The sequence below is a fragment of the Dermacentor andersoni genome, chromosome 2 (assembly GCF_023375885.2).
Source record: "Dermacentor andersoni chromosome 2, qqDerAnde1_hic_scaffold, whole genome shotgun sequence".
Taxonomy (NCBI): Eukaryota; Metazoa; Arthropoda; class Arachnida; order Ixodida; family Ixodidae; genus Dermacentor; species Dermacentor andersoni.
In genome coordinates this window covers 52,752,887-52,824,975 of record NC_092815.1, presented here as the reverse complement: position 1 = coordinate 52,824,975, position 72,089 = coordinate 52,752,887, and the positions used below count along the sequence as shown (strand labels likewise).

Below are 72,089 nucleotides of genomic sequence, written 5' to 3'. Positions count from 1 at the left end.
AATCAATTGTTGTCGTTGCAAGCCGTCGTAAGACATCTTGGTCATATCATAGTCATTAGTAGTCATTACAAGTTATTTCAATCATTATTAGTAAGTTCTAATCAATTGTAGTCGTTACAATTGGTCGTTAGACATATTGGCCACTTTATAGTCATTACAAGTCATTTACGCCATTATTAGTCATTACTGTTCACTAGCAAGCATTTTCTACATTTGTAATCAATTGTGGTCATCACAAGCTGTCCTTAGACATATCGGTCATTTCGTAGTCATTAGTAGTCAGTAGAAGTCATTACTAGTCATTTCGGTCGTTAGTACTCATTACTGTACATTTCTAGCCATTTCTAATCAATTGTGGTCATGACAAGCCGTCGTTAGACATATTGGTCTTTTCGGAGTCATTAGTAGCCATTAGTAGTCACTATAAGTCATTAATGGTGATTCTTACGCATTACTAGTCGTTATTAACCTCTACCAATCTCTAATATAACGTTATCATTGATTAATTGTCCCTATCATTCCTTTTTCATTCTTCAATCCGTCTTTAATCTGTCTTCATGTGGCGTGATGACGCTTCGGCTGACACTCCGGCGGTTAGGTCTGCTGACAGACTTCACCATCAGCCTAGAGAGGCTTTCGCCTTAAATATTTATCTATAGCGGTGGGATAATGGTGAAAAAGGCGTAGAATCGGAAATATTTTTTTTCTTTCGTTCGGTCTAATCATATGTGATCACAGTGTACACGTCATATCAGACATGGAGCTGTCGCTGTTTTCGTTATGTCGTTTGACGAAGAGGCGAAGCTGGTGGCCCGAAAAACATCTCATAATTCTTGGATGGCTTATTGCAGAAATGGAATAGAAAAGTTTGGAATAGCGATACGTTATAGCGCCTGAGGGCCTATACACAATATTTGAGCTTAAATTAGCCATTTGGGCTTGATTTGTTCATTTGAACTTTGTTATGCGTAATGAAAATATCAATCGCCATGCTGATGATCGAGCTTCATCACTGAGGATGGGTCATTCGCCTAAATGATTGAGGGATAGGGGTTTGCGAAGTGAAGAAGCGCGCCAGCCGTTGAGAGGTGCTCCGCCCTGCATCACGCGGAGGATGCCCGACTAGACAGTGAAAGCGTAGAGCGTTCGCAAAAGGCTACCGGCCTCCGCCGACGGACGGATTCACTCTTCGTAGCTGGCCACTTAGCCCCGGTGCTTCCGCCAGAGGGCCTCGAACTTCGTATAGTCGTACAACGGCTATTGGTGAAGCCGTGATGTTGTACGCAAGGCTATACCCGTCTATATAAGAGGCAACTCTGCCACAACGTTTGCTGACAGATTTTTTTTTATGCGCTCGTCAGCGGTGGCAGGAAACCTGTACGTTAATGTCGCCTCATGGGCATCCCCAAGGCATACAGACCTCCTAATAGAATAGTACATGATATCCAACTCGTCCTTTGATTTATGACATATGTTCTACACCGTTAGGGTACGTACCACCGGATGCATTGGCTTATTATGCCACGTAACTTTGACCGAAGAAGTAGTGCCAGTGAGTGCCTCTCTGTTCTGTGTAATGAAGCATTAACCCACGACATAAAACCTGCGTATGTAATGCCAGCTTGTATCTCTAAAGTGCACATATTACTTGATAGGGTGACGCATTATATTCAATGGCTTTATTTATTTTCTGAAATGTCTTATACTTGCTCTACATCATTCTTGGGCTACTGAGTATGTGCCCATTTTTGGTCAGTCGTAGAGCATGGCTAGGTGCCATTATGGCACGAAGTGAGTATAGAACTAGTAGAGCGGAAAGTTGGATAAGTTGGCACGTATTGATCTTTTTCTAGATTTCCGGCCGGACAATGAATACGGCCACAAAACAAAGAAATAAGTCGACACAAGCGCTGACTAGGTCAGCTCACTCTTTATTTCCAAGAAATCAAAAATAAATAAGGAGTAATGAACAAAAAAAACGCAAAATGTTTACAATAAGCAACAATTGCATTACAGCATGCACGGAACGTAGAATGTAAGCATAAGGTAGTAAAGGAAAATTAAGCATTCAACAATTCAAATTCTTTGTCAAGGAATACCAGTGATGAGTGGCTAACACAGCTCTCAGCGCGGTTCTTGATATGCGACGTTTCTGCTATTTTACGTTTTTGGTGATCTCTGCTAGTAAACAAAATTGTTTTTGTCATGTGAGATAGTATGACATTCACAATGATTACAAGGCTTAGCCAATGTGAGTGCTCATTTTCGTCGAAAGAATATACGTGCTCTTTCAAACGGGTGTCCATAAATCTTCCCGTCTGCCTAATGTAAACGTGATTACACGTAAGCGGTATCGAGTACACTAGATTAGTTCTGGATCTCAAAAATCTGTAGTCTTGGGGCCGTATAACGTACAACTATTCCAATATGTTTTTATTCCAATCTCCTGACGTCAAATTTGCGTAACCGCCGACGCAAGCATCGGGCGGTCACTCGCAGGGTTGTCTCAACGAACCAATCAAATGCTCCCCCCTTCAATTCCCTCTCCCTCTTGTGCAGCGCGGTTGAGGTGTCCTCATCTGAGAGACAGTTACTGCGCTGCACTTTACCCCATGTTTTTCCTTCCCAAACCAAGAATCTCTATCTCTCATAGGAGGCCACTTTTGTTAGCTTGAAAAACGAATAACATTGCCTGCGCTGAGCGGCTTGTCTTATCTAATTGGTTCACAAGAGGCGAGGACCATGCTCAAGTGGAGAGGGGTTCGATGGGGCCGAGCCACTGCAGTGAATATCGATAACCGGATCAAGAGGGTGGTGCCGGCGTCTGCGATTGGTCCGCTTTCTCTTACTTAGCTTGCGGTGGCTCGTTGACAATCGCGGCGGCATGCAACGGAAGCTTAAGAATGACGCTAAAACTGATCCTCAGCAAAGAAGTTGGCAGAACGAGGTCGCAAAGGTGCCGAAAATTCTCGAAAACGTTACACGGCCACGCAAAAAGTTTTATTACACGCAAATAAACCCATGCTCTCCGGCAGGGGCGAGTAGACAGTGCCGAAGTGATCGGTGGCAGCCATCTTTTATTCCTTTCGGAATGGGGCAGCCTGCGGCTATTCAGAAGAAAATTCAGTTTTGTTCGGCATATTATTGCATCTTTAACGCGTACACATCACTTTGACGCGGTGAGTTTTCGCGGTATTGTGACGTCGCGTGAGAGGCAGGTGAAGTGGGTGCAGCCCAAAAACTTTTGAACAATAGCCGAGGGCTAATGGCAAAACGACGTCGAATCAGAAATAACTATTTTTCTTTTGTTCGGTCCAATCATGCATAATCAGTGTGTAACATCATATCAGGTTGGGAGCTATCGCGGTTTTCGTACGTGGCGTGACAGACAGGTGAAGTGGGGGTGGTCCAAAAAAGTTTCTGACCAATCGCGGTGGGCTGATAGCAGAATTGGAATAGAAAATGTTGGAATAGTTTTACGTTATAGCGCCCTTGTTCCGTTCCACGGCGATATTTCTGTCTTTTCTGGACAAATTATCTATGGTTGCTTTGAAATGAAGAATAATTTTTGAATTACATTGCCAATTGTGTGCTCAGAAATCTACAAGGAGTATAGAATGCTAAAACAGATTTAGATATATGTGTTATACCAGTGTCATCGCCATTCTACCTTCTACAAACATTAAATATCACCTTAATACTTGTGACATATCGCTGCACCGGCTCACACTGTGCGCGCGTCTGATTTGATGCTTGCGTTTCCGCCTAGCTACTACTACTGCCGTCACCAGCGCCATCCACTGGCTGCTGTCGCCACACACATGCTCACGTCACACAGATCCATTTGCTAGTCTTGTGCAAACATGTTCGTCGGTCTGGTAAGGCTTTTGAGGAGCCCAAACGGTGTTTCATAACTAGTTAGATGCAAAACGCTTCGCATAACATTGATTATCACAGTGCTTACCGTCTAAAAATAAATCTCTTTTATTTAAAGCACGCAATTTTAATATGTGATGTCAAACAGGTTTGAACCATGCTTTTGCATAGCCTCGCTGTTCTTGCCTCTTTTAACCTAAGCTGATACATCTCTATACGGCAGGGGCCAAATTCAAATATATTTTTGTTAGTAAGAGCTGTTTACCATTTGTGTGGGCCACGTTCGCTAACTATGAGGCTCATCAAGCCGCTTTCATGCAGCTTTTTTTCCCGTTGTTGTCGTCGTCATTATATCATCATCAGCAGCAGCAGACTATTCTTGTGCCTACTGCAGGACGAAGGCCTCTCCGTGCAATCTCCAATTGCCCCTGTCTTGCGCTAGCTGATTCCGACTTGCGCCTGCAAATATCCTAATTTCATCCCCACACCTAATTTTTTACCGCCCTCGACTGCACTTCCCTTCCCTTGGCACCCATTCTATAACTCTAATGGTACTCCGGTTATGCACACTACGTATTATATAGCCTTCCCAGTTTGTTATGCAAGCTCAGCAGGAGCAGTAGTTGTTCCCACGAAGCCCATCTCCATAAAATTCAAGACATCGCATTTTTCAAAGATCGACGGCTGCAGAACTGGCCACCCTCCGTGCAGCTAAGCCGTAATTGAAGAACCGTCACAGACATGGTCAATCTTCTCCGACTCCAAGGCCGCTCTCCAGTGCATTATGTCCCCATTTCGTCATGAAACAAATGAACAATTAGTTGCTTGAGTAAGACTTCTTCACCACCACGCAATGGAGAAAAAAAAAAACACAACATAGTTTATCAAAGATACCGGGCCATTGAGGAATGTGTGTAGCTATACCATTATCGAGAACAGACGCGACTACAGGGCTTCGTTCGCTCGCACGTGAACTTACACTTGCACTGTGGAACTCGACGGAATTCACCAACGCTCGTCTCCACAACTTGGATCTGAATTTATGGTTACGCCTTCCGTCAGGACTATCTAGAGCTGAGGAGACGCTTCTGTGCCGCTTGTGGCTTGACGTGGTCTTCTCGAATGCTTACCCAGTTCGGATCGGAATGGGCAACAGCCCAACGTGCGGTTAACTGCAGCTGCGAGGAAACAATCGCTCACCTTCTCTGTGAGTTTACCCGCTTCAGTGCGCCCAGGAAAGAACTTTCGAAAGTGTTAGATAGTCTTGACAAACACCCTTTGTTGGAGGAAAGGATCCTGGGACACTGGCCTAGACCGTCCTCAGCACAGAAGGCGTTGAAAGCGTTGTTGCACTTCTTGCGGAGAACTGGTCTTAGAGACAAAATTTAAGCAGTGCCGTAGTCTCCTTTCCCTTTTCTCTATTTTTTTCTCTTCTTTCCTTTTTTTTTGCAACATTTGTTTTCTATTATCTGTGTTCACCTTACGCCCTTTCCCCAGCACAGGCTAGCCAGACAGTCTGAGAACTGGCTAGCCTCCCTGTCATTCCATCTAATCCTCTTTCCTTCCTTCCTTCCTTCCTTCCTTCCTTCCTTCCTCTCTCCCAGCTCCTTATTTTTCTCTTGATGCCAACTCGAATGTTGGTTATCCCCAGATCCACACCGCTCTCTTCCAGTCTCTTAACGTTATGCCCAACATTTTTCGTTCCATCGCTCTTTGCGTCGTCCTTACCTTGTTCTCGGACTTCTCTGTTAACCTACAAGTTGCTTCTCCCTATGTTAGCACCGGTTGAATAAAATAATTGCACGCTTTTCTTTTTAACAACAATGGCAAGCTCTCAGTCAGGTTTTGGTAATGGCTGCCCTATGCTCTCAAACCCATTCATATTCTTCTGTAAATTTCCTTCACATGATCAGGGCCCCCTATGAGTAACTTACCTAGATGTTCCAAAAGGACTTCTTCTTGGGCAAGTTGGTGCTTAGATTTCCTAGGTATACTTTGTGGCGCAAAATACATTTCTGGAAAAGGGACAGAAGAAAGGGAGACAGTGAAGCGCCAAACTACCAACTGTTTAATGACAGCCTGAACAAACGTATAGAAGAAAATACAACTTCCGCTCATGCGCAGATAGCCAAGGTGGGACAGAACAACGTGGTCATGATAACATACTTTGTATGAAGCACATTTCTGCGGAATATAATACGATAGATGTATCGCTGACACAATCAGACCCTTTCTTTTTAATATAAAACGCTTCCAACAACTCCCTTGCAGTTTGGTCCCTACTTCTGCCAAGAATCAATACTCGTTCAAAGCATGGTCTACAACCACAGGCTTTACAGTGCGCAGGAAGATGCGCGTTCTCATGCGCGTTCTCACTCAGCATCGGCAAGAGTGAGAACGCGCATCTTCCTGCGCACTGTAAAGCCTGTGGTTGTAGACCATGCTTTGAACGAGTATTGATTCTTGGCAGAAGTAGGGACCAAACTGCAAGGGAGTTGTTGGAAGCGTTTTATATTAAAAAGAAAGGGTCTGATTGTGTCAGCGATACATCTATCGTATTATATTCCGCAGAAATGTGCTTCATACAAAGTATGTTATCATGACCACGTTGTTCTGTCCCACCTTGGCTATCTGCGCATGAGCGGAAGTTGTATTTTCTTCTATACGTTTGTTCAGGCTGTCATTAAACAGTTGGTAGTTTGGCGCTTCACTGTCTCCCTTTCTTCTGTCCCTTTTCCAGAAATGTATTTTGCGCCACAAAGTATACCTAGGAAATAACTTACCTAGGTAAACGTACCCTTGTACCGACACGAGAGGTTTACTACTGATCCTGATTTCTTTTTCCCTTGCCAAGCTATTGAACATTATCTTTGTCTTCCGCACGTTATTCTCCAACATCACTATTATACTTTCTCTGTTAAGGTCCTCAATCATTTGTTTTACTTCGTCCCCAGGGTTGCTGAATAGGGCAATGTTATCTTCAAACCGAAGGTTGCTGAGATATTCGCCCCAAATGCGCATTCCTCATGTACTGTGGCGTTAAATAATTTCAAACTCAAACACATACATGCATCATTACCATTGGGTGGCACTTGTCTAACAAACATTATACATATATTTTTAAATGCGAAGTATTTCTTTGCCTAGTCAGAGCCAAGGTCACACGCGTGGCGTCCGAGGTCACATAGTTTGCTGATGCACATGCACCCCCACGCGCTTGCTTGCTGGCCGCTGTTGGCTCCTCTGCCACTAATAGATCCACGCGCATGCGCGCACTCTGCCACGCGCTCATTCGCACGACGCTGCTCGCTTGGCGCCTCCTCCAAGGTCGATTGAAATGGACGACCGCACGCCAAGTTTCATCCTAGTGTTCCTGTATATGCTCCCGCAGGGAGCAGAGTTGCGCATACCTTTTCCGGCGCCGCTCGCACCGCTATTGGCCGAGCGCGAAAAATGACGTCAAATGATCCGCGCCGCTGCGAAGCCAACTTTACGGGCGCATCGCCGACTCATGCGAACTCGTCGTTTCCGTCAGTACCATCGCCATTGCAATCAGTGGACCGTCGATCGTGCGTTCAGAGGGGCAGCTAGAAGCTCTTGCATCTTGAATCTTTTTCTATTTGCAGATTTGCTGCTACTAAATAGTAAGCACTACTAAATAGTAAGTACTACTAAATAGTAATAGTAAATAAAAGTAAGCTTTGCTTAAAATGTGCACATGTCAACATTTGAAATGCGCTTAAATCTGTGTCTGCACCGCATGTATCGAAAACGTGCAGCTGTTGTGAACGATGGTTAGTGATAAATGGCGCTCTGTTAACGGTCACTGACATAACTGCAGGCACGATAGCTCTCTTGGCGACGGTCATTAATCGGCTGGTTTCGGCAGCCAAAATGCGCTAAGTGTCCACCTTACGTGTGTGAAGTTTTAAACACTCTTTAAAACATTTCTTGCTTTCTGGCCATGATAAGACAACTTCATATGCATGCTGAAAATCATTGCACCGCTGTTTGTGGCAACGTACTGCGCGTTTGCGAGCGAACTTTGGAGCTGTTCGAGCCACGGGAGTATATTATTTTGGGGAATCGAAGGCGGTCCCACCCCATATTTGTACGTTCGTGTGTGTGTGTTTGTATATGCGTGTTTACATAGGTACATACAAAGTTTCGGTTGGTTGGAAGCCCACCCCCTCCGGCTGCACGAATGACTCGTTCGAGCGTAGCCTGTATTAACAAGTGCCCTTTGCTAAGCGCCTGCGAACAATTGGCGCTTGTAGCTCGCGACCACCAGAGAAAAAGGCGGAACACCGCGCGGCATTTGGCTCCTGCGCGCGCGAGGAGTGGATTCGCTGCAGAGCTGGATCACGGCGGCGGAACTATGCGCAACTCTGCTCCCTGCGGGAGCATATACAGGAACACTATTTCATCCTAGACGCCAGCGCTCGTTTCTCCCCTGGCGGAACGATTTCATCTCCAACGGGTGTAGGTTTCCGCCGCCGCGGTCGCGCCCGCGTTCAGTTCGCGCTGCGCGCGAAACGTCTCTTGTTTGCGACGGCGCCTCTTCGGATGACCGGAAATTATTATTGTGTTGTTAACTGTCACGACAGCAATGTAAACACGAAATGGTTGATGCCACCAGTGAAATACTGCCGATTCACAAGAAAATGGTACGAAAAAAGCAGACGACACGCATGGATTACTGCGGTGCGCCGAGCGAAGTAAACAACTGGCAAACGAAGCGAGCTCGTTCATTGATCACTCCTGAGTGTATGACGGTTTTTATATGTAACCCACATGAATTTAATAATTACTCGGTACATAATCCTTTTATTCATATAAAAACTTTTGTTCGACGAGCGCTTGTCCCGTCTTCTTTCTCGTGTTTCGTTTATGTGTGCGCTGCCCAAGAATGGAAACCACTTCTGTTGTATGCGCTAGCAGTGGCCGAAGTTCACGCGTGCCGAGAAATCGAATATGTGCACGATGCATTGAACATGACCGGAGTTCATTCCCGCTTCACCACTGCACCGATCGATCGAGTTACTGGACGATACGCGGCCCGCGTCTTGGTCGCGCCGGCATTGCTGAAGCAGGAATGATTACTAATACTTTCAACTTCCGTCTCTTGAGCACTGTTAAAAAATGGCCAAGCTGTCTACACTGCTGCTTCTATTCCATATTGTAGGGGACGCACTAGTTAAAGTTGTGTGCGCATGTCGTACTTGTGCTATGCAGCGATATATTTTGTTTATTTCCGCACAGTGTCGATGGAAGACCGTTGTCGCCATCAGAGACAACACGGATTTGTAGCAAACATATTGTGAGAAACTGCAAAAATGACTTTAGCTCGTATGTGCCGTATGTATGTGCCACATCGTATGTGCTGACGATATTTCCGGCGGTACATACGATGTCGTTTCCAATCACCTGCTCAGCGTCACTTACATGGTTAAGCAGACGCTGCCCTTTCGCCGCATTGCAGGCATAGAAATAATCAAGCCTACCGATCTTCTTAAAGGCAAATAGAAGCGTGTACAGTCTGTTTCACACTTAGGGGAAAACTGGGAACGTATTGCATCTCGATGCGGCAAGCAATGCAGTCGTGCGGTGGCAGCAGCTCGAGCAGGCGCAGACGCTCGAGGGGCGGAGTCGTGATCTGCGTCGTCTGCTACGGCGGCGCGCGCTGGCCGCATTGTCGGGAAGCGTGCTACTGTCAGGGGCAGTGTGCGTATATTTCTTCACTGTGTGTGCTACCGTAATAAGCAGCGACAAGACGCACCAAGATGTGCGCGCAACGTGTTCAGTCTTTGTTTGACTCGAAAGGAAAACAAAGCACTCAACAATGATAACTATGGGAGTCGAACACGATGAAACAAACGGATACGATTAAATGAATGTTTTAGGTTCAGACAATGAGCTGGAAATGGTTTTTCTCGACAATCATTCGCTACACCAGACAGACTCTGCCCGCCGGCGGGGAATTGGACACGTCACGCTCGGAACTTCAGTTAGTATCTCGTCATGTCCCCAGCGGCAGCGATGACAGCGCTCATCCTGGAAGGCAGTGAAGTGCAGAATGACTTGATCAGGGATGTGTTCATTCGCAGCACGTCTCAGTCACTGACGATGGTGGATAGAAGCCTATCCTCGGGCGACTGATAGAGTGGACGCTGCGCCAGCGATACTTTCAACGAGCCCCAGACATTTTAAATGGCGTTGGCGCCCGGGGATTGAGGCGGCCACTCCAAGAGATTGACTGCGCGCTCTTCTAGCAGTTGTTGCACCACACGAGCAGTGTGGATCGGCGACTTATCGCGTTAGAATATATAGTCGCCTTCCAGAAACGGGCCATGAATGTATGGAATCAGTACGTCGTCTATGACTGCCCTGCAGCGATGAACTTACCTTCGAGGCGTATCAGTTGGCGTCGCATAACGCATAGTAAAGAATACCGGCTCATTTCACGCCGTAGCGATGAGATCGGCGCCCTGCAACTGATAGTAGAACGTTTCCCGACAATGCGGCCAGCGCGCGCCGCCGTAGCAGACGACGCCGTTCAAGATCCCGCCCCTCGAGCACCTGCGCGAGCTGCTGCCGCCGCCTGACTCAAGCGCTCGCCGCATCGCGATGCAATGCGCTGCGAGTTTTCCCCTAAATGTGAAACAGACTGTACACCGCCCTTCGAACGAAATCTCCACGCGCACACACGTAGGCACACACCGCGCGCGGCGCGAAACGTGCCAAAACACGCGCAGTGCAGGAGGCAATCAAGGCGGCACGAACGAGAGATGAGAGAGGGGTACCACCCGCTAATAGAATTTCGCTTCGCATGCGGCGCTCTCAACGCCGGCGCAGCAGCGCCGCTCTCGGTGCCGTTCTTGTCTATAGGTCGCGAAGCTTCGGGCGAAAGGTGGTTCAGTACAGATTGTCACCGACATCAGCATGGGGGGTTATGGGAGCCGCGATTGAAGCGCGACTATGTTTGGAAGGAACAAACATTGGGAAAGAAAAACGCGTTTTTTAATTCAAGCAAGACACAGTTAGATTCATTCAATGAAAATAAAATTCCTACTCAATTTTATATATTCGTGAAGAGTTAAGAAAATACAAGTTTATTTAATTTTATTATTAATAATAAATGCATTTCTTTTCAGCGCCCATCGCTACATGGGGCGTTGACGCCACTATCACTCGCAATGCATTGCACGTCTTGAAATGGGCAGAAAGGCGCACTCGTAAAGTTCACCTGTTGAAATACGCCCCCCTTACAGTTTCTGCTTTCTTGCTAGTCGAAGTTTGTCTGAATTTGGTGACGCGGGTAGCTTCATCGCTTCTTAATCTGTTCAGTCAAAAGTAGTGAGTTACGACCGCCAGATAATTGTGTAGTTGTTCTCGCGCGACTGCGCTGGCCGACGGGCTTGGCATCCTACAATAGGATGAGCACTCTACACCTAAAGCTTTCGTCGGCCTCCAAAGAAAGTATGTTCTGGGCAGGGATGCGATTTCGACAACCGTACGGCTGGCCTTTTCCTGCATCGCTTTCCACGCTGAAAGCTCGAAACGCCCATCAAGTAGAATGGCGGGACATTTGAATATATAGCTCCAAAGGCAGGACAACAAAACAAATTTCGCGCCTTTGAAAAGAACATGACGTCACTTCTGCTTTCAACGGATATGACGTTACATTATTTTTTTTTCGCCGGAAGTGTTCCCACCACATACAGATGGCGCTAAGCCCCATGAACCGCCGATGGACCGCCATGTTTTGAACGTATGGGCTCCTATTGAAGCTTCGCTACCAGGTATATTTACCTTGCCTCCTCTGCCTTGCTCAAGTCGCGGGTACGAATGTGCGCTCCACAAGCTGGCGTGATTCGGCGGCGCTAGCTGTGCTGTGTTGAGGCCTCTACTTTTCAGGTACAACAATAGTCCCTCGAAAGTATCAAGCAGAAGAGTGCATAAGTGCCGCAGAGACTACAGACGCATGCGATATGTACTGAAGCGGCGAGGCAGGAGGCGACGCGATGGGCCGACGAGAGACGAGCGGCTGTTAAGCGCGAGCAAGAAGTGGCGCGCGAGGGAAAAACTGCGGCGCGCCAAGCGAATGGCTGCTCGCTCAACAGGCTGCCGAAACCAGGTAGCACCGATTGGAGGACCACCACTTGCGGGACGCAGACGCGCACTTACCGAAGCATTTTGTCGGAGACAAATCTGGTGCGGCGTGTGACGTCTGCGATCGCCTCTGGTTCCAATCGTACGTCGTCAGGGTGTGGCGGTCCGCGCATGTGGTGGTCCTCGAGTTAACGCTCCCCCGAGAGGACCCGAGTTCAGTCGGGCTTTGCGCCACGTCCAAGCGAGAAATACTTTGCATTGACTTAGATAATCGTCCAGAGGGGTTTCTGCCGTAATTTCTGTGAATGCGGACTCTGGACAGGCATCTACAATAAATCCTAGGCCCGTAGTCGGAAACATATTTCACAAGAATTGTTCGTAAGGACAGGCCCTCGAGGCCGGGCGGGTCGATAGCAAACAGCTCCAACGAACAATTTTTTTTTTTTTTTGTGAATTTAACCCCACTTTTATAAGTGCGGTCTGCGACTGGTCATAATCACCACCACGATCACCTCGTTATCACACCAATCAGTGCCGTGAATGGCGGGATCCCACATGTCGGCCCATGAGGAAACGGTTTCACGGAAGGTAACATTTGCAAATGCACGCCTATGGGACGACTCAAGGTGGGCCACCGATCGATCGGGCTGTCAAGCTGTCGGTCTCACTATTGCACGGCATGTACTTAAAGTGTTAATCTATGAGCTCATTAGTGCCAGCGTGCGCAACTTCCTGATGCTATGGACAGGTAAGTGAGTGCAACCTGTAGCGGTCTTCTCTGGGTCCGTAATGTGGCGCTGAACTCGATGATAAAAGGTGCCTTACTCGAAGTATCCTGTAAATTGCCGTTTAGAAGTAGCGACCATCGCCAGCATTGTATGCTACTGGATGCACCATAATAAGTATATTTGTTTGTGGGTACTACCTTGTGCGCAATTTGCACTTCTCGCATAATAATTTGTTAGATACATATTAACAGCACATGCTAGATATATAATAATAGAACTTCCCTAAACTTCGCTGAATTTTTCTTCAACTGCGAGGGTTTTTCTTTCGGGGAACCCATATGGGTTTCCTTTGTAGCAGTTTGCTTCGTTTGGGTGGATGTCTCATTTTCCCTTTAGTAACAACGCATAATGTAGATAATCGACATAAGAGTAACATAATACGCGGTGCAGTTTGCAAATATCGCACCACGTAGCCCAGACACTGTGCAAAGAAGATCCGCTTTGCCAGAATTCTTTCATAATGATAATATACTCAAGCTATATTTAATAGAATCATTTCGCATAGCCTTTCGCAATTACGATCATCTCATGGCGCTGGCCTAATTGGTCCACTCCCAGCACATTGCAAACTCAGCAGCTGCAGTGCAGGCTGTTAAGGGTCACATAATTCATCTCTTTCCCTTTGATCGTAACTTCCACAGCTCTCTATTTTCGACTTATTCCCCTTTCTTTTCCGACACAAACGTGTCTAGCACGCCAAGGCAAAGCGTAGGGGAAAAAAAGAGCATTCAAGTATTTGGCTTTGTGAATGCACTGAACTTCCCATATAGGGTTTGTTTTCTGGGCGCGCAAGCTCGCGCAGGTTCCATCGCTACCAATGGTAGATTCTTCTGCGCTCGTCTGACAGCACGACAGCGACGTTGGATGGCCTCGAGCAATAGAAGACTGAGACGCTTATGAAGATAAAGACCGATCGAGGGCCGTATTCACGAACATTTTCGTTCACTAAGTGCTTTATGAGATTGGTCTGCTGTCTTCGCTAATAGGGAGTTATAGAAATAGCGCACCCAAGCGTCTTTGCGTACCCAAAGTCCCACCGTCCCACGCCCTGCTTGCGTTCTTGTGCGTACACTTCCACGTTCTTTTGTACGCCTGCAGTTCGCGTCCCCTGAATTTTTGTGTACGAGACCTAAAACTTCATAATATGAAAGAACCTAAGTTTCGGCATGCTGGTATTACATTTTGGCCAAAATGATGTCTCCATCATGATCACGAACATCATGACCACCTTTTTCATTCTATTATTATTATTATTATTATTATTATTATTATTATTATTATTATTATTATTATTATTATTATTGTTGTTGTTGTTGTTGTTGTTGTTGTTATTGTAAATACGGGCCAGGTTTCAAGCTCAACCCCGCGAACCCGTTTACGCCCTATTAAGGCACGGCGGGGATCGTTTCCCTATTGATGCTGAGAGTGGCATTGCAATCCATTGTAATTTATTTTTTTTATTATTATTATTTGTGTTCAAAAATGTTCGAGTTGAGGCGGCGCGGGGAGGGAACTAAAAAGAAGGTGCAACCATACTTCATACAATATACAACATTGCTGATTTCATACAACATACAGAGTTGATTACTTAGTTTAGCCGGTTGGTTTCGTGCCGACCTGAGTCTGAATTTCCAAAAATAAAGAAAACAATTCAGAGCTCTTCCACCTTGTGAAGAGTGAAGTCCAACAAAGCTGGTGCTATGGTTCGTTTTTTGGTGTGGAGGTTTTCCTATGTTGGGGATTTGCTATGTTCCATTTGACTATTATGAGTTTAGTATTGGGCTAATAAAGAGACATTTACTCTAAGATCTCGGTTTTCATGATTTATTTCGTGACCATTGTAATCATTGCCTTGCGATCACTGTGGTACACGGCAAGTTGTTGCACCTTCATCGTGTTAATGTTCTTCCCGGAGGTCGATGGTGGGTGTATGGCTTGTGGTGGGTGTATGGTGGCATCGGTGAAACACTTGAGGCCAAAGTACTTCAGAATGAAGGTAAGTATCCAGGCCCCATCGGGTCTCCTCACATCGACATCGAAACCTCCCACGATTAGGATGGATGTATTGTCGGTGGGCTTAATCTTCCAGAAGACATGAGCCAAAAATGTTTCGATCTCTTTCTTGGACGCAGCAAGGAGGACGTATACAGTCGCGATCCCAGTGCCGTTGGGGAACCTCACGGCACAGGCGTCGGCACACACGGACACGACTGCTTCATCAACGACAAGTAACGGGTAAGCTTCGACGCCAGCTATGAACTCATTCTTTCTGTAGGCGATGACTTCTGCTGCCTTGCTGAGTATACAACTTGAGCCAACGGGTATGTGCAACTTGGCATGTGACACTGGGTGGGCGAACATTCTTGGCCGATTCCACGAATTAATTACGTACTACTTTGTAAGAGCCCAAATAGACAAACAAAACAAGAGGCAAGAAGTGAAGAAGCAGGAAAAAGATATGTAAAAATGGCAAAAAAGCAGCCTGGTATTACTAGTGTTATTTGTTTTGAACACATATATACAATTAACAAGAAAGAGAAAGCGAGGAGCATGCAGGCTCGCAACTGCCACCGGAAGGGGCACAACGCCTGCCTACTCTTCAGAAGGGAGGTGACAGCAACACAGAAATGGAAGATAGGAAGGAGGGGAGGAACGAGGAAAGGATGAGCAACAGGACAAATCTAAAGAATAAAGTAGAACATAGTACAGATCGTAGACAGTAGGGCCGGTCACTGAAGGTCACGCTACCGCAGAATGTTGAATAGAATAGTTTCGACGCTACAGAGTAAGTAGAGTGTGGTGAGCGCAATCACGTTTAGACGCGCAACCATCATCATCATCATCATCATCAGCCTAGTTACGCCCACTGCAGGGCAAAGGCCTCTCCCATACTTCTCCAACTACCCCGGTCATGTACTAATTGTGGCCATGTTGTCCCTGCAAACGTCTTAATGTCATCCGCCCACCTAACTTTCTGCCGCCCCCTATACTACGCTTCCCTTCCCTTGGAATCCAGTCCGTAACCCTTAATGACCATCGGTTATCTTCCCTCCTCATTACATGTCCGGCCCATGCCCATTTCTTTTCCTTGATTTCAACTAAGATGTCATTTACCCGCGTTTGTTCCCTCACCCAATCTGCTCTTTTCTTATCCCTTAACGTTACACCTATCATTCTTCTTTCCATAGCTCGTTGCGTCGTCCTCAATTTCAGCAGAACCCTTTTCGTAAGCCTCCAGGTTTCTGCCCCGTAGGTGAGTACTGGTAAGACACAGCTGTTATACACTTTCCTCTTGAGGGATAGTGGCAACCTGCTCTTCATGATTTGAGAATGCCTGCCAAACGCACCCCAGCCCATACTTATTCTTCTGGTTATTTCCGTCTCATGATCCGGGTCCGTGGTCCCTACCTGCCCTAAGTAGATGTATTCCCTTTCCACTTCCAGTGCCTCGTTACCTATCGTAAACTGCTGTTCTCTTCCGAGACTGTTAAACATTACTTTAGTTTTCTGTAGATTAATTTTCAGACCCACCCTTCTGCTTTGCCTCTCCAGGTCAGTGAGCATGCATTGCAATTGGTCTCCTGAGTTACTAAGCAAGGCAATATCATCAGCGAATCGCAAGTTGCTAAGGTATTCTCCATCAACTTTTATCCCCAATTCTTCCCACTCCAGGTCTCTGAATACCTCCTGTAAACATGCTGTGAATAGCATTGGAGATATCGTATCTCCCTGTCTGACGCCTTTCTTTATTGGGATTTTGTTGCTTTCTTTGTGGAGGATTACGGTGGCTGTGGAACCGCAATAGATATCTTCCAGTATCCTTACATATGGCTCATCTACACCCTGATTCCGTAGTGCCTTCATGACTGCTGAGGTTTCGACTGAATCAAATGCTTTTTCGTAATCAATGAAGGCTATATATAAGGGTTGGTTATATTCCGCACATTTCTCTATCACCTGATTGATAGTGTGAATATGGTCTATTGTTGAGTAGCCTTTACGGAATCCTGCCTGGTCCTTTGGTTGACTGAAGTCTAAGGTATTCCTGATTCTATTTGCGATTACCTTAGTAAATACTTTGTAGGCAACGGACAGTAAGCTGATCGGTCTATAATTTTTCAAGTCTTTGGCGTCCCCTTTCTTATGGATTAGGATTATGTTAGCGTTCTTCCAAGATTCCGGTACGTTTGAGGTCAATAGGCATCGTGTATATAGGGCGGCCAATCTTTCTAGGACAGTGTTCCCACCATCCTTCAACAAATCTGCTGTTACCTGATCCTCCCCAGCTGCCTTCCCCCTTTGCATAGCTCCCAAGGCGTTCTTTACCTCTTCCGGTGTTACTTGTGGGACTTAAAGTTCCTCTAGCCTATTCTCTCTCACCTTATCGTCGTGGGCTAGAGGAACTTGGAATCCCACGAGTAACACCGGAAGAGGTAAAGAGCGCCTTGGGAGCTATGCAAAGGGGGAAGGCAGCTGGGGAGGATCAGGTAACAGCAGATTTGTTGAAGGATGGTGGGAACACTGTCCTAGAAAGATTGGCCGCCCTATATACACGATGCCTCATGACCTCAAACGTACCGGAATCTTGGCAACCACTGGGGTGCAAACATTCGTCGAGTGTCCTACACCGCAGGCCAAGGAAATGATAGTCTCTATAGCAACATGGGCTGCGCACTGAAAGCGGGAACATGGAACCAGAGCATGCATTAAGCGAGGAGTGTTGAGCTATGTGGAAGTGAAAGGGGAGAAGTGAAAACATTGCAGTAAATACTAAAGCAACACGGCGTATTCTCAAATACGCATTTTTCCTTCGTCAGTCTTCCTTTTTTTCTTCGATCTACAATTTTAAATTTCCAGCCAACACTCTCTACACTCTACTAAATTAAACCGAGAATGGTCTGTATTGGCTTCTAACTTGGTCGCAAGTGACCGGCTAGCATTGCCTCGAGCTAGCTGGCAGGCCTGATATACACGCTACTGCGCATTAATTCATCCCAGCGTTCTCACTGAGTCTCACGGCATCAGCAAAATTTGGCAAGCTAACTATTTTCCTGAATAACAAAAAAGAAGAAAGAAAAAAATACTTCAAATACGTGACTGATCCAGATCAACCAGAAAACGTATTTTCTTTCTCCATGCTTTACCTTATCCGCCCGTATCCTTTCGGCACGCCAGCGGCACAGCCCGGTTCGACTAAGCTTGCCTCTCGAAACGTGCTCGAGCAGTAAATTCTACGGCGAACGTGCCTTCGAGACGACGCTACAGAGTATCGCCGCCAAAATGCGCTCAGCGACGGAATCTCCCTATTCGGGAAGCCCCCGCTTCCTCGGCGTCTGAATGAGCCGCGTTTCCCTTTCTCTCTTTCCTCCAGCGATACTCCTCTTCACTTTTTCCCAAAACAGGGCAAGAAGAGAAGACGAGCCAGCAAGGCGCGCCAATCGCGGCGTACACCGCGCAAGAGGTAACTGAGAAAGAAAGGAGAGCGACAACTGAAAAGGGAGAGCCGCAGGGAAAGGGGGAGCCGTAGAGAATGAGGAGCCGCGTACTCCTCCTTGCCGGTGGCGGCCCCTGTCGCCTCGGTTCCGCCGGGGCCTCGTCGGTGTCGCGCGCGCCCGTAGGGTCCACACATGCCACCTCGGCCGCCCGCTTCGACACGTCCGGACCCTCTCTCGCTCTGGATTATATGCGCGCGCCGTCGGTGAGTAGCACACTTACAACTCGGTTGCGCCGCGCATTTTGTACGCAATTGGCGGAAAAGATACAAAGCGGCCACTTCGCAACTTCATAGAAGTAGCTTATTCTTTTCTACATTTTTTTTTTTGTGGAAGAGGCATCTTAGACCACAAAAATAAGAATAGGAACGAAAGAAAATTATTGTGCTCAGCATGAGTCCCCGTTTGTTTGTACTTCGTTCACTCATAGCTGTTACGTGATTGGAGTGGACTTGGACTTGAAAGGTTGTGAAGTACTTTTTTTTTCGCAGGGAGCCTAACATTTAGCGAATAAGCTTTTTCTTTGCTTTTTGTACAAAGTGTTCTCCTTTAGTTGGTGACGCAGTAATCAGCGCCGATAGAAACAGCCCATATGGTTTTCACGTCTATTCGCGCATTGTCTCTTCAGTTTGCTCAACTTTTCCATATGTGATGGCACATTGAAACGTAGTGCTCAGCGTTGCCTTTCACTCGAAAGCGTGTGTCGAAGGTTTTCTCATATAAGTACCACTTACAAGGAAAGCAAATTTTCGGAAAAGTTACGGTACCTCGTACTCAATTAATGAGCAGCTGTCTTCTATCACGCTCCCCCTCATTCCTGCAGCAATAAGCCCCCTGCATGATGCATAAATCATACCATCTTCGGCATGCTGCTTTGCTTAAATGGATGTCACGAGAGCATTAACCAAATCAACAAACAAGAAAATAATTAATAATGAGGGCGCGCAAGAGACCGTGGTGTTCGAACTTCAGGGCAGCCATTTATTATTTTTCAGAAACATCTCCGAAACATCTAAATGTTTGATCTTTAATGGTGTTGGCGTTTTTAAGCGGTGCTGGCTACTATTCTCACATTTAATTAACACATACTACAAACGCAACAACTTGCCGGTTCTATATAAAATCCTTTCCACAGTAATAGAAAAAATTCAGATGAACACATGCAAGCTAAAAGTCATTTACGCTTAAGACAGGTCATAAGGAGAGGCACATGAAGCGAGTTACATAAATAAACACGTAATGCCAGGTCACACAAGGGAGCATTAGGTCAGGCTAATGTGAAATTTACAAACTGTGATCGATATTTGCCAGAGCTGTTGCTTGTTCTCAGAAACATTTGAAGAAGGCATTAGCGCTCGCCTACACGCCATATGCCTGTTCGTCATAAACATAATATCTTTTCGACGCTTGTGAAGCGCGTGCTTTAATGCCGTTAGGTCAAATACCGCCTCTCAGTATCGCGTCACGGACGTTCTAGTGGAACGTATTCAACATCGTCATGCTTGTGGCCACTATCAGAGTGCGATATTGTATGTAAAAGGCGTTTTCTGAACGCGCCACCGAGCCGTATATGGTGGACTTGTGCTTCAAAAGACATGTTACGGTCGGAATGTGCACGGGGTCTTGAAAACTCTGGTTTGATCTTGCAAATTGTCTCCATCGGTTAATATTCTGGGTCAAACGTTCAGTAATATTCTCATAAAAACCCAATAAATGCTGGAAAAGCGAAAAGTATTCAAGAACGTCAAGTCCAGAATGTCTTTGTGGAACTGCGCTTTGTGCGGATTAGGTTTCCGCCTGAATGAAGTGGACGCCTGTAGTGAACGAATTCCGACCTTTTGGGGATCCACTGGAGGGATTTGGGACAAAGACTTTCCATTTGCACATGAACCTCGAACTGAATGCGCTATGCGTCTGTACCTGATACGTACGTTCGTGTTCATTTCCTTCTAATCATTCTAATGCACATCCATAACTAACCGCAGTGAATTAGCTGTCATTGCCACTACTACGTATTTGTATTAGCATCGCCCCCCCCCCCCCCCCCCCCACCTCTCTTCGGCCTATTTTAGATTAGACTAGGAAAGAAAGGCATGGGGTAAACAAGACGCGCGTCTGATTTGCTGCCCTGCGCGATGGGAAGAAAGTTAAGGGATGAAAAGAAATCAAGCAGAGGGTGGGAGGAAGGCATTATCAATGCGGACACGTACAGCTGTTCATCACATCACGCCTACAATCGGTCAATGAGGCCAGTCGATTTCATGAACCGTAGCAATGCCGCGTCGCCTTGTGAGCCTGCGCGCGTGGGGCCGTGCTTCAAGAATCTTTGATTCTGAAAATGGTCTATTATCTAACCGGTTTAGCACACTGTAAAAAACGTCACGTTCGGCGTCACAACGATCACAAAAATTGAACGCGCTTCACGTTGCTCTTAGACGTAATATGGGCGCGAGCTAAAATAACAGAAAAGAACCAAGAAAAATATAGGTGAGTATTATAAGGTTTCGTGTTAAATAGAGGGATTCATGTTGAAACACCGAGAAATCTCATAAAACTCAACCTGCAGACGGTAAAATTGTGAAGGGGGCGCAAAGCTTTTCTCTTAACGAAATGCTGCCCACTACGTTGTTAAAGGGCGTGACAAAGGTCAGCCTAAAATGCGGAGATTACTCGAAACGTAAAAACATCTTCTCCAAACGATAAATGCTCGCATTCATTATAATCGGCAGCTATATGCGGGCGTTTCAGAGGTCTTTTATGAATAGAATCATCTCCGTAGACACATAACGAAATAACCGACCATGATAAATTCACAGACACACGACATGCAATGTTTAAACGTTGAACTTCTGTAAACTGAACGCATTGGTATTCATATAATTGCATGTTTTATTGTATAGACAAAAGCCAATTGTAAATTTTAGGGAATTTACAATTAGGGAACATTAGCATACTCACTATTTTTCACCCCTGTAACTACTTATGAAGTTGAAAAACTAATTCGTAAGATCCGTGATGATGTATCTGCTAGCGTTGATGAAATAAAATCCAGCCCTCTAAAATGTGTGGCGCCACTAATCTCCATACAGGGTGCTTCGGCGAACACTTCAAATTTTTTTTTAAAGGTTACGTGTGGCAGATAGCTCAATGCTAGTTCATGAGGTGAGCTACTCGAAGCAGCGGGCACTATTTGGTAAAACATGGTAAAACATGACATTTAAGTTTCAAAGTTGCAGGATTACGGTATAAGAGGAGTGGCATCATAACTAATAAAAGGTTACCTCACCAATAGAAAACAATATGTTAAGGTGGGCAATCAGATCTTCTCCTATGACAGTTGTAAAAAAATTGTGTACCTCAGAGCTCAATCCTAGGGCCACTACTCTTTGCCATTTATATGAGGAATCTTTGTAACATTCCGAACTCCCCTAAGCTAATCATTTACTCAGATGATACCAACATATTTTTCACAGGTAGGAAACTCATGTACCTCGAGGTTGAGGTGAATGACAACCTACAAAAATTGGAGAAATGGCTGCATGAAAATAAGCTCACGCTTAATGTAGCTACGAGTAAGTCCCTAGCATTTAAGCCTGTCAACAAGCAGTACAGAGATTACATTAACATAATGTTTAAGAGCCAATAGATTCAGTGGATTGAAGCAAAGAAATTTATTGGAGAACGGTTCCAAGCAAATGTGTCCTGAAACACTCATGTCGACAGACTAGCATCAGAACTCAGCAAGGCTGTTCGGTGCTTATTTAAATTAAATCTATTCGTACCCCTTTGAGAAAGCAAACATATCACGCTCTTTTTTACTCGCGTATGTCCTATTACGTGCTTGTATGAGGTACAACAAGTGAAAAGAACCTAAACAAATTAGAAGTTCTACAAAAAAAAGTGATCCGCCTATTTGAAAACGTTTACGAGGACCCGAGTGAAATGTCTAGCAATCCGCTGTTTAAAGAACACTGTTCACTCAAAGCGAGACAAGCCTAATGATATAAACTGCTACTTTAAGTTCACAAAAGTAAGCTTCACTTTTCTCCAACACATGAAACTAGGACCAAGTATTCACTGCGTAAACAATGAATTCAGGTATCTGCCACAAAGACAGGGTATGGCAGAGCCTTATAACTAAATATCCCGTGCCTCTGCTTCTAAATCAAATCGATGAAAAAATAAGTTTTTACCTCTCACTAACAAAATTCAAGCACCACATCAAGAACCTCCTTGTGAATGGGCTAACGTAGGCAGTCGGTATTACCTTGTATGTGCCACTATTGAGGTGTATTAGTTTATATGTTTACTCATGCAAATCATGTATACGTATAATGCTTCCAAATGCTCAAATATTTTGGTTTACAACCCTCGTTCTTCCATTCATTTTTCCTTTCCTTTCTTTTGCTACTTCTTCTTTTCTTTTTGTATGTATTTGTCGCACACAGATATTTTTGCCAATATACTTTCCTAATGTGTATGTTTCTATGTGTAAATATTTTCGCTGCTGCTTATATTTGTATCATGGTGCAATGAGTAGCACTGTTTGCTAAATTTCTTTGTTGTGTGTTCTAGTGCTACTTATGTCACCTTGTGGCGAAGCCCCGGCAGGCCGAATGGCCTTTAGCTTCGCTTCGTTTTTCTGTATGTATCTTCAAAAACAAAGCGTTCATATCACAAATTACAAAATGCGCTTTTCCACGATTAGATGATTGTTTGCTTTTGTATGTGCAAAACTCACTGTGTATGCGAAACACACTCACTTGGGGAAGAACTTGCAAAGCTTCCGCTCGTAAGTGTTCCTTGCATTGATCGACCCCCTTCGCTCACATAGTACTGACGGTGAAGAAAGCAGCAAAGCTGGGAATGACGAAACTAGCATTTTATTGGGCGAACTCGTGCCCTCAAAAACAGGCTACACTGAAGGAAAGGCGATAGCGGCAAACACAGTCGGCGGTCGTCGAAAGTCTGATCTGCCGGTCAAGCGCGTCGGCTTTTATACACGACGCATCGAAGGTTCCGCAATAGTCGGTGGTGCCCGCGTGTCTTCCTGAAAGTTCTACACAATTCGCGCGGCACATGCAATGAGATTACACAAGCTTCGGTGACAACAGAACCATCGATAACATTCGGGAAACGTCCGACACATGCGGACGCATCCCGCACTGAGCGATAACATTCGTTAGACCGTGAAAAGCGCGCACCCCTAGTAAAAGATAAACAAGTCCACGTGTCAATATGTCCAGCACTAGGTTTAGCTCACATTCTTTTTCTTACGAAGAGCTCTAGAGTGACAGCTTTTGAATGCGGGCCATGGTTCCCAACGTCCTTAACGCACGGTTGAACGGACCGCAATTGTCAGCCATTCATCCACGTCTTGTAAGCTCTTCAACACTTATCAGGTCTCCATTTATTCGCCATTACTTCCGGTCGGAGGCCGGGAAGTGGATGTTTCCTGCTTTACGATCAAATGAGGCTCCTGCTACAGCTAAAAAAAATATAGTTGCCACTTGCAGTCCTTCAGGTTGTTTATAGTTCACCCGCATTTATGCAATGCGGGCGTCGTGGAAGACTGCTTGTGATGTTAGCGTGTTAAGAAACCTGGAGAAGGTCCGTTCAGCATACCATAAACAGGAACTTTGCGTCCTCTTTTATTAATGCGGAAAACAATGGGTTATTCATCTTTATATTCCGCTAGCGTTATATAATTCGTTTTCGTCGTGAGATGGCCTCTGCATTTCCTTTCTTTCTTTCTTTCTTTCTTTTTACCGTTCTTCCTTTCGTTTTCGTTTTTACAGCGAAGCTGCTTATGGCTAGGATCCAGGATTTCATGGCGTCCCCGCGGAAGAACTTTCCCGTAAAATGTGACAGTGAAAGAACCAACAGCAAAAGCAAACGCATATCGCCACTCGAGTTGGAGCTCAGTTCAACGGCCACCTATCTCTAAAACGGCGCTTCATCTAAGCTGTCACTCTGTGAATGTGTGACGTAGTGCGTGACGTAGTGTGCGTCTCATAAGGCGACCAAGGGGAATTTTTGGTACCATTTCGCTCCACCGCGGCTATGACCGTTGACGTCGTCCCAACCCGGCGGCCCGAGAAGAGCGTGCCCACGACGTGGTACGTAAGCGACGAGCAAGAACCGACGACGCATATCGCGGCTCCTAGAATGCCTAAAAGAGACGTCGACGCCACAAGACCACGGTGCCGGCATTCGACTGCGCCTGCGAGCCGGCGGCACGTTGAGCCATTCATTGTCTTACGTGACGGAGATACTTAAGGAGAGAGGTGACACGTGAATGTGTTTGCGACATATGGTCACGACGACCACCGATCAGGATAATAAATATGTTCGTACCTTTGTTCAAAATTCTGTAACCTCTGTGTCATGCGCTAAATAGCTTCGCTGGCCATCCACCCTCACGGAGGGCAATAGCTCATGAATGTTTGTGTGTGTATGGGTGTTTGAGTGTGAATATGATGTCAGTACTTTATACAGTGAAAGAGTTACGAAAACGCTTTAGAAAAAAAGAAAACCACAGGTGTCCAGGCTCCTTCCAGTAAATTTACAAGAGTGCAAGAAAGAGAGAGTGGTTTCACAGTAATAATATTTCTTTTTTTTTAACATAAGTGGCAGGTACATCTTGAGCCTTGCAACCTGCGTGTCTACATACCTCTTAGAGTTTCTTAGAGATTCTGTTTATCTCTGCCTGATTTTATTACTAGCCTTTAGAAGCTTATGGCACATTGTTACAGACCGTGTTCCGCTATTATTAGGCCCTGTTTTATTTTCACACTTTCTTAATTTTGAGTCATAGTTTCGATATTTTCCTTTTTCTTATCTGAATTCCTATTTCAGTGTTTTATTTCTGCCAGATAGGATTTTTGCATAGCTGCCTGCCCCTTCAGCAACCAAATGTTCCTTACTTTCGTATCTCAGGTGCAAACCCCACCAAGCTTTTCTTGTTTTTCTGTTTGTTTGCGCTCCCAACATCTTAGATAATATAAAGATTGATTTAATTTGATTTGATTTCACTTCACTTGCACAAAGAATAAATTTCATGCTCCAGTGCTAGTTCATGTCCTCGCTGGGGATAGGAAATTGAGACGAGTATACACCCGCTGAAACACCCGCCGAAACACCCGTCGCGACAACGTAACTACGTTCGCAAAACTGGGATATCTGCGGTCAAATTCGGGGCGTATGGCTGCAGCAACATTAATCATAAAATTTGATTACAGTCACTGTATGGTTATAATGCTATCTCGAAACGCTACTTCAAAATACATACAATTCATTTTCTTCTTGGTGAAGGAGGAGGAGAAGGTGATAGGGGATTCAGTCGAAATCCACAAGAAAATATAACCACTAAGCTGGTGCCTCGAATATTCTCCAGAAAGTAGATGCACCAAATATTGCAAGCTCTTTAGCGTTTCAACACGTAGAAGGCACTGAAGACTAGCTGCCAATTACAGCCACGTTTGTACACGTGCTGATGTCACCAAAAGTGCATGAGCACAAACTGAACTATTAAATAAGTGAGCTTGCAACGTGTCTTTAAATTTATGCGTTTGCCAGCGATTGTGGTAGAGGCGCCCCATCTTTTATTGAGGTTTCAACACACAGCTCTGAGACACCAGCGTGTTTAGAAACTGGCCGCCTATCGACTGCACATTGTATTCGGAAGTAAGTACGTTGGGATGGCTCTTACTTGATCTGCGTTCCAAACAAACTGATTGAAAATATGTTGCACTCCATTATACTGCTATCCTCGTACTAGTTATGCGACAGAGCCACAGCAGGCTAAGACGCACCGCAACGTAGAACCATCAAACATTACACTGTAGGGACATGGCGTTAATATTACTTTTTTCTTACGAGTGCCAAACCTCTTGCGCACTCTTTTGTATTATCCCACGATCGCCTGTATCTGGAATTAAGATTGAGAGATCAAGTGCGCGCGTATGTTGGTTTCTACAGAGAAAAATTAGTATAAAGATGAAGGGATAAGCACCGCGGCGTTTACCAGCTTCTGCATCAGGGCATGCACGCTCCACAAATTTTGTCTAACTGCGCACCGCCACGCTTCCTCGAGGAACGTTGAGTACGTTGTACACCAAAGACGGCCATTCTATTAGTGAATGCATTTTTACTTTACGAATGCATGCGACGATGTTATCTAAAGCGAGGACGGAAGAACGTTGAGTAAGATTCAGACGCAAAATAAAATTTGCTGTGGGCAGCGTCTCCGTTCGCGCTTCTCGGTGCATTGAAAGCAGCAGCTAATAATGGCAGATGTGACGCAATAAGCGATGCGTCGGTGGGCATTCCCGAGCAAAGAGATCAGGGAGGCAGCAGCGATATTGCCCATGAGGAATTCCTGGCACAGCTCGGTGGTAATTCCTCCAGGGCGTCCCGAAAAGAGACGAGCGAGATATATGAGGACGAAAAAAAAAAGCTGTTGTTGAGGTATAGTTGGCTCATAATGCTTATAGAAGCTACTGCACAAACAGACGAAGACGAGAAGGAAAAATAAGCGACTAGCGCAAACTTTGGTTTAATCTTATTTCGAGTGAGAAACCGTCAATTTAGGTAGGTTACCACACATGCGCAATGAAGCATCACACATATATTATAAGAACAAAAAAAGCACGGGGAAATTTGAACAAAATTATTACATCACTGCCACATGGCCCGCAAGAACGTTTCCTCTCTACGAAACAATTTCTTTGCTTGGTAGCGAGAAGGGTTTGTGAGTGGTTATCAGTACGAAAACTTGCAGGTAAAGTATTTGCGCAAGTTTATGCGTGATGCAGACACATTGAAACTCTTTCCACCAAAAGCGCCTATTAGCGCGCGCGCGCGCGCGCGTGTGTGTGTGTGTGTGTGTGTGTGTGTGTGTGTGTGTGTGTGTTTGTGTGTGTGTGTGTGTGTGTGTGTGTGTGTTGTGTGTGTGTGCGTGCGTGCGTGCGTGTGTGTGTGTGAGAGAGAGAGAGAGAGAGAGAGCGAGGGGGATGGGGGTGGAAGGGAAGTGTGGTTTAAAAAATACGGGAGCATGTGGGTCGACACATTTGCGCCACCACAACGCACTAACGCATTATGCATACTGAAATACTTTCCTCTCGTTATACATGCTCACTTTCAAATACTTTTTGCCAAAGAGTAGGTCAATTATTGTCCTGCTCATCGTGGTAGTGCCCCTCTCAGCATTGTTTTATTGGCGGTGAATTCTCGTCCTGTTGCGGCATCTGCATCGCGATGCTGCAGATACTCTTGTCACCGAAGCGTGTTTGGCACCGGGTATTCGCTTCGTGTATACTAGTATTGTGCAGGACTACTTTTACAGTTCGCGCTACCGCCGCCGAAGACCTCCCACAAATACGGGATGAATGAAAACTTAGGGCAGCATTGACGACGAGAGACAGTCGTGACCCTGCTCGCTCCAGCGCATTTGTTACCGCCCTTCACCCACATCATGATCATCATCATGACAATAAGAATGATAATAATAATAATAATACGCCTACTACTATATCCACTGCAGGAAGAAGGCCTCTTCAGTAAACGGATAACACTGGAGCGTTATCCAATTACCCCTGTCTTGCTATAGCTGATTCCAACTTGCGCCTGCAAATATCAACCACATACAGCGCGGCAAGTCCAAGCCGCGTACTACGGCTACGAGCACGTTCACACCGGCACTTTTCGCTCCGTTCCTTCACTACCACGGCACCGGTTTCCATCAAAGGAGAGAGCTCATGGGACGGTACCTCACTGAAAACGCAAACGGGCTCCGACAAGGTTGACCGCTGTTCTACACCTGTACTTTGCCGTCTATAGGCCTTTTAAAGCGAGACGGCTGCGCACCGCGCACCAAGGGCCACCACAGGTCCGCCGTCGTTATTGAACGCCTCGTGCATCGAGAGGAAGCAGGCATTAGCCGCCGCCCACCGCCCCAGAAAACTTCCGTCGAGAGGTCGGGAATCGCTTTATAGTGTTTACTTAAAATGTGGAATGGCAGAGGGAAGACGTGCTTAGTCGTGAACGGCAAGAACGGCAATAGATACTTGAATTTGTGGAATGAGACTGCGTGCCAGCTCCCCTCGCCTCAGCTGCACAAGGAGTGACCGTATTTGCGACCGTTCGTCATGCACACTTTTTCGCAAGGCTACCAAAATCACTACTGCCAGCGCTGGATAACGAATTGCCGGCTAAGACCGGCAACCAGCTGCTGGCAGTAACTGCCAGGCTTACACCTTCTGAAGCAATAACGCGTTACCACCACCGCTGGCTCAAGATATCACGGAATATTCACAGAGAGAAAAAGAGGGAGAGAGAGAACATTATTGTCTCCTTGATGGGGTCCGGGGGTTGGGAGACTAACACCCACATACCCCCTTTTCCTCGGACGGCGGCCAGTCCTTGCTTTCTGGCGGCGTCTTCGGCCATCCGGACGGCCCAGAGCTGCTCTTCTGAGCCCAAGCTGAGCAACGAATTCTCCCACTGTTCCGCCGTAGTTGATGCGTGCAGTGCTATTGCGGTGGGCGTTTGTGGGTGAGGCTTTGGGACATTGTCAGATAATGTGATCGAGGTCAGCGCGGGCCTCGCACGTTTTGCAGAGTGGGGAGTATGCATCGGGGTAAATGCAGTTGGATAGCACGGGGTTTGGGAGTATTCGCGTCTGAAGTAGTCGCCAAGTGGTGGATTGATACTTATTCAGTGTTTTGTGTGTTGGGGGGTAGCGTAAACCTGCGTTAGTGGAGAAGAACGTGACCATTCGGTCCTACGCGTGACCACAATGCAGAAAGGAGGGCTCGTCAGGATCGGGAGACGCAGAAGGATGATGCGCCCGGTGCGTGAGAGCTCGGGTGGCATCGTGGGTGGCTTCGTTCTCATCCAGACCCGAGCGGATGGATGATAGGAGCGCAGATGATCTGGGAGCGGCGTTGTCTTGATGAGGGACTGCTGGAGTGTATCTTCTGCGCTTGGGGTGCAATCAGCCCTCTTGTGTAGTTGCGAATGGCCGTTTTGGAAACGGTGATGACGCAGTGTGCTTTAATTGGTAGAGGCGTAGGCCAAAGCGGTGGCCGTTACTTCTCCCCTTTTTCGGGTTGAGTGGGGAGTATTGACGTGGCCACGGCGAGGCGGTACTGCGAGCACACGACTACGGCCACCGCCATGGCACTCTTTCCTTTCCTTTCCTTTCCTTTCCGACACATAAAGTAAGGGAGATGGGGGAGAGGTTTTCCCGTAGGAGGCGCTTCCCGAATTTGGGAATCATAATGATTTTGGGCAATGTGAGGGGACGTGTGCATATTCCGAGTACGCGTTAAAATAAGCTGTGAGGGCTAGTATACAGTCCTGGTCTAGATTGCTGAGCATTTTGTTAGTGACGCCGTGAGGTACTGGGGCCGAGTTAGGGCGGAGGGCCAGAATGACTGCACGTACTTCTGATGTTTTTATGGGAGCGTCCAGATGGTCGTTAGCGGTGACAGTGTATGCTGAAGCACATGTAATAGGCTGAGGTCCTACATAGCGGTCTATCAGCTCTATCACACCCATTCGTGCCCGGATGGGTGTGAATAATCTTTTGCAAGTTTTGCTGTTGTGTGTTCTTGCTGCTGGCCGGATCGCGGAGGCAACGGAGGGTATTCCACGTTTTGGGCTGGTTCGGCTGCCGCTCTATGCTGTTGCATGGGCTGTGCCAATTTAGACAAGTAGGTTGTGCATCGTCTTCGATGACGGGTGAGCGCGGTAATACGTTTTCTGAGCGTGCGATTAAGCTTGTTGTGTTTGTATCTGCGTTGCAGAGTGGCGAGGCATTCTCACATATGCAGTAAATTGCTATCTGCCTCCTGCAGATTAAATTCCTCTGGCGCCAGTTTAGTGGCTTCGCTTGCGTCTTGCAGCAAGGACGCGACCCAACCTTCCGAAGGGTGTTAGGTACCGGAGAGAGAGGTGAGGGCTCTGGTTCGCGGGAAAGAGTCCCAATTCGTGATGCGTAGTTGGCAGCCCTGGGGCTTTCGCGGGACTGTTCGAACTTAGGTTTGGGTTAAATAGTGGTCCCACCCCAGTTGTCTTGTGTGTTTATCCAGTATGCCTGTGGGATTTGTTTTACGAATGTCAGGTCTGGAGTAGTGTCTTTCCTGACGCTATTTCCTATGCGAGCGGGACAAGTTGGATCCATGACAAAAGTAAGATCTAGGTTCTGTCCATCAAGTCATAGTTGTCTTCCCTTTCAACGGTCCACCGGGTATCCCCAGGCCATCGCAGGGGCGTTCAGGTCCCCTACGATGAGCACGGGGGCTCCTCTGGCTGCTTGATCTGCTTTGGTGAAAGTCGTAGAAACCTATGTTGTTCTTTGGGGCTGCTGCATACATTGAGAATGAACAAGCTCTGTTAAATATTGATCTTCCATAAGCATGCAAGACTGCGCTATGTCCTCCCCACGCAAGTGCGAAGGAGATACTCGAGAAACTTCGCTTTCCATAGCGGCGAAGTCAAACGTGCAATAATATGCGGGCACTGCGAGTTTTCTGCTTCGGAAATCAAACAGCAGGGCAGCCTGGTCTGGACAAAGCGAACACCCGCACGTGGCAGAGAGCAAGGTCATATTGCTGCCCGAGTTGTTTGCGTGTTCTCGCATGGCGATTATTGATACATCGGCCCTTTTGACCAGTGTAAACACGTCCTCAAGAAAGTGGCACTTTGTGGATGACGCCGTATTCGCAGGACACGAAATGCTTGGCGTGTCTCTTGCTGCAGGCATTAGCCCGTTCGCCTCTAGTATTTACCCGCTTACACAGCACCGAGCTTCTTGGGAGCCGAAACACAACCTAAACACCGGCGCGTCCTCCAGCCTTCGTGATAGTGTGTGACACTTCGTTCTCCCATGTGATTACGGCGGTCTTTCTCCGGCTGGTTTTCTTCAGTGACCTAGCACTGTTCCTTCGGAGCTCCCGCAACAGGGTTCCCGCAAGGTTGCACAGAAGAACATCTGGAAAACCAGCTACTCCCAATCGCTTCATTTCTGAGGCAAGGCTCTGCGCAACTCGATGAGGGTACGACCGCAGGATCGTGCGTTCTCCATGGCGGCAAGTGCAACGGTGCGCTTCACTAACAGCGAGTGGTTAGAGCTGAACGGAAGAAGGCATTTCTTGAAGCGAGGAGCGCACATCCAGCAGCCGTACTCTGGGGTAAAGTGCAAGTGTAGATAATGGTAGCGGATTCGGCCATCCACAGGTGCTTCCTTGGTGAGAGTTAATCCTGAAAGCATTTTGCGAAATCTTGAAAATAATTCTATTTTGTGCGTAGCATCTTCGGCGGTCCCATGAAAGCGGATGAGAAAATTGTCGACGAAGCAGAAAGTCTTGATGACATGGGGCAACCTGCTGTCCTCAAGGTCTCTGTCCAACTGCGCTATCAGAAGATCACTCAACCCTGGAGCGAGGTGAGACCCGATGCAAATGACGACCTTCTGTATCAAGAACTTGTCATTGTGGTTTATAACCGTGTAGGCTAGATATAGAAACAACAATTCATTGAACCAGTCAACACAGGTGCCAATGGCGTTCTGGAAACAAACAGTGTCAAGTTCTTCGATGTCAGGCTAAACTACTTAGGCAAGCTCAGCCTGCTTCAGGGAGTAATAGAGGTCTTTGATGTCGACCGCAATTGCGTACACGCATCAGGGACAGGAAGTTTCCAAATTTTTTGATACAGCGCCAGGCCTTTTCACGAGGTAAGGGTTGCCGACGCTGAAAAAGGAAAGGCCTTTTCGAAGGTAGGACCCTACGCATCGTTGCCAGGTTCCTCTCTCCGTCTCAATCACTTGAAACGGAAGAAATTCTTTGTGAGTTTTCACAGCGAAGAATCGGGGTAAGCCACATTCCTTTGGAAACTCTAACGGAAGTGACCTGCTTTGACAAGCCTCCCTTCTCACAAGCTGTAGTGCTTTCTTCTCGTTCCTCCCGAAGCTAGTACGAAGTTGTCGTTGATAGCACATTCCGCTTTTTCACGTTAGATGTCAGATGTAAGGATCATAAAGCCTCCCTCTTTGTCCGGCAGCAAAAAATTCCGCTTATTTTTTTTTTTTTTTTGTAGCACCTTATTACGTCAGAAACAGCAGGCTGCTTGATCCGCGTAAACTTCGCCCGGAGGGCATCGACGCTCTCAAAGATAATGCGATTCGCTTGGGGTGGGGTAGCTCTATTGGCGGTTGTTCGTACTATTAAAAGTTCAGCATTTGACGGCTTCAGGACATCGCAGAACTCGGCACCTAAGCTGAGGACGTCTTCGACAAACTCAGGCACTACTTCATCGCCATCTTCACTTGTCGCTCGCGCTGTTCCACAGGCGGTTTCTCTGATAGAGTCGCAAGAATATTTTTCAGAAAATGCTCCGACGCCTGCGCCATCGTCCGAAGCTTTTGTTTTATCTTGCGAAATAACGCACTGGATGTGCCCGCTGACCACAGGCCACTAGCAGGCAATCTCTGAGCAAACGGATTTGCCTCCGGGTCTCAGATCTCAGAATGCGGCAGAAGTGCTGAGCATGGTGGCGGGAAGGTTGGAAAGGCTCAACCACTTGGGCGATCACTGGCGGAAGATGCGCCCGGTTAATGACGAAAGTAAATAAACTTGCATTGCAAGCGACTTGAAAGATGAGCGATGAGCATGTAGAAAGGTCAAGGAGGACATGGGTGGGTGGGGGGGGGGGGGGGGTATGCTCGGTGTAGAAGTAATACACTGAACTACGGTCTGTATCCGAGCTAGTTGGTACGGCGACATTTTAAGGCCGGTAAAGCGCAAACAAAACATGGTCGATGGGCAATGGTGTTGGTCAATTATCTAGACATCGAATGTTTTCTAACGCATGTGCTGTGGCTATGATGATGAATACATACGGGTTCTCTTGCGTAATAAATTTAATTGGAAGTAGCGTCCTGTATGTCCTCATTCTTTACGCTGCCCGTGTTTTATTTGCGTTTTACCTGACTTAAGATGATGCCACCCTCTGAACTTTCATCTTGAAACACCGAGTTATACAACGCCGCGAAGGCAAACACTTTCCATGATATCGTTATTCTCATGTACCACTGATCGTCTGCGCCAAGCATGTCGTTGGGCATCACGTGAATATGAACACTCTCTTACATAGCCCTTGTGTCACATAAGTGACATAGAGCCCTCTGTAAGGTGTTGGGCACCTTTGGGTCGGTGTCCTTTGAGATCCGGTGAAGGTACGATGAATATTATTTTTGACACTACCAAAATTGTGCCGCCGATTTTCCCTCCAACATGAGGTGACCACCTTCGTTTGATCAGGAAGTGAGTGGTAGAGACTGGGATGCTGTAGATGACGTTTAATATAAAAGTGGGTGATTAGATGGAGATATAATGGGGAATAGCTTCGCTTTGTGGTTTGGTCGTAGTGCCTAATGTTCGTTTCTTCTGATGCAGAGCGGTGCGGGAACAAATTCGGTTTAAAAGAAGGTTGTTGTTCATTAAATGACGATGTCATTCGAAGATAGGCCACCAAAGGGCCTCCTATGACTATCATAAAAATAAAGCTTCAAAGACGAAGGAGTGTAGGAAAAGAAAATGGAACAAACAAAATTTTAAAAATGTGGCAGAAAGCTTCCCACTAGGGAATTGTCATATAGTGAGTAGAATTTTTTGGTATATTTACTTATGAAGCCTATTCTCTATCACAAATTCACCTATTCCAGCCCAGATGGCGATACGGGTTTTATTGGCACACGGAACGGAATTTATTATTTGACAGGAAAAGAAAAGCGAGGAGCAGGCTGGTAACTGCCACCGTAAGTGGCATGAGGATGAACGAAACGATGCAGGAAATGAACCCGGGAACCTAGCGAAAGAATGCATCGCATTATAAAGAATAGACTGCAGAAAGGAAGACTAGCGGTTGTATACAGCATAACTTAGCTCAGGTGTAGCCTGCAGTGCAACATGCATAGTCAGAGAGCGCCGTATCGGCGACATGCGAACCTTCAATCATCGCGAAATGAAATAGTGAGCGAATCAAAAGGAGCGTTCGTGTCTCAATGAGGCAACCTGAATGCAGCGTTTCTGCGGACGTGCACATAAATTAGATTCACTTGAGATGTTAAGTGACAGCATTGCGTCCAGACTCGCAGCACAGATTATACTTGTGTGGCAGAAACATCCCGGAGGAAGCTTTTTCGCTAAATGCTATAACATGTGCTGCTGTAGGAAGGCAAATTTTGGATGTAAAGCCCTATCACTGCCGAATTCCAGCTTGACTCGGTCTCGACACACACACACACACACACACACACACACACACACACACACACACACACACACACACACACACACACACACACACACACACACACACACACACACACACACACACACACACACACACACACACACACACACACACACACACACACGCACGCACGCACGCACACGCACACGCACACGCACACGCACACACACACACACGCAAAACATAGATCGTCATTGGGACAGTGGGGCTAACAAGACATCGCGTAAGAAGGACGGACACATGAGACGTCTACTTCATAGTATCTCAAAAGAATAGTTCACAGTAATATATATATATATATATATATATATATATATATATATTATATATATATATATATATATATATATATATATATATATATATATATATATATATATAGATGCTTGCCACTTGGTTTACAACAACCAATTTTTATGGCTTTTTTCCACTATCTTATCGCTATAATTAGTTAGTTTCTAAGGTAATCATACTTAGCTTGAAGTCAGACGGGGAAGTAGCTAGCCTGAACTGTTCTCGACCGTACGCAAGATCGTTTGGTCGGCCCTGCAATGTTTTGTTAAAAATGCTTCAAAAGGTAAATGTTTCTCGTATGGAGGCATACGTGCGCTTCTGTCAAAATCGAAGCAACCGCGGAAGTTACGGTGACATGCAGCCAGAATTCCGTGACGCCGTGAAGCCCACAGGCATAAAACTGCCCTGCGGTGAGCGACTTTCTTCCGTCTTCGAGAAGTGCTCAGTATTCCGTGCGGTGCGATAGATGGGCGTATATAAACTCACGTCGAGAGTCGAACGTAACCGATACACCTTGGAAATACTAGTATAGCGCAAACAAAAGTAAGACGCGAAAAAAGCACATTAACACTAAGGCCCGGCGCCACGGTTATGTGTTGATGTTATCTTGTGTCCTCGTCTGATTTGCGATACACCAGTAATCCAAGATGGCATACCAACGAGCACCGCAACCCTGATTAACCGCTACAGCAAGCGGTGTTTGAACGGGTGAAGAGCTCCAACATAGGTGGTGTCAGGGCATCACATACAAGACACATCGCAGATCTAGTTCTAGAATATTAAACGCACTCACCCAATTTCAACGATGACAACCAACAGTCTCCAGCAATAATCGAAGCAAATGCGACCTAATAAGTACTAACCGTACATATTTCTATAAATTTCTAAGACAAAGATGAGAAAAAAAGGCGGTTAACGGAGAGTCCCGAATTTTATTAATCATATCATGAGAAGCCAACAGACAAAGACACCAAGGAAATCATAGGGGAAAATACTTGTACTTATTAATTTAATTAAATAAAGGAGAAATTAATGGCAATGAAAGTGGACGAAAAAACAACTTGCCTAAGTGGGAAACGATCCCACGTCTTCGCATTACGCGTGCGATGCTCCAACCAATTGAGCTCCTGCGGAGCGGTTTCCCTATCCACTTTCTTGGGTATTTATGTGTTATAACTAGAACTAACCTTGGGAGTGTTAGCCAGCGCCACCATTCACAAACCTTGGCCGCAGATGTGGAACAACCTTTCACGTCACGAGTACGTGATCTTTCTGGGTAAAGGCAACTGGTTTATAAACCCGCACATGCAACCTGAAGGCATCAATGTTGCCGGATTCGAGACCATGTAACAATGTGAAGAAAGATGGTTAACCGAGGGGCCAACAAACAAAGACACCAAGGAAAACATAGGGGAAGTTACTTGTACCTACTAATTGAATTAAAGAAATAATAAATTAATGACAATTAAAGTGGATGAAAAACAACTTGCCGCAGGTGGGGAACGATCCCACGTCTTCGCATTACGCGTGCGATGCTCTAACCAATTGTTTTCCTTGGTGTATTTGTTTGTTGGTTTCTTATGATAAGACGAACACGGTATCATGGCCGGAAGCGTTGTGTGAAATGTTAAATTTATGGTACAATATAAAAACTGCAGAGTTGCCTTCACCGCTTGCGCAGCTCTTGTATAAATATATTGCCTTCGAAAAACTTGACGGATGGCGAGTGGATTTTGGAAACTCCACTAATGAGCCCCGTATTTTAACCTAGTAGGTTTATTTTGCCCCGATACATCTCTTTTGAGTCTCACCATTAAATGCAAATGTGCAAGCGATATTTGAACATCTATTCGTCACCTTCTGTCGAAGGAAGTTTCCAGGAGGAGCCTAGATTAGTGCACTGTCGTTTACTTTATCCTGCGTAAGAATACTTTCCTGGCAATGACACATGGTGACAGTAATGAGAAATAACGGGAACCATTAATCCTACCACAGCCAGAAATAAAATAGAAGCAAGTTATCACTGGCCTTTCTTGGTGCACCATTCCGCAGGTAATTTGCACCTTAATCTAGTGCCCATTCTTTCCATTATTTCAAGATAAATTTCACGCTTGTCATTTCGTCGCACTTATATGTTTTTGTTGTTTTTTCTTCACTCTATAATGTAACCATAGCGAGCCTGAGTGATCAGAAGGAAATGATCAGAAAATATGCCACGCTGTCGCCGTCTTGGACATTTTCAAAACGATTACGTTGAAGCTGGTAGAGCAACATCAGCCTAATTATAGTGGAACGGGGTCCGTATTCATAGAAAGTTCGTAAGAGCAAATTCCAGCGAATCATGATGCTAGACATATCATTATCGAATGTTGTCGGGTAATGGGAAAGATCACCTGCGAACGAAAAACTTCATGAATTCTGCCGGAGGACCCGTATTAAAGCTTTTCCTCCGTAAGTACACTTTGCCATTGGCCGATCACTTTCGCTAATCATATGTCCAGCATCAGGATTGGCTAGAATATTTTCTTCCAAAATATACTAGCGTAAGAGGTTTTTGTAAATACGCACCTAGATGTGCAGGAAGATATTTACCTTAATATGTGAGTGAGATCCTCGGACGCAAATTATTTCGTAAGAATAACAATATTCAAAAGCTAAGGTGTTGCCGTGTGAACGATCTTTGCATACGTGTGCGTGCGTGCGTGGTAAATCCCGAAGCGCAAGCACAGCCCATCGCCAGCCCATTAAGGCCCAGGGTAACTGTGACACCGTTTGCTACTTCCTACTGCGGGGAATCTGTTCTGCGCTGATATCACGGGCTCTGCAGAGGTAGAACAAAAAAATTTTCTGGCGCCACAATGGTGCAGTTCTCTCTGCTCTGTATTTGCACAACTGATTTTTCTTTGTTCTTTGATAGTTGCCTCGCTAAGACGCGGTGTTATATACGGTGACTCTCGCGCGACTATGAAAAGTACACCACTTGAGAAAATGAAATACATGCTCGTGAGTTGCAACGTGGCCAACAACTGAAACCTAGAAGATAAGGGCATCAACGCTGGGAGTCCACTGGCGTTCAGGGCCTGGATATAATGCGATAGCCTGCGAGCTTTTTGCGAGTTCCAAACACCAAATAATGGGCCGTCAGCTTGAATACGCTCCAGCAGATTCGCTATTTTTTGTCTACAAACAAGGCCACATTACAGCGACCAAGTCGGGAAGAATAATCCTATGTCTCTACTTTAGACTAATGTGAAACTACATCGTTTACCTGGCTCAAGTTAACGGCGAAACCCGAGAATTTTTTTTAATATAAAGAAAGACACAGACCCAGCAGCCTCGTTGCAACGACTGCGCTAAGCAACTTCATTGCAATGCACCACTTTACATGACCTAGCAAGCCCAGTCACCCAGTGGAATGAATGTTTACGCAAGCAATTATAAGATTAGCTTTCACTTGAACGGTGCTGTGCACTCTTATCACTTTGTGCTGCCTGCGGAGTTTGCTCTCTGTATTACGCCATGGACCCATGAATAACTTGTCACGGACACGAGTGTAGTTTACCATCGGGCAGTTGAGAAAGGAAGTGACATCTTCTTTCAGTGGTTGCCAAGTCGCTGTGGTATCGCTGGAAACGACCAAACAGACGCCGATGCTCGATCTGCGCATGACCGCGGCGATCCCGTTGCTACTCCGATATGAAGAACAGTTGCCGCGAGAAACCTCCGTGAGCTTCCTCTCGACCTTACGTTGGCCCAATAGAGCCTGGCAGGCATTGAAAACCAGCGCCTTTGTTCTCTGGATCCTCATCTAAAGTTCCGCTTTCCGCATGCGTTACCAAGACGGGAGGTAACTCTTATTTATCGGCTTTGGCTTGCAGTAGCTTCTACTAATGCCTACTCCTATCCAGACTTGTACACGTTACAGAAAAAAAAGTAATCGATTAGAATTACAATCACTTCTTTGAAAAATGCGATTGATTACAGTTACCAATTACTCAACCACGAAAGTAATTCGACAACTACTCCACCACAAAGGTAATTCAAGAATTACTAAAATGTAATCGATAATTTTGACGTAACTTCCCGGCCTACGTTTATTAACATTGCACAAATGCAATTGCACTGTGCAATTAACATTGCACAGTGAATAGATCGAGCCTACCTGGCACTTTCAATGCGTCATCTGAAGCCTTTCACACGTTCTTTGTCTTCACTAACATTTGTTTTAAAGATTTTATTTGGTAATATTCACTCGTTTTCTTGTGAAAACATCTGGCAATGAAGCTGAAAACTAACTCGATGTGACAGCTGAAGGGAATAAGGGTGGTATGGTATGTTACGAACACCTTGAGCACATGATTGCGGTTACTCAATGCCGCGATGTTTGGGCTGTGTCCTCTACGAAGGGCAGCGCTTTCATTTCTGCTGGGGCCAGGGGAACGCGCGTCTGGTATATAGCCAGTGAAAAAAAACTGAAAAACTTCCATAGGTGATTGGCTGTACTCAACATCCGAACTGGCAGTTGCTATCGAGCCATGGAGGTGCAGTTTTAATTTGTCGGTTAATATCTGGTCAACCTCCTGCCGACGTCCTTCACTGGTTAGCCATTTATACCTAAATAGCTAATTGTAACGGACGTCAGGCAAACGTTCACATTTCTTGAAAATGTGGCCAAATCTGTAATGTAATTCAGCATAAAGCTGCATATTATTCGACCCTAAACATACTGTTCGTGTGTTACAATCGCAAAATTATATGTATAAAAAATATGCGTTTAAGGGCCAGAAATTTTGTCTACATAAAGAAAAGACTCATAAACTGTAATAGCTGAAGAAGATTTGAGCTCTTACCACCTATGAAGGCTGCCTAAATGCACTTCCAGGAGAGAGAGAGATTTATTATAAAAGAAAAGCTTAGAGGTCGGACATACAAGATAGATGGAAATCTGCAAGCCTGTCATGATGAGGTGATCTAGGCGTAGGTCCAGCGCGCTTATTGGGGATAGGCGGTAACCAATGTCTACATGTTTTCATCCCTGTGAACACAGTAGTTACCGCCACATTTCATTCAAAGCTGCGTCGCCTGTTATTGCTTGTGTCATCAGAAATGTAACTCATTACATGTAATTGTTTACTGCAGGAGATAACCGAATGGCAGTGAGTGTTACCAAGTCATAAATGTAATCGCTAATTTAAATAAAGTTGCCAAGAAACGTAATTGATTACAAGTAATTAATCACATGTAATTCATCACGTGCAAGACTACTCTTCCCTCATCGGAATGGCCACAAGTGCGGAACGTGAAGTTTGCGGGTTCGAAGAGACGATAGCGCACCTTCTATGCGATTGTCGTCGTTTCAATACAGAAAGTAAATTACTCGGCGCCAGGCTCGACAATATGCCCAATCGTCCCCTCACGGATCGATAGCCAATACACGTCTGTGCAATGACTATCACAATGTTCTGTTTGTTCTTGTGCGAGTTGTTGACAGTACAGAGATGGGAAAGTGACAACAAAGTATTTAATATTGCTAGTAACTAAAAGCCCGTGTCCAACCTTTCAGTTACACATTATTCTACGCGGGGAATTAATCAATGGATGCAAACGTGCGTGCGTCACTGTCACCGAGCAGTCATCAACTGTTCCGTTGCGCGAAGCATGAAAGTTCGTCTGCTGCGTTACACTAGGTTCTGTAGCAATGATCGTAATTGTGCTATATCATCTCTAAACGCCCGTCTGTCAGCCAACTCTGATTTAACAGTTGCATTTCCCTCTCCACTTTTGTACAAGGTGTACTTTACAAGGGGCACTTAGATGACAGCCCCTTTACAGAGGAAAAGATCATGCGCCCGTGGCTTCGTACGTCTACTGTGTATGTGCTAGACTACAAAGGCGCTGCTGCGTTTTTTTTTTTTATTGCACCAGCCTGTATGACCACCTGTGACGTTAAATTCTTGGTGGTGAACGCTTGTCTGTGTAACTGTACAAAGCGTGAACTTCTGTCTTCCCTCTCCTCTTTCAATACTCTTTTCCCCTTCTCCAGTGCTGGGTAGCCTACCGGGCTCAGCCTGGTTAACCTTCCTGCCTTTCCGTTAGAACTTTTCTCTATTCTCTTGCAAGTGCTAGTAAGGGTAAATTTGGTCGCCTTGCCTCCTCTTATATATTTTTTGGCTTAGTTTTCTATATACTTAATTCTTGTCTCACGATTGGCAGTCTAAATCAGGCAAGTACCCCTCGTAGTAAAATAAAATCTGCAAAGTGCTGCTGTGTTCATTTACGTATAGCCTGCACGGTTGTCGCGAACAAACACACTGTGGTGAATTCAGGCAGCTCCGCACAGATGCAACGACTGGAGGTGCTGCCCGTTATTTCATACTGGGAACGTTGGTACGAGTGTCTTGCGTCATTACGATAGCAGTAATCAAAATTGCATTGTACCTAGCAAGACTTACTGCGTGTGTGCTGCTTTTATGCGTTCCCTTTGAGAATTCTCTTCAAGGGTGCAGTTTCTTCGTTTATGAGCACGAATGTGCAGCAATACATAGGGCACGCTTTCTGAAGTTGAATTCGCCTTACGCTTCGTTTCGGCATGTTTTGTTTGCGCAGTACGGTGCAAGTGCTCTATCGAGAACGGAAACCTTTGTGTGCATGTAAAGCCTTTGCGTTCGTTGCGTACGCAATGCTGAAGCTCTGCAATACTGCTTACGATGAGCACGTTTTTCAGCATAAAAGCCGCTAAGAGGCATGACTTCTACAACTTTCATGCCATGCTTTGCGTAGGTATCCTATCCTTGTTTATGACCGTCATGTTGTCCTGCAAGGCAGAAGGTGCAGCAGCCACTAAAGAAAAGTACAGCTGCGTACAGTGCCTGTAGTTCTCACGCCATCCCCGTATAATTGATGTCGTCGCGCCGTTGTCCTCATTTTCGTGGTCCTTCACGGCCTAGCTACTTCTGCAGTACTAAAGGCTTTCCTTTTTTTATCTGCCTCTCCACTCCTGATAGCGAAGGAGTAGTGAGAGCTCAGAACTCATCGAGGTTCGACTGTATCTTTGTGGTTGAGCACTTCGTGTCTTACTCGTAGCGATGTCTTAATGACTCACAACCAATTTCGTTAGTGTCATTCCTATTAAGCGATGTCGGCGCAATGAGTCTGCCTTCATTTGCTCTCTGGTACGTTGCGTAGTGCCGCTGCTTACCAACAGTAGCGGTTCTACAGTATTATAGACAATGTGTACACACGAACGTGTACATGGTGTCGCAGATAACTTGAGCCAATGTTTAATTATATTTGATTAAAGGTCTCCACTGGGCTTCTTGGTACATAGTCTAAGGTTAATGTTCAAGATTAAAAATGGCAAGACACAAAATACACGGACATGAGATGAACATGAAGTGCCGTCACTTCATGTCTGTGTATGTTGTGTCATGCCATTCTTAACCTTGTTTAAATATATGCCGAAGCACTCTAGGGGGGCGAGACTAAATGTGTGTTGTTGGCTGTTGTGCAATCTTAAAAGAAGCGTGCGAAATACGAAAAAAAAGAGAAAGCATGCCCGCTTGCTTGCCACGATTGCAGTGCTCTCAAAAGTGTCACGTATGAAGGCACAGCGCATTTAGCCTGGTCTGTTGCCACTTAACAAGTGACAGGGCACTGACGCAGGCGTCGGCTGAGTGGCTTACGCCAGTGACGGGCTTGCTTCGCGACGGTTCATGATAGCGATAAGCAGGCCAGGCATCGCGCCAGACTTAATGCACTGTTAAATTATGGGGTTTTACGTGCCAAAACCACTTTCTGATTATGAGGCACGCCGTAGTGGAGGACTCCGGAAATTTCGACCACCTGGGGTTCTTTAACGTGCACCTAAATCTAAGTACACGGGTGTTTTCGCATTTCGCCCCCATCGAAATGCGGCCGCCGTGGCCGGGATTCGATCCCGCGACCTCGTGCTCAGCAGCCTAACACCATAGCCACTGAGCAACCACGGCGGGTGGCATCGCGCCAGACTTAATGCACTGTTCGCACATACATGGCACTATAATAATAATAATAATAATAATAATAATAATAATAATAATAATAATAATAATAATAATAATAATAATAATAATAATAATAATAACGATTTATTTCCATCACCATTTCATTGATGGAGGGGATGGGAATAAAAACGATTGACGCTTGTCTAAGTTCCCACCCCCCGTACAGCAGGTGAGCAGTGGCATGCGACGGCACTTCTGTCACCACAGCAAATACAAAGTCAAACAAGCATTACTACAAAAACAAGTATGCAAAATACACAATCACCAGCGTGTGTGAAAAAAGTATAAACGGATTGAAAAGAAAGATAAGTACAGCAACTAAGAACAAAAACGCTTACGAAAAAGCGAAATAATAATAACAGCAACCAAAAATACGTTTATAAAACAATTAGACACAGAAACGTTCACAGATGCCTAAATGTTGGACAATCAAAGGGGCGCATTAAGGAGAAAGTAGTTGCTAAGGTTAGAGCAGCTAATGCTACCTAAGTCTATATTTTCATCAATTAATTTGTTAAGTAAGGATGGAAGTTGAAATGCTACCATTTCGCGCTTGTTTGTTCTTACTTTTGGTAATACCCAATGTGGTTTATGCCGGCGTGGATATGCGCAATGAAATAATTCAATCCGGGCTAAGTCAGATATATTACTTATGCATCTTCTTTGTTCTAGTTTGTAGGTGCGTAGTAGTCTACAAGCACCACTACAATGCCGGCACGCAAATGGGCTTGTCAGGTTTTTTTTTTTATATTGTTACGCCCACGAGAGGCATTTGTTGACAAGCCAGGTACAGTTAGACGCGACAGCGTTGGTCAGCTGAGCGACTGTCGAGATTCAGCTAGCCAACTGCACGTCGTCTTCCTCCTTCACCTGTCCTGGATACTGTGGAGGCGTAAACCCCCTACGCACGTAAGAGTGTTCGCGAGCCTTCCTTTAGAACGCAGAAAAAAATTAATGCACAACAAGCAGAAAGTTAGAAGGTGCTGGATTAGATGTTTGATAGACTGCTCTGCAACTTTCTCAGCGGAAGTTTTTCTCTTAAGTTAATACTTGCGATGTTTGTTAAGGAGCCTCGACTAATTTGGAAATTAAGCAGAATAAAAAGAAAACGCGGCTTGCTACATACGACAGCCAACAACGTGCATTTCTTCGCGCCCACCTAGAAGCACTTCATTACAATTTTTATCATTCTGTAAAGTTATCTGGGACACCCTGCATAGTATAATCTAGTATTATTTCCCGTTTGAACTGTAATACAAATGCCATGTGTTTCTTTAAAGCCAGGCACTGAACACCAGACATGTAGGAACGGTAGAAGCGAGATACTTCTCCATCCTCCTGCTTAATGTGCATTGTTAAAAAACTTCGAAATTATCAGTATAAGCACTAACGTGTAATTTAGTACACACATTGCAAATCAATGTGCGTACTCATTCACCTAATATGAGAACCGAAAGTCATAAAATTGGTGTGGTGATGGTAACATAAACAACAAAACAAGAGCTTTTGGCAGATGTTCCTAGAGTGGCGAACAAAGATCTCCCTGTTTAAATACATTGTCTCTTCATTTTAGTTTCTTCTCCGATACCGTGTCCTTGTTGGGATAAAGGGGCGTGTCATATACTAAGCATTTGTTGTTATATATACGTGCGTCGATCTTCTGCTATAAATATTTTACCTCGGCCATTAGTGCTACCAGTGATACTGAACATTTCCACCCTGCTTTGCCGCTACGTCACGTAGACACTGCTCTAAATTTGGAGCCATGCTTATTTTGGGGCTAATTCAACTGTTTCCTTTTCGGTTTATTGCTGCGGTTACTTCGTATGACCCTAAAAAAACGTTCAATGATAGCCTCGGAGCAGCAGAGATAATTTTGGTGGTGCAGTGCATCTTCATATCTCTAACTTAACGTATCCTGCGGCCGAAACCTTGACCTCGCCGAGTTCTTTCTTAAATGGAATCTGAATCCGCACGCGCCGTTTCGACTACTATTAAACATTAAACAGCACGGCAGTGCTGTTTAATGTTTAATAACACTACTATTAAACAGCACGGCAGCATCGCAAAGATGCAGCCTTCAAACCCGTTCCTGTTTATTCTACAGATAGGCTTCCTGCTGTACCCCACGGGCCCTACACCGGCGTGCTACGAGCTGCAACCATCGTCTCGAGCTGCTTCTATCGGCGATAAGTATCTGCTGATGCACGCAGCCTCAGCTGACGAAAGCTACCGGCCCTTCCATGATGGCGCTGGTGTCACATCGACAGATATGCTTGGATCACCGATGACGACACCATGGAGCAACCCTATAAAGCAGGACGCATACGGCACAGCTGGCAGTGGGCACGGCAGCATCGCAAAGATGCAGCCTTCAAACCCGTTCCTGTTTATTCTACAGATAGGCTTCCTGCTGTACCCCACGGGCCCTACACCGGCGTGCTACGAGCTGCAACCATCGTCTCGAGCTGCTTCTATCGGCGATAAGTATCTGCTGATGCACGCAGCCTCAGCTGACGAAAGCTACCGGCCCTTCCATGATGGCGCTGGTGTCACATCGACAGATATGCTTGGATCACCGATGACGACACCATGGAGCAACCCTATAAAGCAGGACGCATACGGCAAAGCTGGCAGTGGGCACGGCAGCATCGCAAAGATGCAGCCTTCAAACCCGTTCCTGTTTATTCTACAGGTGAGCAGACGCTATGACAAGTCATTTCGTAGTAACAATGTCTGCCTAATTCTGCTGCCGTGCCCACGGTCGCTTCGCGAATCCTTTTGCAAATTGTTTGCTGTCTTGCGCATGTTGTTGCTTCTGGGAGGAGATATTGAGTTGAACCCAGGCCCTACATTAGATGGCATAGCAGAACAGCTAAAGCTAATTGCCGGGGATATTCAAGAAATTAAGAAAGAAAAATCTATAACAAACACTAGACTTGATGCAATCGACAAGAAACTTGAAAAGATAGCTGGTATTGAAAAACAGATCTCAGAGAACAATAAAAGAATATCTACCTTAGAAAAAAACCTAATGGCTATGGAAAAGAAAGTCGAGGATCTGGAAAACCGGAGCCGTCGGTCCAACCTTGTCATATACGGTGTTGAAGAACAACAAAAGGAATCAACAGACATGCTTCTTGAAATGGTCGAAAAAAAGATTTTAGACGGTATACTACACATAAAAACCAAGGGAATCGAAAGAATCCACCGCCTAGGCAAAAAGAAGCAAACTGATACTTCTAGGCCAAGACCCGTAATCCTTAAACTGCTCGACTACCGAGACAAAGTTTCAATCCTCAAGCACTGCACGATGCTCAAGGGCTCAGGTTTCTATATCAGTGAAGATTTTTCTCGTAGTATTCGGGAAATAAGAAAGAAGCTGTGGGATCGCACGAAAGAATACCGGGATAGGCAGGAAAGGGTGTCGCTAGTCTACGATAAAGTGCGTATAAATGGTGAACTTTTTGCTTGGGATAGTGACCACGAAGATTTAATTGCAGTCCAAAAAAACGAAGAAAAGGATGTCTTACAAAAGAGAGTCACTCGAAGTCGACAGAAGTAACCCTGTTGAATGTGAACGCACGAAGTCTTGCAAATAAAATAGACCAATTCGAAGCTCTGGTTTTATAAATTAAACCTGACATTATTGCTGTCACAGAAACATGGCTTCACTCGGATATCTTAGACCACGAAGTCTTGCCACCAGGATATGTGATTGTGCGCAGAGATAGGGGCACTAGAGGCGGGGGTGTCGCACTTTTCTTTAAGAAAGAACTACGATACACCGTTTTACGAGATAAGCCTGAAATTGAGGCGGTGTGGTGCAAAGTACAGCTGCAGAAAGGCTGCATATTTGTAGGCGCTATCTACAGACCACCTAACGCTGAGGCAAGTTATCTGGAACATCTTCTGGATTATATGCATGATCACATGACGAACGGCAAAATAATCATGGCTGGTGATTTTAACTTGCCTGAAGTGGAATGGTCGTCAAAAAAAGTGCGAGGTGCTGCGAATGACGCCATATTGGATATATTGTTCAACTTTAACCTCAAACAACTCGTACGCGTCCCCACACGTATCCAGGGCAAATCAAGCTCTATTCTAGACGTTGTTCTTGTTAGTGACCATTTCCTTAACGACCAGACATCCACCGAAATCTTAGACGGCATATCCGATCATAAATTAGTCCTATGCACACTGCCTCTACCTGGTCTTGTACGACACCACGGCCCTATAAAGCACGTTCTTGCATTCAACAGAGCAGACAACGATGCAATAATCACATATCTAACTCACGAATTCCTTGACTTTTCAGATCTTTGCTCGGACAAAAACTCGTCGATAGATCATGTATGGTTGCAATTCAAAGCACACGTCATGCATTGTATTGAAAACTTTGTCCCACTAAAGCGCAAACTTACAAGAAAATATAATCCATGGATCACCCGAGAAATAATTCATGTTAAACGTAAAATTAGTAGGCTGAGGAAAGGTAGGAGGTCTGGTTTAGCCGCTAATATCACCGCTCAGATTTCCGTGCTATCTAAAACATTGAAAAGCAAGATACGCGTTTCTAAAATGCATTACTATGGTAACACTCTATCCAAGTTCATGAAAACATCACCAGCAAAATTTTGGCGTTACGTAAATGGCAAACATAACGATAGAAAGGCTTCTCCTTCAATAGAAACAAAAGATAAGGCGGATCAGTTCAATCACTACTTCCAGACGATTTTTACAATCGATAATGGACTAGTGCAACACTCCCAGATTACCCCATCTACCAAAAATAAATTACTAGAAACCCCAGAAATAACCGACAGCGGTATACTGTCTGCTATTAAACCTTGATGACAAAAAGAGCTGTGGCCCAGACGGGATACCGAACGCTTTTCTCAAACAGTATGCAGAACCAGTTAGTAAGTATCTACGCCTAATATTCACAAAATCTATCCAGGATTCACAGATTCCTTCTGAATGGAAAGTCGCAAAAATAATCCCAGTGCATAAATCCGGCGACAAAACGATCCCATCAAACTACAGGCCCATTTCCTTGACGTGTACCAGCTGTAAAATACTCGAGCATATTATCCTTAAGTTCATCACAAAATTTGTCGAAGACAATGATCTGCTACACCCCAACCAGCACGGATTCCGGAGAGGCCTATCGACCGTTACTCAACTCGTCGAAATAATGCACGACTTGGCCCAAGGCATTAACGAACACTCCCAAATAGACATAATTTTTATGGATTTCTCAAAGGCGTTTGACCGGGTTTCCCATGAAAAGCTAGTTATCCAGCTGGTCCGCAAACTTGGGGATGGGCCAATGACTCGATGGATGTCAAGCTATTTGTCAGGGCGTCAACAATTTGTGCAATGCAATGAGCACGTTTCTGACACATTAACTGTCACATCCGGTGTGCCCCAGGGATCTGTCTTGGCACCATTATTATTTTTGCTGTTTATAAATGACCTGGCAACCAACATTAACGCAAATATTAGGCTATTCGCAGACGACTGCGTACTGTATAAAGAGGTCAAAAGCTACAGTGACCAAAATGAGCTGAACATTGCCCTGAATGAAGTAGTAAGATGGTGCTCTAACTGGCAAATGGTGATTAATACAGACAAAACAGTTGCAATGACAATAACAAGAAAGAAAACAAGCTTAGCATTCTCTTATAGTTTTAATAATGTCGTACTCCGAAATGTAACCCAGTACAAATATCTTGGTGTAATAATAACTTCTGATCTCAGCTGGGCAGCTCACACGGAAGCTATAACCGCGAAAGCAATGAAAAAATTGTTTTTCCTTAAGCGGACGCTGCGGCACGCCGACCGTGACACTAAGCTTTTAGCATACACCACACTTGTCCGCCCAATTCTAGAATACGCCAATATAATCTGGTTCCCTTTCACAAGTAGCGGTATCGGCATGCTTGAAAATGTGCAGCGCAAAGCGATTAGATTTATTTCTAACTGCTATCGGCGCCTTGATTCCCCGACCGAATTGCTACGCAGCGCAGGTTTGCCCTCACTCCAAAGTCGTGCTAAAATCCACCGCCTGAAGTTCTTATATATGCTACTGCACAACTATTTTAAGATAGACCACACAACTTACGTTGAAACTAAACAAACAAGGCAACTACGTCACACACATGATCTCGCACTACAAGAATATGCGTGCAACAACAATACATTCTATTATTCTTTTCTCCCTAGATCCATTCGGGAATGGAATACCATTGACCGACTTATAGTCGAACAACAAAGAATTGAAGATTTCCTTGAGATGTTACAAAACTCGCTTAATACGTACTCATCAACCTGATGTCATTTATTTTTACTCTCAATATGATAAGTTGTTTTTTCTATTAGCATGTTTGTCAATACTCGTATTCACAATTACTGTTGTATGTATATTTCTCTTTCTTATCTGTGCTTGTTTAGCATACCTACGATGACAATTACTATTATTACTGTTTCTTTCTGTACCCCACTCCTGTAATAACCCTGTCAAAGGGTTGACAGTATGTTGAAATAAATAATAAATAAATAAATTTAAGGAACTTGAGTGAAGGGCTAAAAATGGAGAATATCATAAGAAGCCAACAAACACTGACACCAAGGACAACATAGGGGAAATTACTTGTGCTTAATAAATGAAACAAAGGAATGATAAGTTAATGGAAACGAAAGTGAATGAAAAAACAACTTGCCGCAGGTGGGGACCGAACCCACAACCTTCGCATTTCGCGTGCGATGCTCTACCAATTGAGCTACCGTGGCGCCGTTTTCCCATCCATTTTCTTGGGTACTTATGTTCCCTAGTAGAGCCCTGGCAGTGTTAGCCACCTGCGGCAAATTGTTTTTTCATCCACATTCATTTCCATTAGTTTATCGTTACTTCATTTCACTTATTAAGCAAACGTAATTTTCCCTATGTTGTCCTTGGTGTCAGTGTTTGTTGGCTTCTTATGATATGACTAATCAAAATCGGGCCCCTCGGTTAACCCCTGTTTTTCTCGTTCAAAATAGAGAAGTGGCTTCTAGAAGCGTTGCATTGCGTGCATTTGAAACGAAACGTGCATTTGACAAGCGCTTGAAAGGAAACCGTTAGATTTAAAAAACATTATATTTTCGTCAATGTTATCACACGCTCACAACACCGTCAGTTCGCTCATAAAAGCCTAACGGCAGAAGTTCTTGCAGATAAAAAATAATATCGCGCCAGCAAGACTGAGCACTACAGTACTAAAGTTTTCGTGAGAGCCAGCTATCGCTCCTCAGCATGCCACAGGCTTCAACAAAATTAACACCGAACCTTTCCATATTTTTTTTTTCATCTCTTCAAATGAACAGTTCGGGGGCACAAAGTTTAATCTCCCCTCTAAACGGGGAATTATACCAACGCTTCTCAAACGCTGATATGAAGCGCCGTTCAACTTTCACAACCTCTCACCGAGAGCGTACTTAGCATTTGACACTGGCACGCAATTACTGTACGTTTCACACCGCCGGCGGCAACAAAGCACAAATCGAGCTCGCCGCTTCCTTGAGAGTTCCTGTCATCCTCGCGTACGTAGAAGAGGCGCCTGATACGAAATGATTGCGCGCCGCCCATCTGAGGTTGTTGGCGAAGGCTACTTGGCAGAGATGCCAGGTGGTTGAAATTAATCCAGCTTTCGCGAAGCCTGCGCCTAATTAGCTTTTTCCTAGCAGGAAGCACTTGACTTGCAGTAAGCGGGCATTTCTGAAGCCTGCCTGCAGCAGACAGTTCCGTGATCACCTTTAAGGCTGAACCGCGGTTATACTGTTCGACGCTGATGACGGGAGTGATGGAAGAGTGGAAAAGTTTCTGTGCTGTATTTTAAGTACGTTCTCGTCCCGCGCGAGAACGGCCGCTTTTACATTATTAGTGTATTTCGCTCATTGAAAAGGACTTATTGCCTTGTGTTAGAAGAATCAAACAAACTCGGAGAATCCTTGCTTAGCCAAATAATCACTGTTATTCGTAATCACAGAAGGAAATGGGATATATTTATTAAGAAACGAGATCCAAATATATACTAAAGAGAGAGATAATCAGCTTATGGTTTCCTTTGCTTTAGGCTATTGGCCTTGTGAGGCAATAGAAGCTGCGGAGGAAAGAACCATAGGGTTCATTAGCATCTTTTTTTAAACTGCCTACTAAATGTGGGGGAGATTGAAGTTTTCATTTATCTTGGATATATTAAGTGGGAAAGAAAATATTGGATGTGTACAGAAGGTGGAAGCCAAATCCCCCAATCTTCGCATGACGCGTGCTCCACCAATTCAGATGTAGCGACGGCTACTCCTCTCCTCAAGCCATTTCTTTCGTTTCAGATACAGGTGTACTTTTTTTTGTAGTGGTGGACTCCGAATTAATTTTTTAACCCCTGGCGTTGTTTCACGGCTACCTAACCCTAAGTGCACGAGCGTTTTATGGCATAAATGCCCCCCCCCCCCCCCCCCCCGGTTAAATGCGGCTGCCACGGCGGGAATCGAACACACGACATCGTGCTCAGCTTCACCACGCTATAGCCAGAGGGCTACCACGACGTGTTCGGAGGATGTAGAAGAGCCATAAAACCTAAGGCGTCATGCAGTACTTCGTCCTCGGATCACATAAGAAGGGCGGTAAACGAGACAAGGACTACGAAGGTTAAGGAAAAGATAAATGGGGGTGTTAGGATACAAGCGGATCTAGCCCCACAAACACATGTCGGCAATCGCTCTGCGCCAACTTATGTAGAGCTCTAGACATGCCACGGTGGAGAATGGGGCGTGAGTAGGTCGCCCATCATTAACGCTACCAAGAGAAACCCGGAAGGCCAGGCCGAGCAATCTCGACGCTGACGAAGCTCTGATCAGCCACGAAGTCCAGTACGCACCCACTGAATATTACTGCCCCACTTCGAAAAATTGGTGCATATTATCAAGCAGTTCGGAACATCACCACTCGGCGAACGATTTGACGTCACTAAAGAAACTCCAGTAGGAGGCGAGACACCTCCCTATCCTCCTCCTCCTCCTCCTCCTCCTCTCAACACTTTCTGAATGAAAGAGACCTTAATGCCTGCAGCTGTGATTGTTGTAAATACAATGCTTCATCAGCAAAGCAAGGTACAATTTCGAAATGCTTTTATCTGTAGTTTATAGCTCTCCGCAAGTTTGTTCCCATGAAATCAGTTGTATAGTTAGCTCCTTTCTTGAAGATGTGCCACGCTGAACGTAGAGAGACGTTCTCAAGCTTTTCCAAGATCCTACAAGACGATGTAACGCATTTTCCAAATTAAAAAAAAAATTAATTATGGGGTTTTACGTGCCAAAGCCACTTTCTGATTATGAGCCACGCCGTAGTGGAGGACTCCGGAAATTTTGACCACCTGGGGTTCTTTAATGTGCACCTAAATTTAAGTACATGGGTGTTTTCACATTTCGCCCCCATCGAAATGCGGCCGCCGTGGCCGGGATTCAATCCCGCGACCTTGTGCTCAGCAGCCCATATTTTCCTAAATTTACTGCGCCTCTGTGAAACGCGCCCATGCTTCTATAGCTACATGTCGATAAAGCAAGCCAAAGTTCGGTGTTCATTGTGCTTTAGGGGCATTTTAAACATGCGCCTGCACTCCGAGCACTTTGCATACAAAACCGACATTCCGTTGAGCGAAAGCAAGATTTGCTTCTCTTCTTTTTTGCTGCTTAGCTTCAATTCCCCTCAAGACCCTTCCAAAGGATTCTGCTTTCATCACTACCGCCCATCTTAATCAAACTGTGCACTCCAAATAATGGGTAAAAAATGGTGTGTTCCGGCATAATCGATGATTGAAACATAAAAATTATTACGCAGAGTTCGTGTACGCAATGAATAAATAATTTCACGGGAAAACTTGTAATAAACATTTTGCGCCCGTCAACTAGGCGGCCCACTTTCTGACTCGCTTGCACGAAGTACATATGCCACGGCAGCGGTGTTTTGATGAAAGCAAGACGCAAAGGGGCGGTGAGCCGGTTTCGATTTATTTCGGAAAAGTACGTTCAGTACAAAATCCCGTGGCGCGTCTCTTATTATATAACAGTCTCTGACGGCGATGGGAGGAAGCTCAACGTCCCTGCATTCACTGACGAATTGCCTCGCTACATTTTCCACATTTGCTAGAACTTAACAAAGCGATTGAGCCGATCACAGCCGTCTTCATAATTCCTCTTTATAAGCGGGATCAATCGCCAAAAGACACCATGGATGTTCTGTGAAAGGGGGTTCCTATTCAATGTAGCGCGTGAAAGATGAGCAGGCGTACGCATTGCTTTTCTCTATGCTATTGTCTGACCTTCATGTACACGGGGAGCACGCTGCAATGCTATAGAGGTAGTCAGGAAGAAGAAAAAGAACTGTCAGTGGCGTCATGAACTAAGGACCAGTACGAGCCATGTTTTGAGGCAACAACAACTAAGGACCACTTCTTTCTTTCTAGCCGCCGCTTCTCCTCCCCGCGCAGAATGTTCTTCTTATTTACAACTAGTAAGCAAGGGTTAGCGCTTACCACGCCAAACGTCTTGTCCTTTGGCGCCTGTAAATTAGGCAACAGCCAAGGGTCAATGATTACTGAGATACATAATAAGTTCATTGAAGCTTCGGAAAGGTTTCGCTGCTACGGCAGCGACTGCGGGACGCTTTACTTTTTCATTTTAGCCTAAATTTATGTATTGGTCCTCTATACATTTCTATTAGCACTTAGTTGCCTAATGCTTCGTTTTGAATGTATGCTTTTACCCCCTTTTGATATTTCATTAAATGCATTTTTCCCTCAACCCAGTGTGACCAATCCCCCCTGTGGGTACGAGCCACGTTTTGAGGCAACAACAGAACCCGGCAGAATTTCGCACACCCTATTAGTCTGTGTGGTTTAGAAACTTTTGTGTACTGTTGAAGTGCCTGTTTACGTGGCGTGATGTGACATATATATGGATTCTGCGAAGCACAACCTCACGAAAACATGGCGGCTCCACCGCAGTGTCCTCAAAGGCATGAAAGAGACTGCAATCCCAAATCTGTGACGTACTCGCATACTTAATTAATAACTTAAATATTTATTGACCACTCGTAATGAGGACCGATTAGTTGGCAGGAAATGCGTCGCCAGCCGCTCCATAACGATATACAGTTGCTTTAAATAAAAGAAAAGACCACCTGGGGGGTTGCCGGCGCAAGGCCTAGAGAGACCTTGCACCGGCAAACTGCGCGGTATGGTGAGAATATTGCAGAAAGAGCCAAAAGAAAAGATTAAAGCAGAGAGATTAACCAGGGGACGTATTTTTTCCGTTGTTTTATTTTCAGCAAAGAGACAGTGAAAAGGTTCGATTCAACCTCCAGGTGAAGTCGATGAAACACAGTCTTCCTGAGCGAGTTGGAGGTGAGATAGGGGCTGAGTCATTGCGCACCGCACTTCATCGCCTCGCTCCTCTCGTGATGCCTTGGGGCGTCGGACTCGGATTTTTCTTTTTTTCTGCGCAATCTCCGAGATCGGCCCACTTTTTGAGACATCATGATGTGTTAAATAATTTTTAATAAATTCGGGAATAGAACACGTCAAAACTACGACCGGATTATGAGGCCTATCGTTTGGAGGACGAAAATCCGTAGCGTAATGGTTACAGTATCATAGTTCTGTGCTAGATGTCCTCTGTTCGAATCCGTAGTTGGAAATTTTTATTGATTTGTTAAAGACATCTTTCTTGGCGAGTTACCTCCGAGTTTCCGTATCGGCACCCTGATATTGTAACTATTACGCTGCGGACGTTTCCCCCGACCCTCAACTGCATGCCTCATAATTGGATCGTAGTTTTGACATGTTCAATTTCGGAAATTATTTAAAGTTAGTTAACACGCCATCGTACGTCAGAATGTGGGCTGATCCCGGAGATAGCGCAGCGAAGTAAAGATGAGTCCGTCGCTCTAAACCCTCACGTGAGGAGCGACGCGATAAAGCGGGGTGCGCATTGACTCCGTCCCTATCTTACACCCAACTAGCTCATGAAAGCTTTGTCGTTGATCGACTTCTAGTGGAGGTTGAATCGCCATAAAAGTCTTTTTTTCATTTCCCTGCGGCTGACACAATAATCTATGCGTATCTAGATAAATAATGTGATATTTCTCGCAAAACTATCTTTTTTTCCACATAAACAGGTCTGGGAGAGATCGAGAACCGACGACTGATGGAATGGGCAGGACCACACAAATTACACGTGGCGTAATGAAAAAGAAAGCACAAGATCCTGAAAGTAAAAGCCATCTTGTGCCCAGCTCAGAGGCCACCAATTGGCACTCGGGACCAACTTCACGCATAAACTGGCTTTGAAAGAGTCGTGTCGCTGACAGTGGGGCTGCACGCGGCATGCCCCTTCTCTAGGAATGACTGAAGCGGACGTTTTCAACGCCACGTTGGACGACCTTCCGTACGGCAGTGACCCCACAGGCAACCTTACGGCGCTTTTCGACAACGCCACCGGAAACCTTGCATCGGACGAAGTTTTGGGTCCACGTTACCACAAACGAGTCCGGATCAGCATTATCGTCACCATGATAATCCTCTCCGTAGTCGGCAACAGCGTCGTCTGCTGCAACCTACTTGTCAAGCATCGTCACCGTCGCGTGTCCAAGGCCAGGGTGCTCTTTCTGAACCTCGCCATCGCCGACCTCCTGGTGGCGTGCGTGACGATGACCTCGCAGGTAGTGTGGGAGGTGATGGGCCGTCTGTGGATCGCTGGCGACGTCTTCTGTCGCTTCTTCAAGTTCCTGCAGACGTTCACGCTCGTCTCCTCCACGTACATGCTGGTGGCCATCGCCGTGGACAGGCACATCGCCATCGCAACTCCGCTGGCGCCCAGCCCCGACCCGTGGAAGTTGGCCGCAGTCACGTGGGTGGCTTCGTGCATGCCTTCGCTGCCCAACGTCTATGTGTTCCACAGCGTCGAAGTGGCACCGGGAAAGTGCTTCTGCGCGTCCATCTTCTACGACCGCGGCACACCACTCTACCACCGCCAGATCTACATGGGGTTCGTGTTCTTCATGGTGTTTGTGGCGCCGCTCGTACTCCTGATTGCGTTCCACACTGGAATACTCTGGACGCTTTGGAAGCACAGCGCGACAGGCCGGAAGGTGGGCCAGCAGACTACTTCGTCGCTTCCGCGGGCAAAGGTATGTGTCCCAAAGGCAGTTTCGCGCCTCGGCCACGCGGCGGTTAGGTTTCAGTATAGGCATGGAATTAATGGGTTGTTAAAGTATGCCGCAATCGCTCCGACACCAAGCCCTATTGCCCGTAGCAGTGCGACCACTCAGGCCCTTTAGCGCCATTTCCGACAGCAGGCTTATGTCATACATACGTTGTGAAGGTTTACAGTGGAGGTTTACGGAGACTGCTATGCAATCAGTATAGGATCCGTGCTAAATTTATTAATTCCTTTATTCTATACATAGCCGCAACAAGCACGGTGTTGCCAAGGATAACGTTCAAAAAATTCATTTTTATATCATGCGCGCTCCTAAGAGGAACCCCGATCTTTCTTTCTGAAGCTTATTTGTTAGGTGTCCTCCAGATTAAGCTAATTACCAATTATTTGACTAGAACTTTCTATTTGCATTGAAAAGTTCATAAGTATTATATCAGCCATTCAAGACCTACTTTGGTAAGATAATAAATTCTATCTGTGTCTGTCCAAGGTTTCATGTCATCGCGCTATAACTCAGGTACGGCAGTCTCGGCTCATGCACATTTAGCTGCCAACAAATGTAACACACATATATATTCAGTCCATCGTAACCTTATCGAGGCCTGGCGAAAAATATTACCGCTGTGTGCGATTGTTCCTGTATACGTAGAGCCAGCTTTTTCGAAAACACGATACGTGAGATTCGTTCAGCCTAGTGCTACAGTCTAATTTGTGTCAGTAGGCTAAGAATGACGGATGTATAGGACACCAGTAGATGTCACTGCCGTCTGTGGGTGACGAGCACTGGGAAGGATTCAACCATTAATTTGCAGCAAAATAAGTTGCCGCTGCGCACGCTTCAAGATAATCACCTTTCTGGATCTCAACTTCACTGCCAGAATATACGACAGGAGCGCACATTTATTACAACAGAAATAAGTTTGGTTGTCGTGTGTCGCCATTCTTAGCGCAACATGTGCATAGACCGGCGCTTCGAAAAGTACGCAGGTTTTTCGTTGAAAAGCATTGACACTGTATTTCCCTTAGCTGGCGTCAAACAGTCAGTCATTTCGTTCCGATACAGACTATAAACTGAGCGAGCCGAGGAAGCGTATTAAAAAGAAAAAGCTAATTAAAAGGGTAATACTGCATAGTACTGAACGCGCGCACAGCCTGTTATATAATGGAGTGCCCTCGAAAGAAAAGATCCCTGCACCGAGGCTTATGCATTCTTGCTTGCAAAAGGCCTCAAAAGCCCTTCTGCACTTCCCGAAGGATACTTGATTGTACGAACGTTTGTGAAAGCGCAGATTCCTCTGCGAGTTACTCTGTGAATGACTGACTCGATTATTTTTCTTTTCTCTCCTTATCTATTTTCTCCTTTTGCCGTCCCCAATTTTACATTAGCCAACCGGGCATGTCCTTGGTTAACCTCCCTACTTTTTCCTCGTCGTTTCTCTCTCTCGAGTTTCGAGGTGGCGAGGCTGGTATCCTTGTGCCACTCTGCTGTGTTGAGAACTTTGCTGCCACCACTTAGGGAACAGTGAGATGTCAAAAAAATTAAATTACGGGGTTTTACGTGCCAAAACCACTTTCTGATTATGAGGCACGCTGTAGTGGAGGCCTCCGGAAACTTTGACCTCCTGGGGTTCTTTAGCGTGCATCTAAATCTAAGTACACGGGTGTTTTCGCATTTCGCCCCCATCGAAATGCGGCCGTCTTGACCAGGATTCGATCCCGCGACCTCGTGCTCAGCAGCCTAACACCATAGCCACTGAACAACCACGGCGGGTTCTTGAGATGTCCGCAAACGGTGCACGCAGAAAGAAGCATGCAATAAAGCTACTGGTACCAGCACGATAAAGAAGTCTAAAGGCCAAGTCTAAAGAATGGCGGTTTGAACGTACAAGACGCGCGCCAGCGCGCGCCCAATTGGCTCACTATTTTTGCATTGGCAGCCGTCATTTCCTGTTCTTGTGAGGCACTGGAGAAGATATATGTGCTCAGCCCGCTGCAGCATCAGCCCATGCGTAGGCTCTCGGACGCGAGCTTTCGCGCGCCGACAAGCGTAGGCGTAGTTTGACCTTGAAGGTCAAACACTAAATCATGAAGCGCTAAAAAGAAACACTAAATCAGTTTAGGCTAATGAAGTATTGTTTTTCTAAACTTTGTTTGTGGTATTAGGTTGAATATATGAAAAGAAACTTAGGGTCAAAGTTTCCGTTCTTTTCTTTTTTTTTATAATTTGCCACTGAGATCGCAGTGCCACGAACTTCAAAGTAACGTTTCGTGTTTTAGGCCATTGCGGTTTAGTAAGGGTTCTGTAAATTTGCTAAGTTTGCTTCTTTTAGGATACATTCATTTTTAGCGATAACGAGTTAACTAGACATGAGCAAGCGCTGGAAAAATTGATGATGTCACAGTGGTCTGGCGCGAGAACTTCAAGGCGGAGTCACCACCCGGCTATCGCTTATACGCCTTTTCTGGTTCGCTGAGCCTCTACTCAGCAAGAGTAGATTATTTTTGCGTTCGTTGTAGTATGGAGTTTTACTAGCACGGCTTAAACAGTTTTTCTCTTCGTATCCCATTAACACTTGGCGGGCCGCCGTCACACCATGATAACGACAGTGCAAACAATTTCGCGTCCTTACACGATGAAAGAATCGACGCTCGTGTTCTTAGGAAACATCCCCCACATCATTCCCTATCAGCGCTATTAGTATTTGTGCATACTATTAGTGTTAGCACTTATGCTACCTTCATTAAGTGATCTACTTGTGTGGTGAGAGCCTAGCGTGTGCAAATGCTACTATGTATTGCTGGATATGTTTGTTTAGCGGAACACTGAATCACACTATACACATCCTTTCTTTTATATTTCTTTTCTTGTTCTTACTTCCCTGTTTGCCTGAGCCAGTTCTGAACCTCGACCGATGCATACAGGAAGGCAAAACGAGAATGGCTAGCAAAGCAGACAGCAAAGCTGGCAAGGCAAACTGCTTGCACGAAAGGGCAAGTATGTGTAGTATGTTGTAACAGCTGCAAAGTAAGAAGATTTGCCTAAAGTGTAATTTTGAGCGACGTGATAAAGATGGTTTTAGAACTACTGCCTGGTTATACGCACGCCTGTAAACCAAGAAAGGTGAGCGAGTTATACTTATAGTGTACTCAGCTAACTGAGCATCTGGCCGATATACATATCAAGGCATCGGTGTAGGTAAATATATACTTTATACGTGTTTGTTTCTTGAGTCGGACCTATTTAAGAGAGTCTAATTTTCTCTCTCGCTGCGCCACGCTCGATCTGCCGCAACTCTTCTTGCCTAGGTAGGTACGCTGAACAGGTCCGCTTGAACTCCAATCGGTAGATTAGTGGTTTCGTATTGCTGTGGAAAGTAGCCAGGACTCACATAGGCGCCAGTGCAAGCAGCGGTGTGATATGCAATAAAAGTATGTGGCTTATCACCGTTGGAATGGAGCCGGAGTAGCAAGCCAATTGCAGCACAGCGAATTCCGTGTGCGTCTCTGACTGTACATTGTTTTAAAAAAATTTCCGGGCTCTATAAAAAGTGTCTATATCCAATTCTTCATCTTTTCCTGGGGCTGTGCGTGTGTGCGTACGTGTCCACGAATGTGTACTAACAGAACACTTTGCAATTCAAATCTATTACAAAGCTTTCCTTAAGCCAAGCGCGCACGGAAATGCAAATGTCACACCACAACGCTGCGACCTTCTTTATTTTCTTTTTTTCTTCTTCTTTATACTCGCAGGTGAAAACGTTGAAGATGACGGCCGTGGTATTCGGTGCCTTCCTGGTGACCAACGTGCCGTACATGGTGCAAGAGGCCATTCTCGCTTTCGGCAACCCCGGCATCCTGGACGGCAATGTGGTGGCTCTGTTCGGCGTCATATCTGCATCAAACAGCGCCATCAATCCGTACATCTTCCTGTACTTTCAACGGCCGCGCAAGGACGCCGGCAACGGCGGTTTCTGCCGAAGAGTGTCCCGAATGGTGCGCGAGTCGCTCACTTGCCGCCTGCTCAACAGGGCCCACACAGATTCGCAGGTGTCCACTGACCCGGCTGACGCTTACTCGCCGGCGCGCCTGCACACAGCGTGCAACACTGCAACGAACGGCGACGGCGCACTGACGCCCAAAGACAAGGAGAGCAAAATGTGTTGATCGAGCCTGTGTGCAAGAGCCTCTGTGCTGGGACTACGTGTGAATCGTGCACTGTGTTGCTCCGCCGTAAACCCGGTCGCTACGTCGTCAAACGTGTAGTTGCGCTTTGTCGTAACGCCAGGACTTTGGCTTTGACCCGCGAGAAATGTTCTAACGAAAATGGTGGCATTCGTTTTGATATGTGATGTGCTCGTGCAGTGTCGTTTTACAGACCATGTCATAACGTGCGGATTGCGTGGGGAGTGGCATCACCACAAACTCTCTCGTCATAACGCGAGAACGGCAGCCATAGAGTACGCTGTGCCGGCGGGCTACACCCTTCAGCTGCTGGAGCGTGTTCTCAAGAAAACAGCAGTATTAGTGCTTCAAGTTAACAGCAAGAGTAAAGCTGACTACCTGCTGTATTTGGCATCAGTGCGTTGCTCAACTATAGCGATCTGGAAGGAGTTGAACATTGACTTTATCACTGGGAGTTACGAACGTTGACTGAACGTGATGGTGTTCCGAGTGTCCATGGCTTCGTGCGATCCCTAGCCTTGTTCTCAATGTCATTTATGCTAAAACAATTGTACATCTCGTTTCGTTTAGCTTTAGGGACACCAGAGAAGTTACCTAAGAAATACTCGCGCATTTTTTGTGCACGATAATTAGTGGTGAAAAGAGGTGTACTGCACAACGAGAGAGTATCCCGTGTGCACTCTGTACAAGGTGAATGTGCACAGTGCAACATGAAAGGCTATAGCAATTAATAGAAAATATGCGTACTTTTTCCAGCACATCTTATTTGTTAATCGATAGCGTGACCTTCATTTAGACTATAATGCTTGCGCATGGAAGGCTTTAAGAATAAAACTGGCACTGAAACTTTGGAGGAGCAGAGAAACCATTTGTTCATGCTCTTATTTTTTTTTTCCTTAAGGAACACGCACTCTCTCTGGGTACAATGTGGAACGTTATATTCCCCAGCATTCACTGAATAATACAATTTTCATATAACTGCTCACGCTGAATGCCAGAGTATCAATTTCCGGCCAATTTGATGCAGCGAGTAATGTGGTAAGCACGCGACATCAGGCAGGTCGCGTGAGTCAACAAAACTGTGGCAGCAGTGAGCTGCTTAACGGCCGAACCAGACCGTTTGTTGTCGAGCCTCTAAATATATAAATTCAGAGGCGTTCACAAGGTATCTATATAAGTGCTTAACGGTTGCGCTTACTGAAGAACTGGCCTCTACGATAAACATAAGCATACGAAGCCAGGTATCCTTGTGACTACGAATGATCTCTTGGCGATATAAATTTTTTTGGAATCAGGAGAATTTCCAGCCAGCTCGAATGATAGGAGTTCGAAACGAAAATAACGTTTATTTCCGTAGCCCCTAAGAGTCAAATATGGCAAAGCCTTCAGATAACACATGCGCTACAGTTCGCTAAAGAATAAAAAATGCGTGCCTGCAATCTATTAAAATGGGACATTTTCAACACAGATCTTTGTCTGTGTTCGCATTACCGCAAACGTATTAATGTGGCTATATTCGACCTGGCGACATAAAATACGCACATGGAAAAATGTATGGGAATAAAGAGAGTTCGCATCGATTGCAAACGAACTAAACATTGAACTGGGATGACAGTTAGTAGCTATACGGGTGATACAGTATAATACCTTCTAAACAGGTATATCTTAAATATATGGATAAATAGCGCGATGCAAAAGAATTCAATAAAGTCTTTTTAAATGCAAATAAAACATGCCGGGACGTTTGAAACGGAAACAAAAAATCGGATCAGGAGAAGAAACCTTGAAAGAACGGAGTGGACATCTCTCAGAACATATTTCAGGAGCAGAGTATTGGTTTCATGCTAGTCGGTGTCTCATATTTCAAGAAAAAGAATTCGCTGCGGCTTAGCTCAGCTAACCCTCGATATGCAAAGCGAGAGCTTGGTTTAGCTTAAGTCTTGGTTTCACTTGGTTAGCGTTTGATTTAGCTGTAATTATTATAATTAGGTATACAATGATCGTTAAGCCGGGTATGGCGGCTGTGCCTAGGTCGGTGGCTAGACGTGACTGTGACTAGGCTTGAGTAGACACGCATCGTTTAACGGTGCGACGCCTGTTGTGCCACAGGGAAAGCGCCAGTGCTAGACATGCAAAGAGACGCCGCGAACATGCGCAGCGTCGAAGCACAAACGGACATGACGCGAACACGGTCGCTGCATTGATATCGGCGGTGCGACGCCTGTCGCATTCCGGACTCTCTCCAGGGAAGCAGCTCGCCGGGGGATATCCGCCGAGTGGCAAGACGCCGCTTGGCGACGACGGCTCAAAGACTCCCGCTCCCCCGCAAAGCTCAGAGGAGAGGGCCTGGCCTCGCTCTCATCCATGACCAAGCTCGCACTAAGTGAGCGCGGCGCCCCTAGCCAGGCGCGTGGCGAGTCACGTGGTCAGGCGGCGACCCAGCTGCGGAGAGCGCATGCGCCAAGCCGGCGGTTACGGCGGAGCTCGGCACGGCGAGTCACGTCATGTGTTGCCAAGGCTACGGTGCAGCTGCGGTCAAATGAAGATCAAATTGCTCACGACGGTGAAACTCTGCTCCACGCGGTTAGTAAAGCTGCATAGAACAGGTGCGCACGGAAAATCACATACGCGCCCGTAGTGTTGCATGTGTTTCTCCATCCACGTCTGTAGCGCCGTTTCCTTTCCTTGAAATATTTTGGGAGACACAGAAGTGTTGAATAATTGGAAGAGCCACAACAAATAACCAAATGTCACAATTGGAGTGCACGCGCAGGAGGTATAGGGAAAAAGGAAAAAAATGCAGGTGTAAAAACACTACAAATCGGGATGGAAAAGTACATGACAGGAACAGGGAACACAATGCAAAGTCATTGCGAAATATGAAGTGTGCTGGTTAATTACTAAATACAAAATTAAATAATGAAATACAGCACGGCATGCTAAATTGCCTACAAAGTAGAAACAGAGGAGCAAATATTAGAGTTGATCTTGAAGAGTTCATCGAAGTTGATCGATCTTGAAGAGTTGACACTTTCCACGGGTACAGTTGAATCTCCATATGATGCAATGCAAGTGTTGTGAATTGTTATGCGCAAGTAGGAATAATCAGTTAGTCGCATTAATCAGAGAAGTGGGTACCGTGCGCCATGGCGGCTTGACCCCACTGTCTTTGAGAGAAAGAAACATTAGGACAAAATAAATTCTCGGGTGTTGCGTGCCAAAGTCACGATATGCCCGTAAACACGCTATAGTGGGGGACTCCGCCACGGTTTTGACTGCCTGGGTTCCTTAGCGTGCACCCAATGACCCCTACAAAGGAGCTTTTGCATTTCGCGTCCATTCTTTTGAAGGAAGGTGTAACAGCTTCGCTGGCCTTTGATAAATGATTCTGCAAAGTGACATACGTGCCCGCTCAATGCAACTTTGTTTAATCTTTATTGAGACGTTCACAGCTTTTAGTGCGTTAATTTCCCACATTTTTTCCATAGTCAAGTTCTCCAATGACCCATCTTTCACAAATATGGTAAGGGCACTAAATATGCAAGAATTCTTTTCATTTTCCACTATTTTCGCCCATTTTATATTGGTTCCCAAACCGCCACGTCCATGTTATCGCCGGTATCGGCCACTCCTTGCGATGGCGGTGAAAAAATAATCGAATCGAAACAAATAATTTCCTTAAACAATACTTGCCTAATGTGCTTTGCATCAAAGTGATTGCTGGAGAATACTGGAAGCCATAATTTCCAAAGGTCCCGTCTCCTTCGGCACAAGTTTTGGCTCCATGTTCAATGCACCGAGTAAATAGCGAATGCGTAGTTAGGGCCTCGAAGAAATTCGGATCTACTCGTCTCCCACATTAGCGCCCATCACGTTCGCAACTGCAACACTTCTTTTCTAGCTTGTTTTAAGCTTTAGCACATAAATGCATTGAAGCGCACCTCTCACTCTGGAGAAAAATTTGCGCCACTTAGCATTTGTGTTGTCCGTAAGCAATAATCAGCAGACTGTTAAAGCATGAAGCAGTAATGGAAGCAGGGTGCTAAAGGAAAATAAAATAATTTTTTAACGCATCACTGCTGGAACTTTCGCGACACGAACGGCATCCGCATATCAACGTGGCTTAGCGTTATGAACAGGAAATCAGCGAGCGCAGAGAGCGTCCGGAAATCAAAGAATTTCCGCAACTATTATGATGGTTATTTTTGGGGGGAACTGGATAAGTGCCGAAGAATGCTAAAGCTTTTTCAAAGAAGTGAATTAAACTGGACATCTGCGCTAACCGCGAGTGCATCGTCCTAACGCAAACCTTAACAATTTGTCATGTGTGTAGACAATAAAGAGAAGCCTTTCCCTCATGGTCCTCCCTCTTAAAAAATAAAGACGTTCAAAAAAATCCCGTTACTTTTTACTGATTCTCGAATCACATACTACCTGTATTCCTTTCAGTTTTTGCCCTTTCAGCATTGCTTGGCAATATTTTTCTTTGCCAAGTGACGAGCAGTAGCCGGTGTCTCCCAAAGGCGCCAACCTCTCCTATTACATCATGTCATTAAAAGATATATATACATATAATATCGTGCGTACTGCTGAACGCTATACAATGCTAATGAAATGCCTATTGGTTTTTTGTAACCTCAAAAGCTGCTTTTAAAAAAATCTGCCTAAGGAAACTGTGTGACAGTTCCTTTTCTACAACTTCAGGACAGTTCAAGCGAGAGCCCTCAAGTTGATGATCCACAACCAAGAGGACACGCCGTCCAACAACGAAAGAAAGTATTTCTGCGAAGAATTAAATAAATAAAATCTGATTACAACTCGTGCTTACAACTCGACGTATTCTGCTCTGCTTGGATATTTTACGGTATGCGAGCAATGAAACATAAAGACGTTCCTTAATCACAGTGTTACGTGCTTCTCCCCCGTACTAACATTATCTACTTTGAAACGTGGACGTTTCGGAACACGGTTTAGTTGCTCTGAAGCGCATGTAATGAGCTTTGTGCACGACGCAAGCCATTTTGCAACGTTACAGCATAAAAATATGGAATGCGTATACATAATTTCCAGCATCTTGCATAATGTTCAGCCGGTTCAAAAAAAAAAGAAAAAAAAAGAAACAATGCAGTTTCAGTTTATTCTACGGCTGATGGGATGCATCGATCAAAGTCGTATTTCGTTAATATTGGGCGCTAAACAAGTTTAAAAGTGAAAATATGAAAGCAAATGATAATATTATGACCTTGGACATCAGAAACAAGGCCTTCAATACTACTGCGGATTTTACGTTGGCCGAAGAATAGCCCCAGGCAAAGCAAGAGATTCCATGCCTTCTCGGTGGGCGTAAATCAGCACAATAGCTCTGTAATTTTGTTTGTGAGCGCTGAGATAAAGTGTTCTGCGTTTTTTTTTTTTCAGACTGCTTTAATGCTCTTCCTATGAACACGGTGGATTGCCAAGGTAATGGAGCAAAGATGTCCCATTGATACGAGTGCGCAATGCTCGCACGCGTATTTCGGTGTGAGATTTAAAGAGGGTGAAGATTAAGCTTTAACCACATTTGTAAATATTCCTTATTAACGGATTCCACAATAGAGTGGCCGAAGGATTATGCCAGGGAGTTATGCTTTAATTGACGCTTCTTCACCTTGCAGTGACTGCTTTCAGAGTGGAAAACGAAAATCCTACTTTGGCCGATAACAACCAAGCAAATGTGTGCCCTTTCTGATCTCGCTAGAAATCGGCGGAAACGAAATCAAGGTTGTTAGGTAACCTCACAATATACGCAAATGAAAACACACTGACAAGTTTATTTCAGCTCACAGCGAACCAACACGCCGCGTGCAGGAGGGCGTTTATGCATGATTAGAAACACGAATCAAGCGAGCACGGTAAGCAGCACCGAGAAGCGTTCACATTTACTCCAGCAAAGTGTAGTTTACTGACAACAAATGCGTAACGCGCATCTGAAACAACATGAACAACATCTGCTTGATAAAACGAGAACAGCATTGTTGGAAACGATAATTGAACTGAAGGTTGAGTAAGCTTCAACAAAAATTTGGTTTCGCAACCTGACGTGTCGGGCTTCGGACCGGCTCCTCTTCAGGGGTGACACAGCGGCAGGCGCAGCAGTGCTTATATATGCGTTTGTGGTCTGGCAGGCGTGCGTAGATGTTGCGCAATCCTCGAAAACAGACGGCGAGAAGTGTTCCCGAGGAGCGATTGATGTTTCCTGCTGTTTATTTTAGTTGAGAGTTGAGTAGTTGGTTGGTACGGCACTGCGTTCCCTGTTGAGCTGGCGAAAGTCACTCTTGTGTTGCAGGACACTTTAAGGGAAATTCTTAATTTCATCAATGTGTGACGCGGCGCAATCGGTGCAAGTCATTTTGTACACAACACCCCGCGCTCTTTGGAGAGGAGCGTGGTCTTTTCGGACGGAGGCGGAGGCTTACGACAGTCGAGAAAGGTTTGTGAGTGACGTCAATCGCTACCCTTCGTAATACACAGGCTCACTAACCCCTTGAATGTAAGGTATGAACGCACGGTGCCGCTGGCCGGGAGGGTCAACAGCCGCAGCCTGCGTCTTTGTTATATGCGTGGTGTATGAATGCATTCGTGTAACCGTTCTTCTTGAGAGCCATGATTACGGCGTTCTTTTTTTATTTACTTTCTTTATCATTATTTTTTACGGTGTTCTCGGGACGAGGCTTTGGACCACAGACACCTCGTGGAAGGTGCGATGATCCGAATTAAAACGCAAATATCGTCCGGTATGTGTCGGTTCTCTGAATTCAGACATGGGCAGGCTAGGTCCCTCTATTTTTGGGGAAGACATCAAAAAAGAGGAGACCTTCAAGAGGGGACAACAGTTAATCTAAGTAAAAAAGTTTTAAAAATAGAGACTTATCGGGTTCTATCGAGAATTATACAGCAGTCGCTGTGGTGATGAATTCAGTGCGCGAGCAAGGTGTCCGCCTCTGATACCTTCACCATGCAGAACCAATCGTACACGTAGCGCACAAACATTTTACAGCGGTTAGCCTCTAATTGGCCGGGATTTTTCGTGGGCTCGTGCTCACTCAATAACAACACCACCTAGCGACAGCGGTCACTCAGACAGACCTCAAACGGCCGCTGGTAAAGGGCTATGTCTTTCAGTTTCCGCGTAACAGAATTATGTTTTCTCTTATATTCGAATCGCAATCCGAAGCTATCATGTATGCAGCTTGAGTGTAAGTCGTACCTTAGGAATTTTCTGATGTAATTTACCTCGAAAAAAATTCCCCGACTATTATGATATTTCCTAATGCGAAACTTGAGCGCCGCTCTATACGAGTTTTCATTTCGCTATGTATCGAGGCATCGCACCGATCACCGTACCGACCGGCAGAGCCGCGATGTGCGCCGCTATACAACATAGACCGGTGACACAGTGGCCGCTTCCCTGCAACTGCGGTTTATGCAACCCTAACCTTTACCAGGAAACACTTGCGTCGAACGCTATGCGAAAGGACGAGCTTTCTGGTTCTTTCTTTTTCTTCCCCGGTCGGCCGGTACCCCCGCTATCGCGGAAGATGATGAGTAGCCCCAAGTTAAGGGCTACTTTCCTCACTATCGTGTCCGTGTGTATAGGAAAAAATTCCGAAGATAGTGCAATGCCGGGCCGACCCGCGGAGGAGGTGAAGTTCGCCTTTAAGGGACCCACATACACAGATTCGCTGGTCATCCTTCTTCGCAGAGTGGAAGGGCACTAAGTTTTTTTTCTGCGCTCCCCCGCTTGCCCGCAGCGCTACGCGTTCGCTCTTTCATTCTTCGTTGTGCTCGTTCGCTCGGTTACGCCGAGGGACAACGCCGATGCTCGCAGCAGGAACGGGCGCCTAAGAGCTGAACTCTAAAATTCAGTTAATTCAATAAGGCACTTGCGCTTGGCGGAGGGAATATAGGAGAATGGGGATGTATCCTGAACTTCCGCAAACGTGTGTGCGTGACGTACGTCGTCTGTAGGGGTCGTGCTTGTCTAACGTCGCCTAACGTGAGTTGGGGCGGTGGTAGTTGTTCAACGCCGGTTGTTCTTGTCTAACGACGGCAACAGCTTCGCTGTACATCCACTTTCACAGGGTGGAATGAACGCGGACATATTTTGGCTTTGGGGCGAAAGTTCCCAGCACCCGCTTTTCGATATCTTCCATAATGAGTTCGACGACGGTAACCAACCGAGATTGCGTCAGAGACAGCAGTTACACTAGTCTGGTTGTATAACCGACCGTTAAATGAGAAATTTCTTATCGAATGAAAAAAAAAAGAACTATTCCTCATTTAACTTCGCTTGCATGTTCAAAATCAAGCCAGGCTTATACGTTTACGTCGACATCACAGTAAAGAGGAACCATTTATATTTTTGTACGCGAACTCTATGTGTACGCAAATGTCTCTATGCTTTATTTTTTGTAATTGATGTTTTATTACATATATCAAGCGGAACTACCACGTCATGTAATTGGAGTAGCCAGAACCTCACATTAGTACAGACCTAGCTCCTCTTGCAATTCATAATAATAATGATATTAATGAAAATTTTCCTTCGGCAGCTTCTATATAAATCAAACAGCTAAGTAACGAATTACATGTACTTAATTACTTGCGATAAATTATGTTTTTGGAAGTTTTATAATTTAGCAGTTACTTTTTGGCTTCGTAACATTCACCGTAACTTAATTTATCTTTTTTTCAGTAACCAATTAAATGCAGCCGGTTACATTTCTGACGAAACAACATGTATATGACCGGAGACATAGCTGGAAGCATATAAATTGACGGGAACTACAGAGTCCAAGGGGATGAAATCATGTGCATGGGTTACCTCCTTCACACAATCAGCGCCCTGCAGCTACGCCTCGATCACCTGGAAATGGCAGGCTTGTAGATCAACACACTTCTGCTGGAAGTGTAACGTGTAAGTTTTTTTTGCTTCTTTTTTTTGTAATACATTTCTCGCCTTCTCTCCTAGAATCGTACATAAGTGGCCTTCATGGCAATAACAGCTGCTGGTCAGTGCAGCTTATGACTTCTCTGGTACAGACAATTTTTTCGCCGTTAAGCGCATATGTATCTACCTGTTTGACATCACGTGACTCATATGCAATTACTTTTTGTGATTGTAACGCACGAACTGTATTTCTAGGGCTGAATAATACTGGCGGCCGACGTGAGGTGCCAGCAGCGCGCATGCGAACAGTGCCGTGAACGGCGGCAGTAAGAGCTATGGCATCTTATGAGACGACCGGGCGGAGGTGCACACAGCGCTTCGGGTAGCATTGCACTGCGATTCGCAAGGCTTGGCTAGCTGGAAAATGCATTTTCGTGCTTCTTCTGTTGAGAAACGTAACCGCTTGTACGAGCCAGATCGCATTCGTGGCATCAGGTATAGTATATAAAGCAGGAAAGGAGTGCAATTTGTGGTGCTAATGCGCCTCGCAAACGATTAAAGCTCACTGCGACAAGCTAGGACGTGGAACTCCGGCAGTTTATGTTATTTTGCTGTGTACGTTAACAGTATCGCGTATTTAACGCACGTAGGTTGGCGAAGCAGTACAAGAATATCGGGCAAGAAAAAACGTACACCTGCACTTTCTTTTTTTGCGTTGCTTCGTCGATTGCACATATGTCGGTACGTTCCGGCTCTCGGTCCATTTTACTTCCTTTTTTCTTTCCTGCGACGGCAATTATGTGGACACTCCATGTGCATTTCGTCCGTCGCCGTCGCCGTGAGGTTTCGTATGAAACCGAAGGGCGATAAAATCGTCGCCGCGCGCCATATGCTGCATGTGCTCACGAAAGCGTTCGAGGATGAGCCAGCGAACGCGGCTCAATGAGCTCAACCTCGCGTGCGCGAGCGAGGAAGGCGGGCCGGAAGCGCGCCTCTCCTGTCGCGCAGGGGTGAGGCGAGGGAGGTGGGGCGATCTTTTCCAGCGGCTGCTGCTGCGGCGCGGCCGTGCTGGCGCCGCATCTTGAAAGCAATCTGCGACGTGGCCAAAGAGCGCGCACGCGCGGGCCTCATCTTCTAAGCGATCTGCGATGTTTGCAGAGTGCGCGTAGTGCCGGTAGCTTCGTATGCGCGTTTCGACGTTTCGTTCGCGTTGAAGCGACAGATGCACGGAGGTCGGTTGGCTCGCGGCTGCTGCCGTATATCCTAACTTCAACGTTTTCACAGACAGTTTCCGCTGTCATTGAGCGAGATGTGTTCGTGTTTACCTCTGCGCGCGTGGCACTGTGCTTGTTGATTTAGTTAAAACAGGTTGGCGGGCTAGTTGGTTTGAATCCATGATAGAATGTGCAAGTGCGACTGAACGAGGACGTGAAAAGAAACAGACACAGAGAGACAGCGCTGTCTCTGCGTGTCTGTTTCCTTCCGCGTCCTCCTTCAGTCGTGCTTGCACATTGCATATCATTGTTAGCTTAGTTAGTAAGCGAATGTTTACAAGTTTATACGGCTGACAAAACTACCACCTTTAATTCGTATAGCTATCTACTGATTTTCCATCGCAGTCGGTGCTTCGCTTTTCGGGCTATACTGCGACTTCTTTTTTTCAACTGCTTAATGTCTTGGCAACTAGCCCAATCTTCAGTCTTGGCCTATTTCACACAGCTTGGCATCACAAGAATCGACAGCGGCGGCCGGTGCACCTGAGCGGCCGGTGTACGTGAAAGGCTGGCGTCTACGACAATTAGAGTAGATAGGCCGCCGTGTTGGCGTTCGCTGTCAATGCAGATCCGACAGATTCTTGCACCAGCCAGAGCTATAGCTGGGGAGCGCGATGAAAGAAAAATATACCCGAAAACAAATATACTGAGCCGTTGAGATGATGGCAAAATTACGACTACAAATCCGTGTGTTCGCTTTGGGTGCCCAAGCTCCGGAGCCGTCACGCCTGACGGCTCGGAGCCAAGGACATGCAATTTACTTGAAACACATATATCTTGCGAATGAACGGCTCATCTATTTGTGTTAAATTAAATTATGGGGTTTTCCGTGCCAAGACCACTTTCTGATTATGAGGCACGCCGTAGTGGAGGAGACCGGAAATTTTGACCACCCGTGGTTCTTTAACGTGCACCTAAATCTAAGTACACGGGTGTTTTGGCATTTCGCCCCCATCCAAATGCGGCCGCCGTGGCCGGGATTCGATCCCGCGACCTCGTGCTCAGCAGCCTAACACTATAGCCCCTGAGCAACCACGGCGGGTTCTATTTGTGTTAAAACAACTATACGAAAGCACAGCAGCGTGCAAAATGTAGGTACTGTTGCCTACAGACCACGCATATCAAGGCGTTTCGCCGTTCCAGCTGGTGAGGTCGCAATGAAAACCAGTTGAACTGAATAGCCTGCCCAGCTTTAGATATATGTTTGAATAACAGTTCGTGCACCCCAAAACACAACACATTCCTTCAGATTCGATCGCACGGGGCATTTTGGCAAAGCAAAACAAAACAAAAGAAACGACGGAACATAATCAACCAACATAGCGGGCGGTTGCGCCCGGACCGATTGTCACAAGGCGTTACATTCATGGTGCCGCACCATGAAGGCGACTGTGGCTCAGGGAACTTTGCATCAACATTCCTTAAGTCAAGTATTCACGAAAAATAAATAAAATTCGTAATTTCCCCCAAAGGGCGAAGCACTGACACCGACTGCAATGTTTAGCAACGTTACTATA

General features: G+C 45.7%; 1 protein-coding gene across 1 annotated transcript; it reads left to right on the top strand.

Moving 5' to 3' along the window:
- Positions 1–18,194: 18,194 nt before the first annotated feature.
- LOC126542318 (gonadotropin-releasing hormone receptor-like) lies at positions 18,195–66,210 on the top strand. The gene is made up of 3 exons (XM_050189340.3): positions 18,195–18,474; positions 55,145–56,155; positions 59,938–66,210. The coding sequence occupies exons 2-3, from the start codon at positions 55,370–55,372 to the stop codon at positions 60,349–60,351; spliced, it is 1,200 nt and encodes a 399-aa protein (XP_050045297.1). The 5' UTR covers positions 18,195–18,474; positions 55,145–55,369; the 3' UTR covers positions 60,352–66,210.
- Positions 66,211–72,089: the final 5,879 nt, after the last annotated feature.

Excerpts from the sequence above, each read along its gene's own strand:
- LOC126542318 (XM_050189340.3), top strand. The coding sequence starts at position 55,370 with ATGACTGAAGCGGACGTTTTCAACGCCACGTTGGACGACCTTCCGTAC. Across the intron at positions 56,156-59,937 it reads CGTCGCTTCCGCGGGCAAAG|GTGAAAACGTTGAAGATGAC; the intron begins GTATGTGTCCCA and ends TTATACTCGCAG.